General features: G+C 31.7%; 4 protein-coding genes across 12 annotated transcripts in view; 3 read left to right on the plus strand and 1 right to left on the minus strand.

Annotated features, from left to right (window-relative positions):
* Positions 1-5902: 5902 nt before the first annotated feature.
* LOC128164341 (uncharacterized) lies at positions 5903-11396 on the plus strand. 4 transcript variants are annotated; one of them, XM_052828132.1, is made up of 7 exons: positions 5903-6408; positions 7871-8034; positions 8304-8453; positions 8816-8929; positions 9543-9746; positions 10029-10208; positions 10749-11396. In XM_052828132.1, exons 1-6 carry the CDS (start codon positions 6218-6220, stop codon positions 10199-10201), a joined length of 996 nt encoding a protein of 331 aa, XP_052684092.1. In that variant the 5' UTR covers positions 5903-6217; the 3' UTR covers positions 10202-10208; positions 10749-11396. The 4 variants fall into 4 exon arrangements, with proteins under 4 accessions (XP_052684092.1, XP_052684093.1, XP_052684094.1 ...); XM_052828133.1 differs by having other exon boundaries at positions 5904-6399; XM_052828134.1 differs by having other exon boundaries at positions 5905-6408; positions 7886-8034.
* Positions 11397-12841: 1445 nt separating this feature from the next.
* On the plus strand, positions 12842-13974 carry LOC128164337 (uncharacterized). Its single transcript, XM_052828129.1, is given in 3 exon segments — positions 12842-13266; positions 13268-13294; positions 13296-13974. Coding segments are annotated over 3 exon segments (942 nt in total). The 5' UTR covers positions 12842-12861; the 3' UTR covers positions 13806-13974.
* Positions 13975-14647: 673 nt separating this feature from the next.
* Positions 14648-30782, plus strand: LOC128163523 (uncharacterized). 6 transcript variants are annotated; one of them, XM_052827143.1, is made up of 4 exons: positions 20535-20693; positions 21006-21276; positions 29200-29632; positions 30448-30782. In XM_052827143.1, the coding sequence occupies exons 2-3, from the start codon at positions 21021-21023 to the stop codon at positions 29628-29630; spliced, it is 687 nt and encodes a 228-aa protein (XP_052683103.1). In that variant the 5' UTR covers positions 20535-20693; positions 21006-21020; the 3' UTR covers positions 29631-29632; positions 30448-30782. The 6 variants fall into 6 exon arrangements, 4 of the variants coding, with proteins under 4 accessions (XP_052683102.1, XP_052683103.1, XP_052683100.1 ...); XR_008240818.1 differs by lacking the exons at positions 20535-20693; positions 29200-29632; positions 30448-30782 and adding exons at positions 22537-23216; positions 23350-23416; positions 23506-24329 and having other exon boundaries at positions 21141-21276; XR_008240817.1 differs by lacking the exons at positions 20535-20693; positions 29200-29632; positions 30448-30782 and adding exons at positions 22481-23216; positions 23350-23416; positions 23506-24329 and having other exon boundaries at positions 21191-21276.
* A 33816-nt stretch (positions 30783-64598) lies between these two features.
* The window catches only part of LOC128163047 (uncharacterized), a 24015-nt gene continuing 16524 nt past the window's right edge, over positions 64599-72089 (minus strand). Inside the window, exons 6-14 of the mRNA XM_052826505.1 lie at positions 71523-71665; positions 71079-71249; positions 70791-70918; positions 69761-69915; positions 69520-69590; positions 69124-69268; positions 66558-66842; positions 65733-65933; positions 64599-64895 (exon numbers count right to left, since the gene is read on the minus strand). Of these exons, the coding sequence (XP_052682465.1) occupies positions 64687-64895; positions 65733-65933; positions 66558-66842; positions 69124-69268; positions 69520-69590; positions 69761-69915; positions 70791-70918; positions 71079-71249; positions 71523-71665 (1508 nt within the window). The 3' untranslated portion in view covers positions 64599-64686. The remainder of the gene's footprint in view (positions 64896-65732; positions 65934-66557; positions 66843-69123; positions 69269-69519; positions 69591-69760; positions 69916-70790; positions 70919-71078; positions 71250-71522; positions 71666-72089) is intronic.

Here is a 72089-nt window from a genome sequence, read left to right on the forward strand (position 1 = left end):
AATATGGGTATTTTTATGCTTCGTCAAAATCTGAATGTCAAATATTGAGATACAAGCAAGCTACATACATGTAGTTTGAAGTTCTTTGTTTTGTTAATTTTTGCTCGAGTTTTGTAAATGTTTACAAATGTGTTTTATTGGCATAAGATTCAATGAAATGTTCATTCTTCCACTAATTATATTATTTATGAACATATTTAATCAGTTTTTCTTGCTCGTCACGAGTCATTTTGCCAAAGTAATGGTGAAACATTTGTAAACAAATTTGAATAAAAGTTATATAACAATGAATTCTTACCTCTGTGTCTCTCTTATAACTTGACATCTAACATTCAAATATTGGTAAATCGTTTAAAATGCAGAAGAAGACCATTTAATGCATTAAAAAAAAATAAATTAATATTTGAATCTCAATTCATGTCTAAGTCCCTTTAAGGGGGCTAGATAGTCATGGTAGCTAATTTTAGACTGTATTAATCTCCTTTAGATGAAGAGCTCCATAAAAAGATAGGTACATTTTTGTATAAAGAAAAACTATTATAATTTCAAATCTAAAATACTGTATACAATGTGGGAGGGGGGGGGGGAGTATTCGCTTCTATTTTAGTTTTGCCCCTCTCGCCCTCGTTGTCACGGGCTTGTATAAAACTTGTCGAATTACAATGCCTCAAACTATCTCTTTTATAGAAAACCGTGTCTGGGCGAATTTAAGACGGTGCAAAACTGTTTGCAAAAGTAGAACGGCTATAATTACAAAATCGAAGCGAAAATAACCTTGTATACAGTATTTGCATGGATTTTTGTGTCCTAATAAATAGTTTTTAGCCAAATTACAAATTTTTAGGTAGACCTAATGTTAATTTTTTGACCAACCAACTCCCGCAATATCGGATGATATAATCTTTTAAGAACTTTCACTCACCATCTTATAGAATAAATCTAGTTCAGTTTTTAATACAACATCGATATTCTGTGTGAAAAAGCACGTCTATTTCACGTGATAATAAAACAATGTCAACTTTTGATCATATGATAAGTAAGTTGCCCTGTCATTACTCATTAACAAATGATCAAATTTCAAATGCTCCTACGCATGCTTCGTGTTTCAGACAGAAAAAAATGTTTTTGATAACATTATTCTTTTTCTATAAAATGCATCGCTGTTTTATCGGAAAATAATTATGCAAATTGTTCAAGCAGACTAAATAGATTTGGTTTTATAACACGGCAATAGAAATATTGAGAAAGAGTGTAATTTTGCAAAGTCTGATAAGGTTGTAGACAGTCGAAAGGTAAAACCTTACCACCCACGTCCCCCGAGCTTTCCTTCGCTAATGATTCTTTATCACAAATGATTTGTATCTACCGTTGACAATTCGCCATGGGTGACGGGCGCCGACCTTTCAAGATGTCCGCAAATGACCCCCTCTCTTCCTCCACCTTAGTACGTAAATCAACAAGTAAGCAAAATAGTGTTGCTGAATTTTCACCTATTCACGTTATCACCTAATAATTAAGGATCTGACAAATCTTACAATCTATACAAACAAAAATTTAAAGTATACTATTTATTTTGTTTTTTGAAAGTTTTGTTATTTGGTCTTTCTTAGGGAAAAAAAAAACGAGGCAAATATGCTCACTTTAGATAAAAGTTTTCATGTATATTTGTATTTCTTACTTAATCTTTTTTATAATAACATTGGAAATTCAAATCTTCATTTAACAAAAAGACATTACTGTGTATATTAAGAAGTTTTTAAGCCAATGAAAAATTACCAAAAAAAGTTTTGCAGTTTTTTTTCAATACACTTATACAGAAATAGCATATTTCAATAGGTGGAACAACATTCAGATGTTGTTTTCCGATGGGCCGACGCTTTGCCCACTATTTCGACATTTCATATTATTTAACACAACATGCCGTGTTAGTTTTTAAAATATTTGGAGTAGTTGCTCTTTAAATATTGACGTCACATTTATGTGTCTAAAGCAGAACGAAATTGCACCGTCGAGATTTGCTCAAATCTCTGCAAAGGAAAGAAAGAAAACGTTTAAAATTAAATAGCAACAAAACATTGTTAGTAAATATGGTGAAGCAAAGATTTTAAAAGAGTATTTAAAAGGTGAGGTTGAGAATGTTGAAGATTTTAAATGAGTTTATTTGGGCAATATGTAAGGTAACCTGTAGTCTTGTATAGAACATGAGTTTGCGAGGATCATCGCTTTTTGTGAATAAATGTGTCACTTAATAGTCCTTGGAAAAACAAGATATATGTTTGGTTTACAACTGACTTTTCTATTTTTCGATTTATTTCAATGTTAAATCCCCCCTCCCCCATTGTGGCCCAATGCTTCCCCGGGTTCTAATTTGAACATCTAGCCATATGGTTTTTCTGAAGAAGATTTTAAAAAAGTAAACCTTTCTCCATTTATTTTTATGAAAAAAATTAGAAATCTCATTATTACTCCATATGACTTCGGGTATTTTGGTTTAAACAAACTTGAATGTACGCTATAACTGCCCGATGAAGCTTCCACACAAGTTAATTTTTTTTTTAAAATGCCAACAACTTTTCACTTAAATATCAAATGACCTCTCCTTGAAAAAGGGTTTGTCCCTTTATTTTGACACATTTGAATCCCTTTCACCTTAGAATTATTAAGAAATTGGCCCAGCGGTTCTGGAAAAGAAATCGAAAATATAAAGGGTTTAAAGAGAGACAGACAAACAGACGGACGTTGGACAAAAGGTGATTAGAAAAACTCACCTTAGCTCAAAGCTCAAATTGTTTGCCATATTATGCAAGCAATTTTACTAATGTGAGCTTCGAATAAAACTTATATATAGTTATCAAAATGGACTAAAAAAAAAAGAACATTTTAATTCAATATAACTAACTCGAACTTTGAAAACATTTTTGATGCAAAATATTTACAGGTGAACTGTACTATACAACAGATGAACTGACAAAAGGTAAGTGGTCAGAAAAAAGCCCACTGAATGGATGAACAATGTCAGTATGCTTATATGATTTCACATTTTTTTTTGCAGCTTTGTACAAAGTAGAGTTTTAAAATGGATTCCACATACATTTTTAACAATGTGAGAACCCTCAAATGACCTCTATGCAGCGGTAATTTGAGTCATAACCCTTATGAATTCTTAGAGCATTATTCCATTTAAAGTTTTAAGTAATAAAACTGCAACTGTCAAATTATGAAATATACTACGTAACACTTGACAATCATGTGAATTATTTTGACCTTAAGATTAGAATTAAATAAAGTATTTAAAAATTACAATTCCCCACTTAAAAAAATCAATGCGATTTATATTTAACACACCTTTTTGTGTTTAAATTTTTTTGTAGATTAAGATGGCGCATATGCTTTGTTGGAGTTATTCCAGATAAACTCAAAATATACCTCGTAATGTAAAATTATTTTCCCAACGAATAATTTTTTTCTATTAGATTGTAAGAAAGGCTAACAAAATGACAGACAACAAGTAATCAGAAAAACTCACTAGACAGTTAGTAATCAAAAAGCTCACTAGACAATAAGTAATAAAGAAACTCACTAGACATTAAGTGATGCATAAAAGCTCCCTTGAGGTAACATGTCGAGTGAGCTAACAAAGTATACATATTTTAACATTATATAAACAATTATTCATTAAGTAAAATTGATAAATGATTTAAAACGAAATCATCTAACTTAACCACTGAATTAAAAAAAAAAGAAATGTTGAGTTACATTTGACAGGAATCATGACATACAGGCAGCAAAAATGAAAACAGTGTTATTAATCGCGCGTTCGGTTCCGACATTTCGACCGTCCGATCAATGCATTCTGGGCGACCTTCGTGACTTCTTAACCCCTGCTATGGCCAGCGGTCAATCAGATCGATAAAGGTATCAAATCACGTGATCTACAACTCTCTTACTATCGTTGTGCAGACTTAATGAAATATCTGGATGCCAGCCAGCGATTGCAACCCAAAGCTACTGACAAAAAAAAAAGACTCCAAACATATCGTAGTGAATACTTCTTGTAAGGAATCAATCAGTTCTTGCAGTTAACCTATACAGGGGACGGTTTTCGAAAGCATTTTCATAAAACTTTTCTATCATATTTTTATTATCCATAGGTTCTTTTCTGTGGTTTCCAGCAAACCTCTATTTTCGAGAGCCTTTTCATTAAAAAATCCACAACATTGGTTTGGTTAGTTATGATACCTCGTAAAAAGTGCTTTTAAATGTTTTTATGATAATTTCGGTAGCTATAATCTGTCATTTTTATTTTTAAAAAATGTGATGACGTTAGTGAAAAAGTCATGTGATGATTTTATTGTTGCTGCTCAATATGTGTTACATCAAAGAAACAATTATGAGGTACGAACTCATAAAACAAATTTCTTCTATAAAATTTCCTTGCAAAATTTATCTCTTTTAGACAACGAATAGAAATACGTAAAAACAAAACAAATAAAGATGAGACACACTCTGAAAATAAAACTTGATAAATATTCTTCGTGAGAATGTTAGTCATTTTGTATACACCCCTTTTTTCTTCGGCATATAATCGTTAAAAATGAACCAAATCACACGCGTGCGCAAATAGCCTGTCTGCGACCGTTAAAGTCTAGATCTCCTAGATTGTGATATAAAAGGTTGATTGCTTTTACGCCATAGACACAACAAATATGAAGTAAAAAACAGAGGAAAGGGGATAAATTCATTGCAGAATTGGGAGCATTGTGACGGCTTACTAACCCCTTTGCGTCAGACCTATCAATATTTGTCTGTTTGGTTTTTAACAATTAAATCCAGACTTTTGAAAAAAACCCAGTCAACAACAGATCTGGCAGGAATGGGATTTCCCTGTAAAAATATCAATGTAAATAATAATAATATTTAAAAAATCGTCGGTATTTCAGATAAATTTTAAGGATTGTTATAGAAAATTGGTGTTTACTTGTTGAGGAGCAATGATAGGAACTGCTATGTTTTTGTACCAATAGAGATGCCATTCAAATATGATTGATGCGTCATTCTTTTTTTTGAACACATAAAAATTTGCCGAAATAACTATAACGTAAGAAGAAAAACGAAGATATGACGTTTTCAATGTATGATTTTCCAAATTTTTGTCGCTTCAAATAGCATTTAATAACGTCTAATATAATTAGAATTAAAACAAAACCAGTGTAACTTTCATCTGGTCCTCAGCAAAACACCTTTGATTTTGATTTTCAAGATATCAGAAAATGAAGTAGTTAACAATTCAAAAGTGCAAGAAGTCTTATCTTGAAAAGAGTGTCTGCACTTTAACATGTTAGCAGATGTGTCTGCATAGAAAACAAAACAAGTGCTCTAAACAACTGTAATTATAATTATACGATTAATTCTAATCTATATTTGATATTGATTGAAACAATGATGATTACAAATAACGAGACGTATGTTTTTTTTTTTAGAATATTTTTGAGATACGTATTTATTTGACCGTCTATACTGCAATATAAATGCATTATAACGAATAAAGATATTATTTTAATAATAATTATAACATTTATCTTTTACTATACTAGTAGTTAATGACACTATAATTTTTGACGATTTAACCTTTTACTAAATTTGAGTTTATATTTCCAAGGTGAGCTATATCATATGATTTAAATATTGATTTCACAAGGCGAAGTAAACTAATCCCGATATATGCTCAAATATCTAATCACTTATTATTGCCGTGTAATTGATGTGTTGTTTTTAACACCTACGTTGCTTTCCAATGTCAAGTTCAGTAGCACCAGACGCCCCCCATCATCGCCTGCCAAGGTCATATCTCCCCCAAAACAAACCAGACGATGCAATACGTCTTCATTGACTAGTACTCTTAAGGCGTGCAAAAAAGGCGGGAACAATTCATTAACATATAACCTTTCACCCTTAACACCTCTAGGTATGATATAGAGGCGGGTAAGAACAATGTTCCATTTGAGATTTGAGCGGCAGTGTTGAATGTACATTGTGAGACAATTCAGCAAACTCGACAATTACTGACATTTCATTAACAGCTACTGGGCTAATAGTGGACGACCTTCAAAGTTGCTGACACCTAGTCTAAATGTGAAACTGCTTGACATAGAACAAGAGTACCAGCAGGGACCATTCCCTTCTTTTCAAATCTGTTTTCCGTATCGTTTTCATCACCATGCTGTGCTTTTCCAGACAGATTAACTTTTTACTCGCGATGGCAGTGTGTTTCGCGACACTCCATGAGTTTGTGATAGGAACTACAACACCTGCTTCAACAGAATTAAGTGAGGACAGTTCAGATACAGCCACAATGACTCCGTTTATGACGAGAGATAGAATCTCGATTATGCACTACAGGTATAAAATGTGCGTGTCGTTTTATTTCCTTTTTTAGTTAGACTTGTAGTTAGTGATGGTTAAAGTAAAGATCAACTGATTTATCAGTTGACTGAATGTTGTGTTTTAGTCTCTCTTGAGAATAAATCACTCAAATTGAGACAAAAATGTTAAGGGAAATCCATACGTTATCTGACTCAAAAAGTAAAAAAAGGAAATTTTCTATGAATTTACGAAAAGTATAAATGTGTTTATACTGGTACTTTTATATAGCAGTATTGTTACTTCAAACTAACGTATGGGATTCTTGAATAAGATATTCATTGTCTTTTAAAACATTAAAACTAAGTGTAATCCCCCAAAAAAGTTATAAAAAACAAATAAATCAGTGTTTCAAAATTTTAAAACCAAAATATTTATATTTTATTAAATTTAATTTTTTTGTCAAAGTGATAAATTGAATAACTTAATAAAGCACAATGAATATTATATTGTAATTAATTTTGACTTCGTGATGCATGTCTTTGATATATTCTAATCTGTAATTTAAAACATTCTTTTTCTATATATTCTTTGATAAAGGTTTTGTCACATTAAACTTCGACTTTAACTTTGCCTATTTTATGTCATGACTGTATGCAATTGCTTTTAGTTTTTTTTTTAATATTGTTGCTATATACTTTATTGTGTTACTTACACATGAAATGTGTGCTGTGTTCTTAAACCTAAACTATCCCCTAACTATCATTTATACTGAATTTCTTCCACTCTCACATAAATATGCATATGATAATATGAATTAATTGAGCAATATAGTAAACTTTTCTAATAAAAGAAATGTATGGCTTTAAATAAGTAAAACATGTACATCATTACAGATTCTACATATTTGTGGTATATACATGTAAGCACCAAATGCCTCAGTATTCTTATGGACAAAAATAGATTTACAACAAAATTCAGCACCTGCGTAAGTTCACCAGTGCGCAATCGTTTACACCGTAGGAAACTGATCCATAGATAATTTTGACATTGTTTTGACCTAATTTTCACAGTGTGTTTTGACCTAATTTTCACAGTGAAAACAATCGGATTTGTGTTCCAATCCTGACCTGCCATAATTTTTGTGAATGTAACTTTCAAAAAACAGATCAAAATAGGTAAACATTTAGGACAGATATCTGTTAATGGTTTTTATCAGTGGAGTTAATTTATTAATTTCAAACTAAAATGTAAATCTTAAAAAAAAATCTATTTCATAAAATTAACAGAAAAAAACCTCAATTGAATTAATACATATTCTAATAGCTCTTCCAGTTTTTTCCCCTCTAAACCATTTAAATATAACACTTTTGTTCCTCTGTAATAAACGACTTGTACCTTAAAATACCTGAAACGTAATCTTAATCAAATCATAATAACAATTCGTTCTAAAACCCAAATTAAACGTCCCAAAAACTTACGGAGGCACAGCATCGTTTTCATGTTACAGAGAACGTGCTTACAGGAGACAGGAAATCCGGAACAAGGTCCTGGCGCACTTTGGATGGACTTCCGTTCCTCAGATCAGACCACGTGACCGGGAGATCATCAACATCACACTGGCCAACATCTCCTCAATACGAGTCACTGAGCAGCAGTGCTTTACAGCATCTTGTAAGTCAAAAGATACGATTAAAAGAAATAATCGCTACTCAGATTCAAAACAACGTACTTGGCATAACGTTTGGCATAACGAATGCATGCAGACAAGAGATCTCTTTTTAAAATTTGTGACGGAAACTGGTGGTGTTCTTTGTATCTACTCATAAAACTATAAAAAAAATCGTTTTTTAAACCGCAATTTTTTTTATTATTTTATCATATACAGTATATCCAAATATCGTTATTAAACAACCTTTTATATAAATTTGGAATATTTGTAGGTGAACTGCCTAACAGAATTGACGAGAACATGTGGAATGATTCCACGTCGGGGAGTTTGCGCGTTATATTTGATGTTCTTCCCTCAGACCAATCAACTAACCCTGAAATTGTCAACGCCACTTTGATGTTGCATCTTAAGGAGAGAGTTTGTAAGTAGTAAAATATTTTAGATCTATTGTTTAACAGTTATAATAATCCCCAACGTTCAAATCAAGCGGCTTTTCTTGCACATTTTCGTTATCCTGTCGTAATATGTCTCAGAGATCAGAGATTGATTAACATTACTCTTAAAACTTTTCACTTGTTTTAAGATAACAAATTCATCAATGAAAATAAACCTTAGGCGACTGTCTCTTTGAATAATGTTGAAATCATGTCCACAAAATATAAAAAAAAGTAAATTAAAAACGATATTTAGCATAACTTGACAAGGACGTATAATCAAAGTTTATCAAGTTAACATCCTTTAATTACCTTGGTATGTAATACATGCATTGAATTTTTTTTGAAGTGTGTAACTGTCCAGATGATGCAGATTTAGATAGGATTTCTATCAAGGTTCTCCAGTACCTGAAACCTCTTAGACGCCGAAGCAGAGCTAGAGGAAGATCTAATAGATTAAACGGTAAGTCACCCTCGTTTATAGCATTCAGTTTTGCTTCTTTTAAAGATAAAGAATTCAACAATATTTGCTGAACATTAAACTGTTTCTTAATGCATTAAAGGCTGATCCCCTCTTGTCTGCTGTAATTTATTTTCGAGCAACCGGGTCCAGGATCATAGAATATTTTAGTATTAAGTCAAATTTTCACTACATGTACTTGAATAATTAGATAATTAAAAAACAAAGATATTGACATTTTTAATGTTTGGATTGCAACAAGAAATATATTTCAAAATTTAATTCCATCCGATAATAAAACTTTTAAACAGTGTACAAATTCTGACGTTAATCCAAGACAGCTTCATAATCCTAGGACCTGAAGCGTTGCTCATCATTAAACATTGTATTAAATGTGACTATATGACTTGCCTGAGAATAGTCAATACAATGTTAGGATATAAGTTTTATTTAATACAAAGATAAACAGATCTGACGATAGTAGTGCTAGATTGGCAGTCAACGTTTTAAAAACGACCATGTAATACAAGGTAAATTTTTTGTACCAACCGTCTATCAAAAATTGTACCAACCGTCTATCAAAAATTATCAGATATAATTTGTTATTCATTCGCAGTTGTCCGCCAACGAGTTCTTTGGACGTCGATGGTTCCCTGGGTATCAAATACATGGGTATCAGTGCCTGTTCATCAGGCTGCAAACGACTGGATCGTCCTTAACCGAAGGAATCATGGGTTTGAAGTTCTTGTTTATGACCAGTACGACCAGCCTATTGATTCAAGTGTCGTATTTTCTGGAATAGAATGCCGACAGCAAGCAGGTTAGTTGCTTGAATGCCAAGATGAAACACCTAGATTTAAAGCTTCTTTTCACTTGTTTACTTAATTGTTCACACGTTGAAGGTAATAGATACTAGTAATCGATATCATTGAAAATTGTGATCAATAAAATAAAAGTTGTCAGAAATAATGGCACTTTTAGAACTTTTTAAAGGAGGACACATTCTAGTCAGAATGGATGAGATTTTAAATAACAATATATTCATGCAAAATATCATAATTTTTTCATATTAAAAAACATTCATGTTTCCCATTGTTTCTAGAATTAGATTGTATGGAAGCCTTCCTAGATCTGAACCCTCTCCTGAGAAACACAAGTCCCATACTTAGAGTGTTTAAATCTGAATCACCGTTCGTCAATCAGAGGAAAAAGAGAGAGGTACTTAATGAGTATTCACAACCGTCACCAGTACGTCCAGAAGGAACACAAAAGTAAACAATGGGTAAGTATTTTTGATGTAAAAAGGACTTTATGGTCGTGGAAATTGTAAGACTACATGTATATTGATATCTTCGAAAAGAGATCGTTATAAAGATAGCAAGAAATACTAAAAACTTAAAGAAAACATTATGTAATTATTTTTTACTTAATGAAACAAATCACATCTTAAAATTTAAGGTTGATCTGCAGGGTGATTCGATGATCACCTACCTCTTTAGTTGTTAATGCATGGTAATCTAAAATGTTTAGGGTACGTGCGTTACAACTGTAATCATCGTACTTTACCATTGTAAATACGTGTTGGACGTGCGCGTTTTTTCATACAGTTGTAAGGGTGAATTAATGTCAACAACTGATAAAACATGCTTTGCACCTTACGAATATTAAACCTTTTGAATTTTATTGCAATTTAAATTTAAATTGAACAAATATGATAAGAAAATTAATATTTTATATAATGAAATTATTAAAGAAAATTGAGCATGAAACGAGATATTTTACTAAAATTTAGTAAGAAATTAACATTTTCCGTTTGCTTCAGGTTTCCATAAAGCATAAACACCCAGAGACGAGATTGGAATTGTGACATGATTTGACAAAAAGATTTCAAACATTTTGGGGTCCTTAAGGTGCAATAAAATTCCTGGACATGTGAACTTTTGTGTAATGTCGTCAAATTTGCAGATCGCTATCTGACATTGCTTTCCAGCTTCTATCAATTTTGAGTTTGTTGGCATACAGTGAACAAGTTTTGGAATACTCTTTGGCTGTAAACTAAGTCTTTTATTATGATAAACCATTGCAAGGCAGCTAATGACATTTTAAGCAATAGCATTTAGATGAACATAAATTTTTAACTCTTACGTCAAAGTCGATTGCTTACTTACTACATAACAAGAATTACTTTCTTTTTATAATGCACGTCAAACGGTTAATCATATTAATGTACAGAGTTTTGTAAATAACGTTTATGGTGAATTCCGCTTATCATCAATACTGTCTGTTGAACAGAAAGTTTTCTGTATCAAAGTATCGTGTACTTAAATTATTCTACCTCATCCCATTACGTACATGAATTTGATGTATTTATTTTTAATGTTTGTTGATTCATTAAAACTATCGCTGATTGATTGCATTATGTATTTTGTTACTGCTTCATTAAAGTTCTTGTAATATCAACAATCAGAAACTTATGTGTTGTTTTTTTTCCGTTGAGAGATTAAACAAAATGAACAAGAGCTTCTATAGTCCATAACTCAAGAGCAATAACTCTTGATTTAAGCGGTATAATCAAGCATAGGTAGAACTCGGGCAATTTGATATTAGCTTGTTTTTTTTTCTGCAGAATGTTTTAATTTATCTTCATTAACAAGTAAAGTTAGTCAGTCTTTGTTTGAAAAATTGTCTACATTTCAAATTATTGAGAAATAAGATGTATTTGCACGAATGCTTGAGGAATATACATATTATCTTTTTGCAATTTTAATGGTCTAATAGAATATAATCGACAAAATTCTAGATTATATTGCACTTACATATAAAAACCTTTTTTTCTTAATTAATTAAAAAAGTAAAATTAAATTATTTTTCAAAAATTTATATTTTTGTTCATAAGTAAGATGTAGAAATCTAATACTTCAGCTAGAAAATGTTGTTGTTTAGTTCTCAGAAATGAAAAACAGAACTGCAATACAAATTGTACTGTTAACAATCACAAGTTTAAACGGTGTTGTTTAAGTTAATTTATTACTAAATCCTTAATTACTTATACACATATATTATACATATATATATATGTATTCATATATCTCCATTTAGTTTTTCGAACATTACTGAAAGAATCCACAATTTATATATGTACACTTACATAAACATGTAACATTATGACTGACGATAAAATTTGGATTGATCATTTAAAATATAACTTAAACATTGTAAACATAAATATATAAAGATAAAATTTGACGGAAATCATGAACATATCCTTTTAAGGAGGCTAAGAGGACAACAATGTAACCATCAGATCTGCATTAAACTTTAAACATTAAACATATTTGGCCGTATACCAACATTTAGTAAAGAAAAAATATATAAAAAAAATTTTCTTTAAAATTCATTATCTTCCTATATACATGTATTTACACAGAACTCCTCTTCTTTAAGAATAAGATTCAAGTAGTGGCCACGATCATTGAGTCCTCTTAATGTTCACTGGTTCTAAGCTATAGTGTAGGAATGCTTTCAATAGGTTTTCATTTCGGTTTTACTACCATTTCATAAATTATACAAATTTATAAATGATTAAACGATTTTATTTTGGTTGGAAATTACGTTGTTTATATGTCAAAGACCAGACCCTCTGACCTTAGGGACATACATTTTAAATTTTGGTAAGGCTTAAACTATAATGCACTCATATTACCTTATATATTCTCATAGTAAAGAGTATGATAATAAATTCATGATATATAAGTATATTATAAATAAGCTAAAAAAAAGCAATCGTTTAAGCACAAAAAACCGCACTACTAATGGACGAACTCGCAAAAGAAGTCCAGGGTCGAGATGGCATTCAAGAGCGTCTAGAGCTAGTTCAAGAACAAGCTAATGATACTGTTTATTCTGTAACTGAAATAAATAATTCACAAGAAATTATGTCCAGAGAGATTAGCCGCCTCAAAGACTATGTCATTAAACTAGAATTTAGGGTTAATGTACAAGAGAAACAAATTCTTGAATTAAAATCTCGTTCAATGGAAAATAATGTGATAATAAGTGGGCTCGATGAAAAACCAAACGAAAATCTGGCAAGCGCCGTAAGGGATGCTTTTATGCAGGAACTGGATCTAGGCGTGGAAGAAATTTATTCGTTCCATATTCTCAACCTTTTTAGACTGGGAGAAAAAGACCCTACGCACAAGAGAAAATATCCAAGACCCATCTGTATCCAGTTTGGATATAAAACTCACAAAGACAAAGTAATGAGTAGAGTGAGGGTCTTAAAAGAAAAGAAATCCCATATCCGATTGGCTGTCCAACAACCCGAAGAAATACGGGAAAAAAAGGAAACGTCTGTACGATATCCAAAAAAAAGTACTCAGCCAAAAATGTAGAAACAAAAATAAAAGGAGACAAACTGATTTTCACCAAAAGTGGAAACGTTTATCGGGACAAAACAGGAACTAGACCAACAGCCGAGGAAGTCATCTCAGGTGACCAGGTGAAGATAACGGTAAACAAGGGCAAACACATTGAAGACAACCAAAACCGGTTCGAGTCGCACGCCACGGCAGTGAATTCGTACAAACAGGTCAAAGAGTCGCTGATCGAAATACTCAGGCTGCCAACAATATCCAGCGCAAGTCACAATGTGTACGCCTACCGGTTCGCAGGCAGTGATGGTATGGTACATGAGGGTTCTGAAGATGACGGCGAGCATGGGGCGGGGAGAACTCTGCTTAGCGCCATGAACGACAACGGAATCCAGAACGCGCTGATTGTGGTCTCCAGATGGTTCGGAAACAAAATCGGTATGCGTCGCTTCACCCATATCGTTGATGCGGGTTTGAGCGCCGGGAAAAACACAAATCCGACCTAGCCAACATGTGTTGACGTTGAATGCAAGTGCGTAAGCACTGCTACATACATGTACTTACATGCGAGTTTTTCTCTTCGACATTCCGTTCACTGATGTAATCATATTTTACGTGCTTTGGATTTATTAATTAATTCTTCAACTGATTGAAATTGTATTTATCTATTCATATATATACTTTTTTTGTATTTATCTACATGTATTAATTTTCTGAAACATGTTTTTGATTTTTCAAAACATTCCGGAATTTAATGAGCTACTTTTTATGTACCCGTGAATTGATTAATTTACTCATAATAGAGATACTCATTTTTTGTATTTCCGAATTTACTAACCATGCTTCTGAAATTTTTTCTTCTTCTTTTTTTATAAACAAAATTACAGTCCGGAAATTTTTTGGTCTCTGGGCTTTAAAAAATCCTACAGCAAGGTGCCCTGTATAGAGACCCTACAATAATGTATGGAACCTGTATGATAGGGTCAACTGAGCACCCTGGCGCCGGAAATCGGTGTCAATATGGCCCCTTTTGAGACCGGATTCCGTCAGGGGACACCCGTACCCCCGAGAATCCAGTCTCGGCTAGATGGCACACCTCCTAGTTTGGGCGCTATGCGCCCTGTATAGAGACCCTACAATAATGTATGGAAGGGTCAACTCAGCGCCCTGGCGCCGGAAATCGGTGCTTATATCGCCTCTTTTGACACCGGATTCCGTCAGGGGACACCTGTACCCCCAAAGAACCGGTCTCAGCTAGATGGCACACCTCCTAGTTTGGGCGCTAGGCGCCCTTTTATGTTATTATACAATGCAATCGGGATCGGACGTCTCTAAAAATAGTCGATAAAAATACGCTAAGAATTGTTATTGGCAGGTAGCTTATTGGCAGGTAGCTTGACTGAAGCTGCTCTAACGAGGTATGATTTCTACTTTTTTTTATCCATTTCTATTTGTTTATTAAACCTTACATATTCAGCCACTAGTCCTTAGGTGGTAGGAAATGCATTCTCCTTTTCCGAGTTAATTATTGACTGTGCTTTTTTATTTTTTTTTACACTAATACTAGATTGATAGGTTGCAGGATTGTAAATTTGCACTAGCGTTTGCATAGGATATTATTTTATACAATGCAGCCTGTCTCCCTTAAATATATTCTTATTAAAATAGGAGGGAATGTATTTGATACTTCCTGTCCGTTTCCATAAAATGTATTATTTTTCAAACTTTTTTTTAACTCTACCTGAACATAACTTTAACATATACAGGTTTATCGGCAGCTGTATAGCATGCCAATGTTTACAAATGATAAACAAAACCAATTCATGCGCCGAATCAACACCTTTGCTATGTCATAGCACTTTTTTCTCTTCTATACACTATATATCTCTTTTAACTGTCTTCTGCAGGGGTAAAATATTATCAAATAATCCTAATGGACAACAAAGCACTTAAAGAAAACAAGTTAAAAATACTATCAGTAAACTGCCAAGGGCTTAATGACTTCCATAAGAGGAAAGATGTTTTCAGAAATCTTAAAATAAAAAACCACAATATTTATTTCTTGCAAGATACACATTTTAGTGAAAAAGATGAAATGTTGATACAATCTCAATGGGGAACTAAATCTTTCTTTAACTCATTCAGAACAAACTCTAGAGGGGTGGCAATTCTTTTAAATAACAATTTTGAATGTAAAGTACATAACATAGATAAAGATGATAGTGGTAATTATCTTATATTAGACACTACTGTTGAAAATATGCACCTTTTACTGGTAAATATATATGGCCCAAATTCAGATACACCAAATTTTTACTCAGAATTAAGGAATAAAATTGACTCTTATCTTAATACACAACATATTATAATTGGAGGTGATTTCAATTTGGTAATAAATAAAGACTTAGACTCTATGAATTATAAACATCTGAATAACCCAAAAGCAAGAATAGAAGTTTTGAAATTAATGGAGACATTTAATCTTGTGGACATATTTCGGGAAAATAATGCAAATTTAAAAAGATACACATGGAGAAGGAAAAGTCCTATAAAACAAGCCAGAATAGATTTTTTCCTTATATCTGAAACTCTAACAAATAGAGTACCGCATGTTAAATTTGAAAATAGCTATCGTTCAGATCATTCCCCAGTAATTCTTGAATTTAAAGTAAATGAATTTATGAATGGGAAAGGCTTTTGGAAATTCAACAATTCCCTATTAGTTGATACAATATATATTAACTCTATAAAAAAAATAATTAGGGAAGTAAAAAGACAATATGTTTGTCCTATATACAATATAGATAATTTAGATAATATAAGAAATGAAGATATCAATTTATAATTGAAGATCAACTTTTTATAGATATTCTTCTTACTGAAATAAGGGGTAAATCCATTTCATACTCTGCTTTTAAGAAAAAAAAATCAAATGAAAGAGAAAAGGAATTAGAAAATGAGATTACATGTCTTGAGCAGAACTTCACGGAAAACTCCTTAGATTTATTATCGAACAAACAAGATGAGCTTCTCAACATAAGAAAAAATAAATGAAAAGGTAAATGTATCAGGTCAAAGTCTAAATGGATTGACGAGGGAGAAAAGCTGTCCAAATATTTCATTAACCTAGAGACTAGGAACTACATATTAAAGTAAACAAATACCAAATATTGAAAAAGATGATGGGTCGGTTATTTTCGATCAAATGAAAATATTAAAAGAAACTAAATCTTTTTATGAACACTTGTATAAGAAAAGAGAAATTATAAATGAAGAAAGTTTCCATGAAAAGTTAAATAAAATTAAGTGTCCTAAACTTAATAGAGAAGAGTCAAATACCCTTGAAGGTCCTTTAACTGATCCTTAAGAAAATGAAAAATGAAAAAAGTCCTGGCCCTGATGGTTTTACAAGTGAGTTCTTTAAATTCTTCTGGAGAGACTTAGGAATATTTATCACAAGAGCAATAAACCACTCTTTTCAAATAGGAAACTTTTCAGAAATAAATAAACTAGGTGTTATTACATGCATTCCCAAATCTGGAAAACCTAAACAATTTCTGAAAAATTGGCGTCCCATTACTTTACTAAATGTTATTTACAAGCTAGCTTCAGGAAGCTTAGCTGAACGCATGAAAACTATTCTAGATAAATTGATAAATAATGATCAGACTGGATTTTTGAAGGGAAGATTTATTGGGGAAAATATAAGACTTATATATGACCTTATGTATTATACAGAGCATTACAACATTATCGGCCTTTTAATGTTAATTGATTTCAAAAAGGCTTTTGACACCATCTCATGTAGTTTTATCTCAAAAACACTAGACTTTTTTAATTTTGGACCCTCCTTCAAAAATTGGATAAAAACATTCTATAACGAAATTAAGGCATGTGTGATTCAAAATGGTATAATTTCAGAATACTTTTATCCAGAAAGGGGCTGTAGACAAGGTGACCCAATATCTCCATATCTCTTTCTTCTCTGCGCTGAGATTTTAGGAATATTAATAAGAAGAAAAAGACATCAAAGGTATAAATATTGATGGGGAAGAATACAAAATATCTCAATATGCAGACGACACATCAATTATAATGGATGGTACACCACAATCATATGTTGGCATTCTTAGGGTTTTAGACTTTTTCGCACAAGTATCAGGCTTAAAAATAAATTTTACAAAAACAAAAATGGTTTGGATTGGTAGCAAAAAATTTTCAAAGGATGTATTTCATCATTCACGATGGAAACTTAGTTGGAACAATTTAAATTTTGAGCTTCTAGGTATCAAATTTTCAGTTAAATTAGATGAAATGGAAGAATTAAATTATTTACCAAAATTGTCTGAAATTCGAAGATTGATAAATCAGTGGAAGTTAAGAAAGTTAACACCAATTGGTCGAATTACGATAATCAAGACACTAATAATACCAAAGCTAAATCATTTGATACTAGCATTACCCAACCCAAAAACTGAATACCTAAAAACTTTTGAACATGATATTTTTCATTTCCTATGGGGATGTAAAGTTCATAAAGTAAAGAAAAGTACAATTATACAAGATTATAATCATGGGGGTCTAAAATGGTTGATTATGGAAATTTTATCACAGCACTCAAAGCTACTTGGATGAGAAGACTAATTAAAACTGATACAAAATGGGTAAAGCTTTTAGAATCAATTTTGAAAATTAGTATCTGTGAAATATGGAGAAATGGTCCTGATTATTCGTACCTTCTATGTAAAAAATTAGAAAATTCTTTTTGGAAAGAAGTGCTCCTAAGCTGGTTAAAAATAATTGAACAAACGCCACTTAGTAGACCCCAAATTATAAATGATAATATATGGCACAATCCCAAAATCACCATAGACAATAAATCAATATTTATCAAAAGTTATGTTAATAAAGGATTTATTTTTGTTAGTGATCTGCTTAATATAGATGGAACGTTTAGAAACTTTGATGAATTGAATCACATTAATCTAAAGACAAATTTCATAGAGTATGCAAGTTTAAGAACTGCAGTTACAACCAGACTACATACACAAGATATACACTTACCAAACCTACAGAACACATTACAATATGGACCAATTGTCCCTAATCATATTCTATTTTTTATTAATACTTGTAAAGGTTGTAAACCCATGTACAACATACTATTAGACAAAAAAAGAGAAATATGTACATCGATATCAAAATGGAGAGAAAAGGGTTATAACTATTCACAAACTTCTTGGAGTAGAATTTTTGAACTCCCTTTTAAGTGTACACAGGAATCAAAACTACATTGGCTGCAATATCAAATACTTCATAGGATTGTCCCTACAAATAAATATCTTTTTAATATAAAAAAAGCAGAATCTGCTGTTTGCACCTTTTGTAAAAAAGATGAAGAAAGTATTGGTCATTTATTTTATGAATGTAATATAGTAAAAGAATTGTGGTGTGATGTTGAAGAGTAGATTTTTACACAGTTTGAAATCTCGATTACATCTGATATTCAATCAGTTCTTTTTGGAAAATACAGAAATAAAGAAAGTTATAAATTTTTTAACCTGATAGCTCTTATTGTGAAGCAATATATTTTTTCATGTAAATATAAAAGTAATCTGATACCAAATATACATGCCTTGAAAAAGGTCATAACAGAAAGAATCTTAACTGAAAAATATTTGCTGTTGAAAAGATGTAATTATAAGGAATACGAAAGCCACTGGCAGAATATCTGTGAAAAATTGTAGTTATAGAGATAAGTTTAATTTTTCTATTTTTTGTTTTTTTGATCGATGTGAACCCTCATACCATTCATTTGTTTTCAGTATAGCATAGTCTATACTTGTATTGTAATCCACCTGCATAATCTCTCTCTCTCTCTCTCTCTCTCTCTCTCTCTCTCTCTCTCTCTCTCTCTCAAAATCAGCTTCACTTCATATGAAATATACAAAACTGTACTATTAAGTAGAAATAGTATAAAGACTATGTAATATGTTTATAAAAATGTTACAATCATTATTATGATACATATGTACATATGTTGTGAAATGAAAAACCAAATAAAAAAAAAAACAAGAAAAAACAAAATAAAAACCGCACTACAGACGTTGCATGGCGACAGATGGCAACGGATACAAGAAGGTCAATCCGGTTTTAAAAAAATCATATTAAAAAGTTTCAATTGTTAATCACCATAAACTAATTACTAATGTTTATTTGCAAAATTGTATAATAAGTGGAGGGTAGTATAATAAAAAGAAGAAGAATGGCATCCACTCGCTTATCCTAATTGCAACTAAACATGTTACAGTCAGTTCAAGCATATCTTTTACAACATACACCATAGCATAGCATTGCATTAAAATCTCATAGAATAGCATTGGAATCTCATACCATAGCATTGAAATATCATACCATAGCATACAATATCATAAATTCTCATTCGTCATATTATACCATAGCAATCCATAGCATAGCATACAAAAGGATTTTAACTCGGTTAAAAATATTTTTATTATAAAGAATGAGTTTTCACATTGCAGATAAGTGGTAAACTTTGTCTTCTAATCATTTTACTTTGAAGTGTGTGGAACTCTCGTGTGTATGGAGGCGTTTTGGTTCAAATCTCATAGCATACCATACCACAGCATAGCATACCATATCATTAAACCATTCATTTAAAATTTCTCATAGCAAAGCATACAAATCTCATAGCATTGCATTAAAATCTCATAGCATATCATTTCAATCGCATACCATAGCATAGCATAAAATTGTAAAAGATATGCATGAAATGACTGTAGCACAAACATCAACTGTCTTGTTTGTTGAGGGAATCGATTTAATATTCCACGGCTAAATAACATAGGTAAACCAAACGCTCAGCTTTAACAGTTTTCTTGTCAATATTTGACAGGGAAGGGCCCGCCCGTCTTGTTTTCTAAAAGGTTGCAATGAGATTGATTTCAAGCATTTCAACCACAACGGGGAAATTGCAGTAAAAAAATTGAGAATGATATGACATTGATCAAAACAAACAATATCAAAAGACAAGAACCACTTAAGTAATAGTAGCCAATCCATTATTTTGGCATCTTAATGTTATTATTTTTTTTTTTACATATTTTTTTTTATTATTTGAGATACTGAGTACCCTAATGAATTTCTTTGAAACGACTTCTGAAACCGAAAGTACAACTGATGGTATTTTTAGTTATACCGTGACACAAAGTGCATTGTTTTATGCTGCGTGGGCGGTGTCAGAAACGACAGCATAACTCAAAAAATAAAACAAGGAAATTAAGGTTTCAAAATCCTAGTGAGGATAATTTTATTGTTCGATTTGAGTATTAAATACTATTGCGTAAGTAAATGTACATATAATATAACAAGAGGTAAGTAATTCAAACGATGTTATGGATATGATAAACGAGCATGACTTCCATGTTTGTGTTGATTTCAACATTCTTGATAAACAATATATATAATAAGTAGTAAATCTAATAAAGGATCCTTTAGGGATGAAAATGTATCAAAATGATTAGATGTTTAATATAATTTAATGCATATGATTCTAACAAAGACTATTTAAAGTCTAAGGCACAATACTCCAAAACTTATACAATGCAAACTTTCTCTGTAAACTATCTTCAAGTTGGAGTTGTTTGTTGTTAAAGGTGATCATGATCATAATGTTACATTTACAGAATTATGCTAGCGATATGCAGACAAAAAGAACTACAAAACGACCTATAAACCTAGGCTTCCCAGTCAGCAATGTAACTTTTATAGTAGAGGATCAACGTATCCACGTTAATAAGGCGACCCTTTCTGGAAACTCACCTGTATTCAATGCCATGTTTAACGGCCACTTCAAGGAAAGAACGGCAAAGGAGATTGTTTTACAAGGAAAAAAGGCAGCAGATGTTGTGGAGTTTCTGAAATTTTTTCATCCTATGAAGAAACAATCTATAACAGGTAAACAATAAATTAAATAAACCAAAAAAAAAAAACCCAGATATGCATTTTATAACGAAAGAGCAGGCATCTAACAATGTCAAATTATTTTGAAACAACTTTTTCAATTGGTTTACGCTTTTGGCATAGAAAGATGAAACTTTGAAACGGATGTTTAGGAGGAAAGTAAATTTTATTCAGTTCCTTGGTATCTATTTCAATGATATACTTTCATCTAACTTAACATTTTTTTTTTATTTAAGATGCTTCATTGTCTGTGTAAAGTGATTGCATAATGTAGTAAACGAAGATATTTCTCTTTAATGCTATATCATGTTTTTGATCAGTTCTAAGTCTGGAATCAATAACCCATATCTTATTGAGCAGGCACAGCAAATATATATATGTAGCTTAAATGTTCTTCAACGAAATTCCTTTTAAAGATTTTACTTTAAATAAAATGAAATTGCAGAACGGGACGAAAAATGCTCACTAGCTAGAGACCTGAAAATACTGCAAATGTTTAAAAAAATTAAATGCAATAAATAGCTCTGTACCTGTTTAGGATTAAATCATTTTTCCTTTTTAATTTGTCCTAAACAAGGGCTAGAAAAAAGTGTTGGTCTATATTGAAATACAATTTATAGTCTAGAAGTATCATTCTGACATTAAAAGTTACAAACGCATTTTTACTCAGCATTTAGTCATCAATATAAATATAATGACGTACTTCCGATATTTGTAAATATTTTGGGAATTCCCTCTGAACAATTCCGCTACACGTCATTGGTTTAAAAGTATAGCACGTCGCATGAAACCGGTTGATAACCAATATAACACATACTAATTTCCTTACCACAAAGGCTTTATAAACACCACTTATGTATAGTTCAAATGTATAGATGAGTTTATAATTTAAAATCAAAGGGTATGTTTAACAACTTACCGACTTTATAGGCTCAATATTTCAATTAACGATTTGATAAACTTTTTTGTTTTCCCTCGGACTGAAATGTCACATTTTCATTGGTTTAAACATGGCACGTGATTGCCTCATATATCTCTATGTAGGCTCCGTGAGGATTAATAGTAGGCAATATGGCCGTCATTGGCCGCCGCTTCGCCTACTCATCTCGACATTTCATATTTTTTAAGACAGAAACCGAGTTCCGTAAGTTCTTAATATATTTTGAGTTGTTGCCCTTTGGAATTATTTTTAAATTAGAGTAGTTGCCCTTTGAATTGACGTCACATATTGTTGTGTCTGCTGCGTTCGTGTAGAATGGCATCCAGATTTGTGCTAAGCACTGCAGAGGAAAAACAGGAAAAGCGATTAAAATTGAACAGTAGCAAAACTGTACAGGTAAACAAAGGAGCGGCTTAAGTTTTTAAGGAATACTTGAAAGTAAAAGGCGAAAATGAGAACTTTCAAGACTTTGACAACGTGAAATTAGACGAGATGCTAGGCCATTTCTACATGGATCTACGTAGAGAAGATGGGTCACATTACGAAGTAAATTCCCTGGAGACAATTCGCCATGGCATAAACAGATATTTGAAGTCACCCCCCTTCAACAGAAAAGTGGATATAGTGAAGGATTCCTCGTTTACCGATAGCAACACTTGTTTTAAGGCTGTTTTAGCCGAAGCCAAAAGAATAGGGAAGGGAGACGTGGTTCACCATTCTATTATCTCAGACACCGACTTGAAATCATTGTATACAAGTATGCATCTGTCTATCAATACACCACAGGGTCTCTTCAGTAAAGTGCAGTTTGACATCCGAATGTTTTTCTGCAGGCGGGGGAATAAAAACATGCATAACATGACCAAAATTATGTTCCGAGTTGAAACTGACGAGGACACTGGTCGAAAAGTCGTGAAAAAAGTCGTTGATGAATTAACTAAAAACCATCGTTTGGACAAAGAAACTTCTTCTGGAATTATGCCAGAAATTAAAGGTTTGTTTTGCTTTTAACTGTGTCTACTCTATTTTTTAAAAGAATTGAGTCATAGAGAAAATCTTATCATACTTATAAATTCTTATTTAAAAATCTATAAATATTTATATGTATTTGTTATCTTTATTGGTAGGATCAATCTACTGTCCAGTTTTGTCCTTCGGGATGTACTAATCAAAGCTCCATCCAGAATGTGACAGGTAATTTTGATTGACACAAAATATATTAAATTTTATGACTGAAAATTTATGTGTATCTTGTTTTGAGTTAGAAATGTTCCCTTTTACAGGCTATGGCAGCGACCAAAAGAGAGTTTTCTCGAATCTGATGCAGTGTGGTTTTGTAATGTCCCTGTTGGTGAAAAGAAATTGAGGAGTTTTCTCAGCTCCTTGAGCAAGGCTATTAACTTGTCAAAAGTATATACAAACCATTCCATAAGAGCAACTGGAGCATCCATTCTGTCCAAGTGTATGTATGGACCCTCACAAGTAATGTCTGTCACTGGACACAAGTCCGTACAATGCCTGGGTGTCTATCAGCAAGTTAGTGATGCAGAAAAAATTCTGTCTATCAGCGAAAATCTTGCACCAACATCCAGCTTGCCAATGTTACCAAGTACCAAGAGGCTTGCTATTATGGCTAATTCATCATCTTCATCAACGGTTTGTGAAAATCAAATAGTGGAATGCGATCTTAGCGGGTGGCAAATTGATCAACTTTTCGCAGATTTTGAAACGCAGAGTCCAGTTGAAGAGAAACGACCATTCAGACCAATATGCTTCAGTAACTGCACCGTGAATATCGGTAACATCAACGTTAACACAAAATAGTTCAGATAAAAAAATGCAGAGATTGGAGTGGTTTTAATTGTTTATTATTAAATGTTTAAAATATTTTATTGTTGAAAAACTGTTTGTTACTGATATAAAGATTGTTGAACTTTATTTACTGTTGAAAAAATAAAAATGTGTGGAATTTAATTATGTGATCAACACTTCTTGCGAGTAAATGTATCACTAGATAGTCCTTGGGAAAACAAAACACTTATTAGGTTAGTTACTGACACACTACGGAAATATATTGGGTTGATCAATATCATAGATGGTTCGGCTTCGCCTCACCATCTATGAGATTGATCAACCCAATATATTTCCGTAGTGTGTCAGTAACTAACCTAATAAGTAATAATGTTACCCCCCCCCCCCCCAAAAAAAAACAGAAAAAAAAAACCCCAAAACATGAATAATTACTTTTAATTTTAATGTTTTATTCACTCCAAACCTGCGAGAAAAAAAATGAGAGAAATCAATTCATGTTTAGTATCCCATCCCAACGCGGTAGTCAAACAAATTTCTCCCCAGATATGCATAAATGCAGTCAAATATTTTTGTGACCACACGTGAAAGATTTTGTGATGTTAAGGCATTCTTCACATGTATAAGTACCCATAGAATAATTTTAAAAAAAAGTATCATTATGATGTTAGATTTCCATCAATTGCTGAAAAAGCATCGTTCCCGCGTTAGAATATACATGTCATAAAAATAAACAAACTTATTATATTTGTCCTCATATTCTGAGTGAATCTTTAAACAGAGTCAATGGAAGATGAAAACATTTTTTTTTTAAATAATTCGAAAAACCGGTGTTGTGTAGTAGGATTTAGACGCCTCCTCCCTAAAAGAACAATAATTATGAAAAAATATATAAATGTTGTTATTTTCAAATATGTCCTTAAAAATTCAACTTTATACTTATTTCAATAACGCACAATTTGAGGAGTGTGAAATTAGATTATAATTGTAAAATAATTATAATTGCTGCCTTAAAATAACGGTACAAATTATTTTTAAAATGTAATGAATCTATATATATATATATATATAAATATATATATATATATATATATATATATATATATATATATATATATATATATATTAACTCAAAATAACTTTACAACATGCTTTTTTTCCTTAAGCAATAAAATGACTTTTTCTCAATTGATTTGGAAAATATTGACAAAATTTAGGCTTTAAAATGCTAGTTATTCAACTATATGTGTATTCAAATTGTTATCTAACAAATGTGAAGAAAGAAACTACCGAGCCAAAAAAAAAAATGCGTAGGTGCGAATGTTTTGTAGCCAACTTGGCTGACTATTAATTGTATATATTTAAAAATAATCGAAAATGTCGACTTCTACTGATGTGAAAAAAAGATTCATTTTTATAAACGAGTCACAATTTTAGAGAAAAAAGGAAATCTTTTTTTTAATGGATTTGTTAAGAAATATATTAGTGTAATTTGGATATATTCAATAAGAATTTCGTATGATCGCTTGATTATATCTTTGATAAGGGCCATGAATATTTAATATACATTCTTTCTACTCAATATTGATTAAATTTCTTTTGGTAATATACAATTAAACCATTACAAAATATGTACATGTACTAAACAGTGACATAAGAATTCTTATAATCAATTATATATATTCTTGAAGACATTCAAATGTGAAGATTAATAAAAATTAACCCTTTTCACAAAGCAGTTACCAGAACAGTCACCAAAAATATAAAATTAACACAGCTCTGGAATTCCCGAGTGCTGGTTTCTTGTCCTGTGAAACATTTGATCGATGTTTAAAGTTAAAAGAAATATTTTTTTCCATAAAGTAAACTGTTAAGGAGACTCGGTGGTCAACAACTTACCTGTATAATCTACCTTAAAATTTGCAACAAATTACCTGTCAGATATATCTTAAATTTTAAGATACGATTTTTTTTAGCTATAACTTATTACATGTATATAGTAAAGAAAAAATGTATTAAATCTTTTAAATTTAAGAATTTTCCTATATCTTTATGCAGAGCTCTTCTTCTAAAGAAGATCAATACAGTCTAAAAATGGCCACGACCACCCAACCCACTTAAAAGGAAAACAATCAGACAAAGCTAATACGCTCAAAGAATTGAACCAAAAACTAATCACCTTTTTAACATCTTATTTTTCATCTTTTAAAAAAATTATTTCTTAAATCATTTGCTCAGTTGTAATTTTATTTTATTTAAATTGTTTTAAGGTGCATTTTTAGCTCACCGAGACGAAGTCGGGGGGAGCTTATGCTATACCCTCGGCGTCGGCGTCGGCGTCGGCGTCCGGACCTGGTTAAAGTTTTTGTTGCAGGTCCTGTATCTAACTTATTACTTGTCCTATCTTCACCAAACTTGCATGAATGATGCATCTGGACCTACTAATGGACTTGAGAGACTTGGATGCTGAATCTGGGCCATGAATTTCAGATGCTGGAGGAGGTTAAGGTGTTTGGAGCAGGTTAAAGTTTTTGTTGCAGGTGCCCTTTGATAGCCATTTCTAAGTTACTACTGGTCCAAACTTCACCAAACTTGCATAGATGGTGTGTCTTATGATACTGATGCACCTGACAGGCTTGAATGCTGAATCTGAGCCATAGGTTTCGGATGCTGGATGAGGTTAAGGTTTTTAGAGCTGGTTAAAGTTTTTGGAGCAGGTGCCCTCTGATGATTATATCTTACTTACTACTGGTCCTTACTTCACCAAACTTGCATGGATGGTGTGTCTTATGATACTTTTGCACCTGACAGGCTTGAATGCTGAATCTGAGCCGAAGGTTTCGGATGCTAGATGAAGTTAGGTTTTTCGAGCAGGTTAAAGTTTTTGTTGCAGGTGCCCTTTGATAGCCATTTCTAAGTTACTACTGGTCCAAACTTCACCAAACTTGCATAGATGGTGCGTCTTATGATACTGATGCACCTGACAGGCTTGAATGCTGAATCTGAGCCATAGGTTTCGGATGCTGGATGAGGTTAAGGTTTTAAGAGCTGGTTAAAGTTTTTAGAGCAGGTGCCCTCTGATGATCATATCTTAGTTATTACTGGTCCTAACTTTACCAAACTTACATGGATGGTGTGTCTTATGATACTGATGCACCTGACAGGCTTGAATGCTGAATCTGAGCCATAGGTTTCGGATGCTGGATGAGGTTTAGTTTTTTTGGACAGGTCACATGTTTAATATATGTAGGTAATAGCACTATTTCAAACTTGCATATATGATCTAACTATAATATAAATGAATGGCAGAGGTAGCTTCAGATGCAGAGCCTGATCTCCATTATCAAGGATGCTAAAAAATATATCTTAGTTATTTCTGGTCCTAACTTCACCAAACTTGCAAGGATGGTGCGTCTTACGATACTGATGCACCTGACAGGCATGAATGCTGAATCTGAGCCATAGGTTTCGGATGCTGGATGAGGTTAAGGTTTTAAGAGCTGGTTAAAGTTTTTAGAGCAGGTGCCCTCTGATGATTATATCTTAGTTATTACTGGTCCTTACATCACCAAACTTGCAGGGATGATGCATCTCATGATACTGATGCATCTGACAGGCTTGAATGCTGAATCTGAGCCATAGGTTTCGGATGCTGGATGAGGTTTAGTTTTTTGGAACAGGTTACATGTTTTATAGATAATAGCTTGCATAATTGATTTAACTATAATATAAATGAATTGCAGAGGTAGCTTCAGATGCAGAGCCTGATCTCCATTATCAAGGATGCTAAAAATTCTCCTACCTCACTCAAACCTGCTTGATAGATGTGTTTGTTGTTAAATGATTTAACATGATTCCTATGATATAGTATTCTATGATATGATACACTATTGTTTTATATGATACAATGTAATATCATACATTATATTGTAAAAAGTTATATGATATGATATGATATTGTATCAATTTTTTTGTACATTATTATATGATATTGTATTATGATATTGTTATGTATAGTATTGTATATTATTATACAATATTGTAGAATATGATATTGTATAATATATTATTTTATCGAATGATATTGTTTCATATTATATTGCAATATATGATATTGTATCATATGATACGATATTGTATATTATAATTATAGCATATCGTATGATACAATATTGTATAATATGATATTGGTTTATATAATATATTGTTATATAATACATGAAATTGTATTATATGATATTATAAGATATCATATAATATGATATTGTATAATATGATATTGTATCATATGATATGATATTGTATAAAATGATATTGTATTATATAATATCGTACTGTATCAGATGATATTGTATCATATGATATGAAACAATGTTTTATCAAATTATATTGTATCATATGATACAATATTGTGTATCAAATATGATACAATATCATACAATACAAAATTATACTATATTATACAATATAATATCATATGTTACAATATTGTGATGTATTTTGTGATATGATATAGTATCAAATAATGCTATATTGTATTTATATTAGATATTATGATATTGTATTATGTGATTAAATACAATAATGTATAACACGATACAATGTCATATTATATGTTACAAAATCATATTGCATCAATATTTATTACAGTATTATATTGTATTAAATGATATATATTGTAAGTATCATTGGATGCAATATCATATTTTATATTATTGTATTGATAAACATTGTATCTTATAATAATGTATGAAATGAACATAGGATTATCATACAATTTTTTACATATGATATACGATATTGTGTCAAAACAGTATCCATGAATATCCAAGATCATTAACTATGATTTTCATATCATATGATAAAGGTGGTTTTAAAGGTGATGCCTCATAAAGTTGATGCCTCGTCTCGGTGAGCTTTGTAATCTGTGATTACCTATGTTTTTTAAAATATTAAATGGCAAGATTTACAAATCTCTAAACTACAAAGGCTGCATGTACTATCAGAAATCTATAGGTTTCCCCAAAAGATGGTAGTCAAGAGACATAACTTATGCAAAGTTAGGATTGACAGTACACTACCAGGGAATAAGTAAAAATGATAAAAATCATACAATTGTTCTATCATCTGAATAAACTTATTCGTTTTGAAATGTGTTATTCTTTCAGAGGATAATGTATTGCAGATTCTTCCATTAGCACACGAATACCAGTGCGACCTATTGACGGATTGTGAAAATTTCATGACTAATATGTGTAAACCAAACACACAACTGACAGTTAGCACGCTTCTAGACTTCATCTTGACAGGAGAAATGTACGGTTTAACGAGATTTCTTAAGGTTGCTGTTGAATTCTGTGCCCATGTTGATTTCGAACTTCTTAATGGGAAAAGGATTCAAATGGGCTTTATCGATGAATATGGTAATTGTTTGAGTTACCACAAAGCGGAAGATTATACCATTGCTGAGAAGTTTTTGGAAATTGAATCAGAAACTCGCTACGCAATAGCAGAGAAGAGACTTCAGTATCTGGAGTGGAAAACAAAGCTTTGCAAATCAGACGCATTGAAAGACGATTACACAATTCGATTATCATAAAAGTACATTAATATCATCTACCATCCAAGCATTTTCAATCATAAAACTTAAACAAGCAACGTTGTATATATTCTAGCAAAATTACTCATGCTTTCTAGATTTGTTTATACTAATTAGGCCACTTAATTTTTGATATAATATGCAATAATTATAGGTCAAAGATATGGTTGTTCGAATTCTTTCAAATCCAATATAAACATATTGATGACATGCCAGAAACCACGAAAAAGTTGGACTTTATTTTGTGCTTTAGAAGTTTAAGTACGCAAGTTTTCCGTGTGTCATTTGAATTGATAGTCAAGAAATTTTCTGATGTTGATTTTTCTACGTTGACTCCCTTTTTTGTACCAAGTCGCTTTCATGCTAACCCATATTTAGAGATAAATGACATTGAATGTAAAAAAATTGTATTTACTAATCACAGATAGGGTTTACGAACTTTATACCGGCAATGGACACAGAGCAAAACGAAGTAAAAGGCAATTTACTTTCTCTCTACAAGTAGCTGGTCGGTTGTATGCAAAATTTACTAAAACAAATCCACAAAGTTTACTCTAGATGGAATGCATTCATGATAGGATATTCAATGCATTATGAAGGATACACGATAGAAATCAAACATATCCTATCCATCCTCTTACTGTGTACTAGTAATTCATTAACAAATGATTGGTTTTGTTCATTCATTTTAAATGATTGTTTTACCAAAACGAATTCTTTTCGCTTGACACTTCATGAAAAAAAACCGACTTTTATAATAAATACTTTTGAATAAACGAAAAAAAAAACCCAAAAAACTAACCCTTTTTTCTTTCAGAGGATGGATCGGATTTGATTTGAGAACAATGTAAGAAGCTGGATACAGGTTAAGTTGTAAACTTTATGAAAAGAGGCTCTGTACATGTATTTAGAAAATTGGTAAATATGTGATTTATCTTTTGTTTTAAATTTATGAATTCTTGATTCTCAAGTGTAATAACCTGCGATAATTTGCCCATCTTCCTTTGTATACGTACATTTAGTTTTATGTCAGCAATAACTTTTACCAAAACGAATTCTTTTAGCTTGACACTTCATGAAAAAAAACGACTTTTGTAATAAATACTTTTGAATAGACAAAAAAAAAAACCCCAAAAAACTAACCCTTTTTTTCTTTCAGAGGATGGATCGGATTTGATTTGAGAACAATGTAGGAAGCTGGATACAGGTTAAGTTGTAAACTTTATGAAAAGAGGCCCTGTACATGTATTTAGAAAATTGGTAAATATGTGATTTATCTTTTGTTTTAAATTTATGAATTCTTGATTCTCAAGTGTAATAACCCGGTGCGTCTTTTTACCCCAATGAACCCCAATGATACCCCAATGAACCCCAATGATACCCCAATGAACCCCAATGTTACCCCAATGATACCCAAATACACCTAATGATACCCCTATGATACCAAATGATATCCCAATGAAAATTTGCAGAACTTGCGCCGGGTCACTGGTCCAAGGCACGTTGAACAGCTAACTAGGGATGATCTAATCATGCCGTAGACTGAAAACTTTTCACATCAATAAACTCTATCCTTTTTTAGATTTTTGTGAAATTTCAAGGGTTAATCTTTGTTCCTAAACGAATAAGAGAAAATGTATCAATAATTACTGAAAAACTCTCGTATATGGGTCCGCACGTATACAAAGCACTAAAAATGGCTAGCGACACGAAAAATTGAAATTGTGAAAATTCGCGTTGTTAGCCACTATCAGTGCTCTATATATTCAATTTACTGGCTTAGTATCTATAGATATCATTAGACCCGACACGTTAAAGGTGCCTTGTGATATCAATATTGGGGATATGTTTTGTATAATTTAATAAATGTATACAATGTACTTTGATAATAATAGTCATTTGATAATAACTAGAGGTACTGCGAGCAAGCTCACAAAGGAAAATATTAAAACTGAAGTCTTTCTCTAATGGAAAAGAATCGATATGTCTCTTGTTCTTAAAGTTATGTTGAATCTAGCACAAATGACCAAAGCTCCCATCAGGACATAATTACAGGTCACAAACAATCGTTGAGTCAAATTTTAGCTTAAAAAATTCGTATCATTTCCCGTTACAAGATATGGCCCAATCGGTGAAAAAACAGCACGTAGTTGAAATTTCATTTGTGTAACATGTTGTTACATAAAATTCATTAAGTGTATCAATTATGAACATACTTAGTATCATTTGGGTATTTCAAAGTTCGTTGGGGTATCATTGGGGTTCATTGGGGTATCATTGGGGTATCATTGGGGTTCATTGGGGTATCATTGGGGTTCATTGGGGTTCATTGGGGTATCATTGGGGTTCATTGGGGTATCATTGGGGTTCATTGGGGTAAAAAGACGCACCCAATTATATGCCAATTAAGATTATTCATCCACACTGATATATATTTTGGTAGCTTTTTAGTATAATCTAGGGAATACCCTACCATCCCCCCCCCCAAAAAAAAAATTAGAAAAAAAAAGCAAAAACAAAAACCAATCAAACTAAAAAACAAAAAAACACAAACAAAAACAAAAACTAAACATCCCCCTCTTAAAATTCAGTATGATGTTAATGACACTGATGAAAAATACATCTCGGAATTGTGAACGACAAAATTAGAACCCAGATATGGCGCAATGGCATAGCCAACTTGTTCAATCAAGTTCAATTTAAATGCTCGTCAATTCAGAACAATCTGTGTGGAAAGTCTGGATTGATTTTTATTTGAATAAAGTATGATTATATATTTTAAGCCTTAATGGTCGCTTTCAGAAAATCTGCATCAAAGTCCCCATCACTGCTTTGGTTAAAAGCTACTTACTGCAACTATAAGCCAAAGATCCATCTTGTATGTTTTCATTATTAATGGACCTATCAACTCATAGCTGAATGAGACATTAGTAATTTATACCAACAACAAAGTACAAAGCTTACATGATCTTAAGTTAGTCACAATAAGATCGTTTGATGCAAGTGCATATTAAACGCATTTAATTGATTTTCGAAAAGCACGAGAGGCGTAGGTTTTGACACGTTTCCAAATTTTTGCGCGCACGCGGCAAATTCCTCCTCCTTCTCAAACAATAATTCCTCGCGTTTGCTCAACTTATTGTTTAAAACTTCGTACAAAACACAAAACACAAAAAATCAGTATAGCGTTATTGACGTATGGAAATAACATCAGAAAAACTTCTTTGGTGGATTAAAATACCCTACTTGATTTTAGAAAATTTATTTGTTTACCAAGATTGACAAAGTAATACAAGTTCTATAAAAAAAAATGCTCTTTTGTTGCGAAGACAAACGTGTGAAAAGTCAGGGTTGATTTGTATTTAAACATTGTTTTATCTGTATTTTTCTAGCCGCTATGGTACCTTTTTAAAAAATTCAAAGGTTAAAGTTTGTGTCAATATTTTAATCACTGTTTTGGTAAAAAAAAATTTGGAGAACAAAATTATTTGTGGTGTACAAAATCCACTCACTACAACTATCAACATAAAATTCATCTTGTCTGACTGAAAAAATAGATATATTCTCTATGAATGAGACACACACATTTGAATAGACAAAGCTTTAAGCTAACTGTCACTATAGTCAGTCACAATAAATGAATCATAAATTCTAATACCGAAAATGAATGCCCCAATAATATACTTTTTGAGAATGTGTTTAATTATTTTCACTCAATAATTTGCAGGGCAATTTTCGCAACAAAATATATTATTCTGTTCAGTTTTAAATTAAGTAAAGGTATAACAGTTGAATTAAAACATATCAGTTGATAAAGTAAAATGAGCTAAGTAATCATATTGTAGCCAGATGGACTATACTAAGTTGAAAGCGAATTGCTATTAAACACCATAAACTTGCAAGCTAACAACAGTTCATAAGCAGTAATTGACCTCTACCGACACTCTGATCTTTAAAATGTTCCCTTATGACAGCCAAAAAAGAAACAGAGTATTGTGAAATTACATTCAAGGGAATACTGTATATTTGATTTTCGCTTCTCAGGAATCGTGTTTTTTTTAATTTCTCTCAGTCATTTATCGCAATTAAAAAAGGTTTATTGTAAATTTTGCAATGTGAAACTAAACCTTTGCAAAAAAGGATGTAAAGTTGGTTCATACTAGAAATACAGACATTTTTCCAATATCAAAACACACGAAAAATAAGGCACAAACTCACAAATGCCTGGACCAGAAGCATTGTGAAGGTTATAGAGAAACACAGCTTGTTAATTATTCTAGAAATTTCTTTCCACGTTGGAGTCTCTTCGTCCACTCGTTTATCTTTTCTTTGACAATCCTCGGTGTCATATTTTCGTGAAACCTCGTCTTTTAGATTTTCAATTTCTTCCACTGGGTGTACTTTAGATTTAGATGGATGTTTGCGGCTATATAGGATAGACATTAAGCGAACAAATTTTGTCCACGCTTTTGAGACGGGTTTTTCTGTTTGATGATTGTCATAAATACGGAGTGTAATTATGGACATCAAAACAATGAGACAACTTGTAGAAAACTGGATAAAAATGACAATGTTAACCACACTGATCGGTCCTGTTGATGGTAGTCTGTCCGTGATCATGTTGAGGTACAGGATTAATGATAACAACATTGTAAGAGAAAATGAAATCCTCTCTCCTGATGATTCTGGTAGAAAGAACGCAAACAGATTCAGTAGACATAGAATAAGCAAAGGAGCAAAAAAGTTTAGTCTATGATGCAAAGACCGTCTTGAAATCTTAAATGACACTATAATAAAATTGAAGTAAGGTCCATATGTTGTCTCAATGCTGACGCTGTTCACTTCCCATTTCACATTCTGGTTTGAAAAAGCAAGATCGTACGGTAAAAGGTTTGAACGATTCAACAATATCTTATCTTTTGGTTCCACGACTGTTAAATTTAGTTTACATTTATGTTCGTCCATTGGAAAATAAAACGAATTTGCGTCACAATTAGTTACGGCAAGTCCTATTTCGGTGAATTTCAAAATGCCGTTTTCGTTAAGTATCGCACTTTTAAAGTTGGACTCACCAGTCTGCAATACCATATTTTCTGTTTTGGTGTTGAGGAGGACGATTTTCGGATGCCACAAAAAATGCAAAGGAATTAGAATGGCATCGCTTTCTTTGAAAGAAAAATTTCCATTGGCTATAAATTCATTTTTCCATTCCAAATGTATCACGACGAGAGAATTTAAAGTCCCTGTGGTATCATCATATGATAATAGAGAAAAAAGGCCTATGTCAATATTCACAACTATTGGGCGTTCTTGGTCCTCTATCGGTTTTATGTAAGGACACATGTCTTCTTCAAGAAATTTGTAAAGCTTGCGCTGATTTTCAACAGTCATCGCTAAAGCATAGGATGAAAATAGCAAGGCAATACACTTAAAAAGAATTCGCATCATGATGTTCTGTCGGAAACCTATGTCTGAATTTTCAAACGGCTTTCAGAAAATATCCAAGAGTATTGTCAAACTGTCTCTTATATATATGTATTGCACCATTTTGTGAAAATAAATCAATGCAGACGATTGTAATGAAATAATTCTCTGAATTTTAGGAAAATCACAATCTATACTTCTATGTAAAATATGTCTTTCATAATGTACCATTACGTGTAAATCAGTCAAAATTATCACTGGGGATTGATAAAAAAGAATTTTCTGAAATTTCAGTACACTAAACAGATGTTTTTTGCATAAAATATTTATTTCATTATTTACCAGCCCGTGGAAAACAAACAAAACCAATGCGGGGGTTTGCGATGAAAGAATTCTTTGAATTTTCAGTTAACCAAAAATATGTTTTTTGGATAAAATATTTATATTGAAATTTACCAATCCGTACGAATCAGTCAGAACTGGTGCTGGGGATTACGATGAAAGATTTCACTGAAGTTCCAGCAACCCAAATACATGTATATCTTTCTGATTGAAATATTTATTTCATAGTGTACCATTCCTTGTTAATAAATCAAGATCGGTGCTAGGGGATTACTACGGAAGATTTCGTAGAATTTTCAGTTTTTCTATATACTGGAAGACTGCGATTAGATTTAAAAGATTTTCAGAAAAATACATTTTACATGTGTCGTTTAATTTTTTGTAGATTCCCTACATAACAATAAAAGCTTTAAAATTAATCAATTTAAAAGCAGTGTTTACTGCTGCATAATAATACAACTAGACAGATAGACATTACATACAAAATACCACTGACAACTAATAAATAAGTTTCAGCCATAGAAAGTAAATATATGATAAAATTGAAATGGTCCAAGATGTACGGATAGCGATTCATTTTCATATAATTGAAATAATTCAATTACAGATATTGTTACATCAGAGATTTTGAAAACCTCTTCACCAAAATGAATTCGTACATTTCATAATGAAGCATAACAGAATCAAAGAAGATCTTTAAACTTCGAGGTCATTGGTAGACCTAGTTAATATTAAGACAATATGTTCTCAGTAAATATGGCCAAAAGAATCAGAGGTACCATAGCAGGGATTAAGCTAAGCAATAAAAAGCCAACGTGAATAAGACCACACAATTGTTAAAACCAATGCTTCAAATCTAATTTTCCGTGTTTAAGAGATTAATAATAGTATATAAATAGTGCCTGTTTGGGAGGGCAACAGTTGAAATTGACACCCCGAGAAAACCATTGTCAACCGACGCGAAGCAGGCACTATTTATTTTGTTATACTGAATGTCTTTTTTAAAATTTTTAAGAAAATTTTACAGCATTTATATAGGAATAACGTGAATTCTACAGCGAACCGTACGCGCATAATTTTCGCGCATGTAACATTTTTTAATGTTACCCGTTGCCAAGTGCGTTGCTAACGCTGAGGGTAATAGTAAATATTATTAACTGCGTCTTAACCAATCAGATTTCAGTATTTTACATGAAAGTATAACAATACTGCGTATTTCCGTATAATGATTAATTCTAGTCAGTATATTCTGGTGTGGTTCAAAACCTCAGGAACTTATAATTTTTGGGTTTTCATGCTACTGAACCTTTCAAACTTACATGTGTAAACATTCAAACAAATGAACGGAGGAACTGTTGATCCCTATGATCACTGGACCATCGGAATATCAATTCTTTAGACTCCTGTAGCTTGTCTGCCTCGATTACCATACGTAAGCAATATTTTTGAAGCTTAGCTTTACTACACTTGAAATAGACATTGCGAAGAAAGCGGTTGCAATTGCAATGCTTAATTATTATAGTATTTATATCCATTAAGTGGCGTTGTATCATTGATAGTTATTAAGTAACAGTAACAAAAGCCTATAATTAAATCTAAAATCAATTAGGATGACACTTTTTCTCAAATGCATCAATTTAAAAAAAAAAAATTAAAACTCAATTCGAAAAACGAATGTTGTTGATCATTGATTAAGCAGGATGTCAAAGTTAAGAAGGTGGTCAACCATCTGATCAATAATTAGATAAAATATCCGAATAGTTTATCTTACAATTTAAATCGTCTTTATAACATTAAATCGAGCTATTTTCCTCTATGTGATTGATAGACATATAGTATAAACGATTCACGTAAGGGGATATCTGCGTATGACCACGGAAAAAATAGAAACAACATTGGGGAAGAGGAATGGCAAAAGGTTTGTTCACAAAATTTGATAGTGAAAACCCTCTTTTGACGTAAGCCAAAAATATTCCTTTAAAACTTTATCTAATATTAAATATCTATTATCAATAAATCCATAAACCACCATTTTACTTCATAACTGTTCATAGAATAAGTTAGATGTCCATATTTCCATTTTGGGCCCCTCGACGTTGTTTCCTTACTGAATACTAGGCTTTCGACATCACGTGGTCAGGTAATTATGAATAATTCAAACTGGGTCGGTCAATAAAAAAATAATTTAAAACTATTCACTGGTTTTTAATGTGTATGTTAAATATGTAAAATTTTCCGAAAGTGTTTCACTTAAATAGATTATCACCCGACATCGGGTTTCCAACATAACAAAACAGCGTAAAAATGACAAACTTAAGGGTTGTTCGGTAATTATTAAGCAATACGAATTTTCCCTATTAAACGTATGACATTAACAGAATATTTAATATTTTGCTTACAACGGTAGATAAATAAGTCGGTGGTGGGGGTACCCTGCGCAAGCATGAACTCCAAGATTTAAAAACTTTAACATCTATATTCTAAGTGTCCTTAGACTTACAATTACTGATAAAACAAATTAAATTAAATATGTTCATTTTGCTATTTTTTACGACTTACCTTTTATTAAGTTTCAGTATTGTTCAAGCTGAAAAACAGATATGGTACTTTATTTACCTAGCATTAGAAATCTGACAACGACTTTATATTGAATTTTGTTCTCAGGACGGCACAGCGAATATACATCAGACTGGTGGAAATCTCAAAAGAAGACCTTTCCATGCCACGCAATTGCTGAACAAAACTTACACGATGACAAGTCATAAAGAGCTTCAGTTCATCATATTTTTTCTCAGGGTTTTAACTAGAATTAAGACAAAGGGACTAAATATCAAGTAATTTTTACAAACTAACCGTTATCAACAGTTCTGAAATATTTACAAAATGACTGCAGGAGAAATAAACAGTAATTTGATTTTCAGGTGAGAATAACTCGAATTTAGTTCCACAAAAAAAAAAAAAAAAAAATCACGGATAAGAGAAAAATTAAAAGATGACGTCTTGAAATGAAAACAAAAGATGAGAAATAAAAAATAATTCCTATTTCCGTTCGTTTGTAAGGTGTATAAAACAGAGGAGCAATAAGAAGCTTTAACTGACGTTGCAAAAAATTTGCAGTTGCGCCGGGTCACTGGACGAAGGCACGGTGATTCGCTTACCAGAAATGATTTAATCATGCCATGTAGAAGAAGCTTTTTACATTGATAAACTCTATCCTCATGTACGTTTTAGTGAAATTTCGAAAGTTATTTTTTTTCAAAAATAGATGAGAGAAAATGTCTCAATAATTTCCGAACAAAATCAAAAGAAATAGAAAAAAGACAACTATAACAATATACAGCGGTGTAATAAAGCGATAAATATTTGAGCAGTCACAAATTGTTTAGCAATGTTCCTTTTTGACTGTCTACGTAGTCCATATATCCCAATCCAACTCGGCGAATCTACTGGGTCAATTTTCTTCGTGATTTCTGTATGAGTATTAATTAGCTAATATTAATTAGCTAAACCCAATTCTGCATAACAATGACCTCACATAATGTTTCATGTGTTCGCAAGTGAGATAACCTTTTCTAGCTGAAATCAAAGCTGTGGCTGTTATTCCTCATTGTTGTAACATTTGAAAACTCTGAAATCGAACATGCTATCAACAGCATTACATCCCCAAGAACCAGGAAAATGTTGGCTTTGCACGAACATTAACCCCCACAAATAAATTGATATCAGCTAAGACTTGGATACAAAATGAGAACGTTTAGCAAAAAAGCACCAGAATAACGAACATAAGGACAGTTATTTTGGTAAAAGATTCTTTTTAATATTTTTTAGATTTATCAACCCTTTATTTACATTACTTCACACATCAGAGAATCTGTAGCAACAAAACATGAACAAGGTTCTTAGTGATGAAGAAACACGGGAGATATAATGCTAAGTACTTGCAATCACATGCCAATAATCTAATTAAAATGTAAGACAAGATGATTCATACATATTGATATATTTTTGTTAGCTATTGCAATACACTAAGCAAAAAAGAAAAACGAAAACCCCTTATGAATCACTAGAACGCTATTGACGAAATGAATCGAAAACCTGAAGGGCATAAAAGATTCCAGCGATGGCGTAATGTCATTGTCTACATGATTTTACAGAATTTCTTTTGTTAATCAAAATTGAAAAAAAAAATAAATTCTGTCTGATACGATTACTCCAGAAAGCTTTTGATAAATCGGGATTGATTTGTATTTTAAAAATGTTTAGCTATATCTCTCTAGCCGAATATCTAGCTTTAAAAAAACCAAAGCTTAACATTTGTGTCAATATTCTAATCAATGATTTTGATAAAAACTATTTTGGGAAGAACAAGAGCCTTTGTGATGTACAACTGAAGTCACTACAGCCACGAACATTACATTATTTTTCAACTAATGAACCTATTCTCTATGAATGAGATACAAGTATTTGAACAAGCAGCAAAGCTTAAAACAAACAGAAACTATAGTAGTCACAATAAATGAATCATAAATACTAATACCAAAAAAGAATGCCCCTTAATATATTTTTTGCTAATGTATTAAACCTTTTCACTCAAGTAAATTTGATGGACAAGTTTTACATTAATCGTAAATTAATCGTATTTTGTAAAGATTTAAAATCAGCGAAGGTACAACAATTCAATTAAAAAAATACATCAAAATTATCTTTTCAATCAAATGAATTAAACTAGCTGACATCGTTATTAAACATCATAGGAGCATTATATAAGCACAGGCATTAAATACGAAATGTTTCTCTACAGACATCCGAACCTTAAAAAGAACTGTCTTTCTTCATTTTCTTAAAAAAAGAACACAATACGTTCTATTTTTATAAAATTTCAAATGTTTACAGGCAAAAATTTTATGACAAAGAGAAAACCCAATAGCATCGCGAAATAATATTCAGGAAAATACTGTATATGCGTGTTTTTGCTTGTCACAAAGCTTGCGTAAAAATGTAAAAGGAGTGTTTTTTTCCTTAATTTTCTTGATATTGTAAATTTTGCATTGTAAAATTTAATCATTGCTAAACAATTGATTATACCGCTAGCTAACAAAAAGAAATTATAAATGCTTTCAAGATTAAAAAACACGAAAAACAAGGCACAAGATCACAAATGTCTGAACCAATAGCATTGTGAAGGTTATGAAGAAATTCAGCTTGTTAATAATTCCAGAAATTTCTTTCCAAGTTGGATTTGTTTGGTCTGTCCATTTATTACTTGTTTCACTATTTTCGATTATATCTTTTTGTGTAACCTCGTACTGTTCAATTTCTTCAACTGGGTTTGCGTTTATCTTTGATTTTGATGGACATTTTCGGCAATCCAAGACATATATCAAGCGAACAAACGTTATCCACGATTTTGAGACAGGTTTTTTTGTTTGATGATTGTCATGAATACAAAGTGTAAGTATAGACATCAAAACAATGAGACAACTTGTAGTAAACTGAATGAAAATACCAATGTTAATCAGACTAATCGGTCCTGTTGATGGTAGTCTGTCCGTGATCATGTTGAGGTACAGAATTAATGATAATAACATTGTAAGAGAAAATGAAATCCTCTCTCCAGAAGATTCTGGTAAAATAAAGACAAACAGGTTCAGAAGACATAGAATAGCTAAAGGACCAATAAAGTTTATGAAAAGATGCAAAGGCCGTCTTGAAATTTTAAATGACACGGCAATAAAAGTGTAGTTTAATCCATATATCGTCTCAGAGCTAACACTATTCACTTCCCAATTCACATTATTGTTTGAAAGTTCAATATCGTACTGTAAAAGATTTGAACGATTCAACATAATTTTGTCCTTTGTTTCCTCGGCTGTGAAATTGAGTTCACATTTATGTTCGTCCATGGGAAAGTAAAACGAATCTGCTTCGCAATTAGTAACAGAAAGACCAATTTCGATAAATCTCAAAATGCCGTTCCGGTATAGAAAGGCAGTCTTAAAATTGGACTCCCCGGTTTGCAGTACGGTATGCTCTGTTTTAGTATTGACGAGAAAAATTTTCGGATGCCACAAAAATTGCAATGGTATTGAAATGGAATCGCTCTCTCCAAAAGAAAAATTTCCATTTGCTATGAATTCATCTTTCCATTCCAAATGTACCATGACAAGAGCATTTAAAGTTCCTGTTGTATCATCATATGATAATAGAGAAAAGAGAATAACGTCAATATTCACAACCATTGGACTTCCTTGGTCCTCTATTGGTTTTATATAAGGACACATGTCCTGTTCAAGAAATTTGAAAAACTTGCGCTGATTTTCAACAGTCATCGCTAAAGCACAAGATGAAAATAGTAAGGCAATATACAAAAGAAGAATTTGTTTCACGATGCTCTGTCTGAAACACATGTCTGCAGTTTTTGAGCGGCTTTAATATATAAGTTTTGATGTGTGCTTTTAATATAAAGGTACAATCTCGAATACTGTTAGTAAAGTACCTAACCTTTCAATGCATCAACTTTGCAAATTCATTTTAAGTGTCGTACTTAACTACGCTTAATGGATTATGAACACACATCAGACAAATCCATTTGGAAAATCAATTCTTCATTGAATTAATACTGTTATGACGTTTTTTGATTGTCACAGCGATGTGTAAAATACTTCATAAATACGACTTCATAATGAACTTAACTCTGTATATTTACCTTTTCTACTCTACTTTCTTTGTTTGTGATAACATAACGGATTAATTGTAAGGCCGAAAACCCAATAATGAAATAAAAGATGAGTGACACAAAATGGGCGTGTCTTATACATGTAGCATAACCGAAAAACGGTATTGGCTATGCCGCGTAGTAATTCATAGCATGTGCTACATGAAAAAAGTGGCTTTAATTTATTTAATTAATTAGATTAAAGAGTAGACATTGGTAAAAACATAAATATAATTTATAAGGAAACATTCGGGCTTTATTCGATTTTATTACGCCCCGAACAAAATTATCACCCCATACTACTCACAGAATGATTCCTTATTCCTTAATTAAGTGTGATGTAGGAAATTTTCTCTAAATGTAATGTGGGAATTTTATATAACCCAATTTGAATCAGTCTAAAGGTATTTTAATTTAAGTGTTTAAAACAAATCTTAAAAAAACAAAATATCTATTTGAAGCCAAAGAAAGAACAGCAATTATATGAAATACCTGGTGATTTTTACTTAGCATTTTGTAATCTGTCTTTATTTTTACCTGTACCTGTGCGATAGAACTAGATCAATTGGAGTGTTAGCATACATATATCACACGTTTTAGATAGATTTATTTCAAGTGTCTCTACAATATCATTCAATTTTGAAACAAATCATTTCATTCGTCGGGACTTTGACTCTTGATTGACCTTTTTTATTTAGTGTTCAATATAATGAATATTATGTTTGGCAATTGGTTTTTTGATATCATAATTACTTATTTTCAGACATTCTACATCCTTGAATTTTATACAATTTATATCATGTTGTATAAGGATGAAAGGACCAATTATGTTACAGAACACGGCGTGGGACTTGAGATGTAACACCAATTGTCGTCTTCAAAAGTGATGTCTGGTAATGAAATTTAAAAATTGTATTATAACGTCTTTCCCTTAGTACTTACCTTTTTATCTTAGCACATTCATATATCCACAGATAGATACCGTATATCAAGTTTTTTGCGTGTTATGTTTTCCCACACGAATCGGAACCTAGAACTGTATATAAAACTTACGGGAATCAAATTTTCACCACTAGTATTACAAAGTCATACTGAAAATAAAATTCACGATTGTTTAAACTGGTGAAGTAAGAGGGAAAAAGTATCTAATTTGTCACTCTAAATAATGAAAGAGATGCAAACACTTATAGATCAATAGATCATGTACTGTTACATACACGAGTAGCTCAGGTATAATTAGACATCGGTTTACGCAAGAAAAGTGAACACTACAGGTAGGTTGTGGATTATTAAAAAAAACAACGTACTCACAAAGCTGTTATTTGGTGCTTGTCCTCCGATCCCGCTATATCTACCTCTACTAAACTATCTGAACACAGTTCATGGGTAATGTAACTTACCCGTTCACTTTATAAGGAAAGAGAAAACTCTATTACAAAAACAAAACTTTGACTAGTTACAAAATCATGATTTTATATAGGCCTTAATTTAGAATAGCATGTGAAATACAAATTTTGGCTAACATTCGAAATAAATCACCGTCTTTCTTTAATAAATCTAACTAATTTATAATTTTTCAAATAATTAATCATGATCTCGATTTTAAGTATTTACATTATCTAATATACATGCGCCTGGCAGCTAAAAACTAGTAATACTGCCATCTGACTTTGTCCATCGGTGGTTCTTATTTCTTTGTATCTATTTCAAATTGATTTATTTGCAGGTCAACCAATATGTCCTGCATATATGTGTACTTCGATGCATCTTAGCCTCAGTGTGTCACTACATTTGAAAGTTGTAGCCAGTGTTAAGGCTAGATCGTATCGAAAGGTATTATAGTATTGGTATACCATAATGCATTCACAATAGGTTTACAATATTGTGTTGGATTGAATAATTTTTATAAACTTGATTAGTGGGGCTGGGCACAAGTTCAAAAAAACGTATAACGGTCGCACCTGATATTTACTAATCAATATAACATTCCAAATACAAGTTACCAATTATGAATATATATTTTTTTTTCTTTATTTGGAATTCACATATGTAATGATAATGGACAGACAAAATAATAAAATTATGCTAAGTAAATCTTTATTATCTTGAACCGTCTTTTTAGAACGGGGACCAACATTTAGTAAACAAAAGACGGAGCTCTGCCATTTAATTAACTTCTTTTACTTTGAAAATTATTTTTTAAATAAATATACGTTAGCCTCCCTTCCCCCACGAAGACTGACTATATAGTGGAGTAGTATTTTTGAATCGTCTCTTTAGAGTAAGTGTCATTTTAAATCCATTGCGCAGAAAGAAACATAAGCATTTGCTATACCATATTATACTGTAATATCATCTTCACTTTGATTATTAAAAATGGTGTCTCAACATATCATGATCATTTGTCACAAACTAACTGAATAAGACCCCTCTCAAGAAATGATATATAGCATGGGGGCTATGATTCATATCACTTATCTGATCAACATATCGTGATCATTTGTCACAAACTAACTGGATAAGAACCCTCTCAAGAAATGATATATATCATGGGGCCTATGATTCTTATCACTTATCTGATCAACAGTGTTGAATTTATCCATTCCCAATGTCATTTCATCAAAACGAGTCCTCATCTACTGCAGAAAAGGGAATGAGCTTCAAACGTATTAATTGGACATCATTGTGTTCCCTTTTCTATTCATGGTTATGTTGTCAGCCTTAATTTTAAATTTAGATGAAATGCCATGAATGTGTAAGTAAATTAACCGCTGTAACTTACAAATTTCCTTTATTTCCATAATTAATTTTTTGAAACGTAAATAAAGCATATTTTCACCGTTAACGTGAATTCAAAAACTATTTCGACACTTACATGTAACCGGGTCACTTGCTACATTCAACGATTTTAGATTCTAGGATATTACCCTTTGGTGAAGAATTTTTGTCTGCGTTAAACATACACATCATACCACAGAACAAAAATGGGATTGCATAAACAAAAATGCATAAGCGATATCAGAGCTGGGTTTGAGATGAAAATTGGATTACTTTGCAACACTATTTTCTAAAATTTTAAAATGCAGAAAATCGGATAGTGACGACATTGCAACTAAAAGAAAGAATTATGATAAAAGGCATAGCGAGGTGACGAAATCCAATTTAAAGTTTCAAAAAACAAGTTTTAACCAATACGATAAGTAAAAAAGCATCTAGTATTACCAAAAATTAAGTGTTGTGTTAATCTTAAGTTAACTGCCTCTCGTTATCAATTGTGATCACTTACAATTCAGAATACTCGTACATCTTAGGCGGGCTGAATGGCTGTGACCAGCTTTAAGCCATGTTTCCCTCCTTCGAAAGAAGAGCCCTGTTTAAAGATATGAGGACAATTCAAAGTTTAAAGGTCACATATTAAGATTTTTCTTTTACTAAATATTATATTATGGACCAAAATTCATATTTAAAAACTGGAGGCAGATCCGATTTGTTGACCAATAAACCCCTTTAAAAGATAGTTCGAATTAAGGTCAACCTAACAAAAATTAGAAAGGAATTATAAACACTTTTGATTGGCGTACATAATGTTGAGATATTGATATAGTAGAAAGTACTTCAGGAAAGCAAGTCTATTAAGACAGGGAAATGAGACAAAGAAATGAGACAACGATTTTATAACATAAAGCTTTCTGTTTTGCAATTCAGAACAATCATAAATGGAGAGTTCCCACAGCAGGGAAAAAATCGAAACGTGTTAACGACTCATAACGATTTTATTATTTACATAGAGTCAGATTAGGCTACCACTTAAATTTTCCAATTTTCATATAGCTCCTAGATACATTTCCTGTGTACTCCATATAACACTAAAACAGATGAATAACGGTTTTTAATCCATTGTTTTATTACTATTTACATGCATGAAGGATCAATAGATTCTTATATAATCGTTTGATACATATATCCGATTTTTATTTGCAGATATTGTGATCTCGGTTTTTACAATATTTACTCGTGTTTGGTGATTTTATAGAAGCATTCAAATATCTGTATAAACTACCAACCATGGGTCCGACTATTGAGCTATAGCTATTGACTACAAAACTATTAAAAACTTAAATTTCGTTGATAAAGGCTTGCATATTTAGCGTAGATTAGACATGTGTTCTTAGTACTTATGTTAAAACAGTTTTCAGTTAATGTATTTATTGTATTGCATACAATGAAACCGTGGAATCAATTTTTTAGATACAGAACGCACAATAAGATTGAACTATTCTAACATTCTCCAAAATTAATATGCTTATTACATTGTTAGTGGTTTTTACTACCTTCCAAAAACTACAGAATGAAGAATAAGTGATGATTTACGGTTTCTCAGGCGTAATTAAGGACATAAAAAATCATGTAATAACCCATGATAGAAAATCTTCACTTTTATGTATCTACATTTGACATGCATGATACTTTTATAACAAATAACAATAAAACTTTAATGTGACATTGGTACGAAAAAACAGACACGATTGTTCCTTTGTTTTATCTAAACATTTGAATCACTCTACATTATAAAACAAGGTATTATCATAATAAACGGCTATTCTCAATCAAACATATCAATTATATTAATTAAAAAAACATAGAAATAAGGAAATCATAAATCTTTTCAGTAACACCAAAATAAAATTATTATATTTGATTGAAAATAGCCATGCGATATATATATATATATATATATATATATATATATATATATATATATATATATATATATATATATATATATATATATATATATATATATACACACACACATTTGTGTCCATATGGGGAATCCAGCAAACTTTTCTATTTGCACACGAATTGTGCTTTGTGCTACTGTATTGATTATGAGCGACAACCTCATTTAAATCTTTAATGATTACGAAAAACGTTACTCATCCCATTGCCTTCAAATTAAACATTTACACGATTACTTACATGTACATACATATTCTAATCATGTTTTTATGCACATATATGTAAGAATATTTATCGGAAGTATAATTCGCCTACTTAAAGAAAAGCTTATTCATGTTTTGCTTTTTCTGAAATAAACAAAACGGTTCTATATATAGTTCATTGCATGTACCGTCATGCTTTTGCAATACATTCACAGAACTGACTAATGTGTTATTTATACATGCCGATCATTCTTTTAAAAGGAATTCTTGTTTCTCATTTCAACAACATATTAGAGAACTAAAATGAGATACACAATCACCTGAACCAAAAACATTATGAGGGTTATGAAGAAAAACAGTCGGTTTGTCTTTTGAGAAATTTCTCTCCATGTTGCGTTGCCTTCATCTGTCCAATTGGTATTTGTTTCGCAGTCTTTCGTAGTTTCCTCTAATGAATCCTCTTGGTCTTCATTTTTTTGAACAGAGCTTGCATGTACCTTTGATTTGCAGTTATCTTTTGTACTTTTCAGTAAAGACGTGAGTCGAGCAAAAACCTGCCACGCCATTGGTACTGGTTTTTGTAGTTGGTTGTTCTCTTGAATACAAAGTGTAAGAATAGACATCAATACAATAAGACAACTTGTAGTAAACTGAATAACAATGCAAATGTTAATCAAACTGATTGGTCCTGTTGATGGTAGTCTGTCCGTGATTATGTTGAGATACAGGATTAATGATAACAGCATTGTAAGAGAAAATGAAATCCTTTCTCCAGATGATTCTGGGAGATAGAACACAAATAGGTTCAAAAGACAAAGAATGAATAACGGGGAAACCAGGTTTATCATGATATACAAAGACCGTCTGGAAATCTTGAATGACATTGTTATAGCGGAGTGCCGTTGGTCAACGGTCTCTTTGATACTTACTTCGCTCACTCCCCAGTTCACATTTTTGTTCGTGAGTTCAATTTCAAAAGGTAGTGTTACTGTACGATTCAACGCAATTTCATCGCTTGATTCATCGCTAGCGAACCTTAGTTCACATTGGTGTTCGTCGTTTGGATAATAAAACGAATTTGCATCACAGTTAGTAATTGCAAGTCCTATTTGCCTATAGTTCATGATATCATTTGGACTACTTAACACAGTCTGATAATTTGATTCTCCTGTCTGCAAAACTGTATTTTCTGTTTTTGTATTTACGATTAAGATATTCGGATGCCACACAAGTTGTAACGGTATTGGAATAGCATCGCTCTCTTCAAAAGAGAAATTTCCATTTTCTATGAATTCATCTTTCCATTCCAAGTACATCAGAATTAAAGAGGATAAGGTTCCTGTTGTATCATCATATGATAACAAAGAAAAGAGGGTCAAATCGATGTCCACAACCATTGGTGATCTTTGATCTGGTTTCGGTTTAATATAAGGACACATATCTTCTTCAAGAAATTTGTAAAATTTGCGTTGGTTTTCCACTGTCATATTTGACGAATAAGACAAACACAGTAAGAATATTTGCAGAGAAAGAAAATAATGCGACATGGTTGGCATATTACACATTTTTGTTCATACAGCCTTTCAAGCTAAAGCAGCTCATATAGAGTGCCGATGTGCTTTAAATAATAATCACGTGAAAGGCGTCCATTCGATCAAATGCAGTTATGATATTAAAGTACATAGCTTTTATCCTTAAAAACTTTATCAACATTATATTTTTTCCTTTTTCAAGATACACGTAGTGAATCATATTGATCACGACTTGCATTTATCAATACATTATGCAATACCGATTTTTAGTTAAGCATTTGCTATCTACAGCACAGATTATATTGACATCGTAAAATGTTTTATAAATAGAATTTGATATAGAGAGTATTTCAAATATCAATATTCGTTGTCAATTTAATCACGTTTAAAAAGCCATATAGTCTCTTTAAAACATTGTCCTATAAATGATAATTTTTCTTTTTTTAATCTAATGTAGATTATCAAAAACAGTTTTTAAAAGGAGTTAACATAAACAAATGAATGATGAATAAAACGTCTGTATACATGCTTTTGTTTTATTTTTGTCATTTTCGCCCTCGTTTTCAGCAGGCAAATTAGAAACTGGGGGATTTCCAATGTCATATTATCTTTCTATTAACAAAATTGTATCTGAGCGAATTCAAGACAGTGCAAAACTGATTGCAAGTGTAGAATGGCGAAAATTGTACTGAGCGAAATAATAACTTAGAGACATATTAAGACTAGAACCTTCCAGAATTGATGATAAGGTCCACAGTCATTAGAACATATACTTACACAATATTCTCTATCAGTAATTATACTACTCTTTGGCAGCTGGACAGTCGAAAGTACATATTCATGGTATGTAATTCATATCTATAAATCCCTTTTTTTAAAACTGGCAATCATTTCATTTCGATGAAATCAAAAACCATTTGAATTCTATGCAACCTTTTTAGTTATTATAACTTGGCCTAGATACAAACTGAGTGTAAACTAAATTGATAATGTGCCTTCATTTCCTGAAATAGCATAGAACATATGAGTGACGGAGTTAGGTTCATTAGATATGATTTGCACGTATGGTAAACGTCGTATTCAATGTACTTATCTGAATAATAATGAAAATAGTTTTGAAAATTCTAAATTATGTTTCAGGTTATATTTAGTGACTGCAAATGATAAAAAACACAACAAAATTTACAGAGAAACGCGGGGTGTTTTCTGTTTATGGTGACGGATTTTTTTTTACTCGAGGATAGTATTATAATCATCTTGACCTATCAATATAATGTTTTTTAAATCAAAATAAACATTTTCAATTAGTATTTAGATGGGTAGAAATGTCTGAAAAATAACTTTTTAAAAATTTGCCAATTAATGTTTTCTAGATAATATAAAATATTTATAATTGCAAAAAAATATATAATAATAAAAAAAACTGTTTAGTGATTACAAAACACCGAACAAAAAACCGAAAAAAAAAAAAGGTATCGCTAAATTTAAAGTTTAACATTCCGTATAAAGTTATAAGCATGACTGTTCTCTCGTCGTCATCCTCATCATCGTCATCTCTCTCTCCCACTCTTCATCCTTCTTTCTCTCTTTCTCCCTCTCTCTTTTTCTCTCTTCCTCTCTGATATATTATAAATGTTTCAAAATACTATCTAAATAATAATAAAACATTCTTGATTTGTGTATGAAACTTTTAAATGAGACACTTCTGATAAAAAGTAACTATAAACAAACCTGTGGAGGACAGGTAGGAGTGTTGAAAACATGTCCATTGATTGTTGCTTTCATCACTGGGTTCTGAGTTCTACAACCATAATTCAATGAACAATGCTATTGTAAAACAGCATTTAAACAAGCAATTTTAATCATTGCATCAATTTTTATTGCTGGCCAATGAAATCAGAATATAAGAAAATTATTATAGAGACAAAAAATTGTTTAGTAGTTTTCAAATCTTGCTAGGCTAAGAATACCAGGATTTGCTGCTGTGAAATGAATGTTTAGAAAGTCCTCTCGTATTTTTTCTCCATTTTGAGACACAAAGACTGGACAGGAATTGATGGTTTTCTGCGTGGATCGTAAATTCACAACGGAAAAATAATCCACGTGATCTGCCTTCGGGTATAGTCTTTAATAGATAAAACAACAGTTTTAAAACTTTCCACACTTATTCTCTGATGCAGAACTTTTTTCCAAACATGGTCTGAGTGATATTTTTGATTTTAGGAGGGATTCAGACCTAGCTGCAGATCTGTAGCTCTCTGGTTGAAAAAATTCGGATAGACAAACCAGAGAGCTACAGTTCCAAGCGTTGTAAAAACCTCCGATTTACGCCGCCGTTTTTGTGTCGCTCGCTTCGGGAATTATATCCGACTTTATAAGCATTCAACCGCCTAAAAAATAGGATTTATTAATTAAACTTATAGTTAACCCTAACTCTGCTAACTTTGTTTTCCTTTCAATGGTTCACAACGGCCATCCTTCGACTTGGAATGTCATCGCTTTAAAAAACTCGCCTTATGAAAACCATGTTTGATCTCGGGTGCGTCGATTTACCCAAATGGACCCAAATGAAACCAAATGGACCCAAATGGCGATTAAAGTGGAAAACAATTATAATAAAATCTTTATTACTAATATTATCACTTGTTTTAGTCATTTCATGGGGTTGTTAGCCGTTATTAAGAAAAATAAAGACCCAAATAGCGACCCAAATGGCGATTCAAGCGGAAAACAATTATAATAAAGTCCTCATAATTTAGGGAAATTTGAAAAAATAAAAGCCGAAGGTCCAAAACAATAATTAAAATTATTTCAGTATATCTTTAAAAATTGTTTTTGAAAAATAAAGATGAGCATTTTATCTCGATTTGTAAAAGTATTACATAAAAATAAAACAACTTTTTAAAATAATTTTAATTATTGTTATGGACCTTCGGCTTTTATTTTTCAAAATTTCCCTAAATTATGAGGATTTTACTATAATTGTTTTCCGCTTGAATTTGGGTTCATTTGGGTCCATTTGGGTAAATCGACGCACCCGAGATCTCGCTACTTGGTAAACATGGTTGTCATAAGGCGAGTTTTTTAAAACGATGACATTCCAAGGCGAAGGATGGCCGTTGTGAACCATTGAAAGGAAAACAAAGTTAGCAGAGTTAGGGTAAACTATATGTTTAATTAATAAATCCAATTTTTAGGCGGTTGAATGCTTATAAAGTCGGATATAATTCCCGAAGCGAGCGACACAAAAACGGCGGCGTAAATCGGAGGTTTTTACAACGCTTGGAACTGTAGCTCTCTGGTTTGTCTATCCGAATTTTTCAACCAGAGAGCTACCGCTGTGCTTACACATTACAACAAAGGCAGGCAACAAAGAGCACCATTCCATAAACAATTCTGCGGATTAAGCTTTATACTTTAGTTAAGATTATTAATTGCTTCTGTGTCTAAGGTTGACATGTGTGAATAAGAATTAATTGTTTTTCTGTGATGTATTTTCAAACAAAGTTGATATAAAATTTTTAAAGTTTCTTGTTTTACACAGTATGAACGAGATAGCATCTGTTATCGGTGAAAATTTTCAGAATCATACAAAGTAAAATAGGCAAAATCAAATTAGATCGCAAATATAAAGTTCCATTATGATAATTGCAATAAATCTGCCTGTAATGCTGTATCATCCCCCAAGGAATAAATGGGGCTACCAGGGTTTTATTTTTATTTACTTTAAAACCGGTAATATTAATAAGGATTATATGTAAATTCATACACTTTGGTCATGCCTTTGAAATATGATACCACAAATCCCATTATGACGAACTTTTTGATTAAGATGCACAGATCAACACATAAATTCTCGAAAATGGGTCATATGACTATTGATGAAATTAAAGTTGCAAATGTATGTTAGATTTATGTTTGATACCATTTACATACTTATTTGGACAGTTGATAACTTTACAAGTGTTTTCTCGGGTACATTTCTGGCGAGTTTTGTCAGGCAAACTTTCTGGAGCATCTTTATATCTCAAGATAGCCTTCACCACTCCAGGGTATATAGGGTTCTACAATTACACAAACCAATTCATATTTAACCTGTTGTTTCATTCAATTATAATTCTTCAATTACATTTACTCTTACTTTATTCTTTACATCATAGAAAACATTTTTTGATAAATTCATTATATTTGTTGCTAATAGTATAAAACACAAAAAAATTCATACCAGATATTTGCTTTTCAGTTCCATGCTTTCGGCATGGATAAAGAAGTTTTTCCTCGAATTCATTTTAGTTTTAACCAAAACTTCATATCTCTCTCCACTTGCGATAACGACCGATTGGGCAGCTTTCGGTTCAACGTCATGTCCGTCCGTTGCAATTACACGCAACAAGTGCTGACAATTTTATTTAAGAAAACGATTTTAAATGATACTATATATATTAAGAATGATGTATCATTCGACACAGACTGAAGTTTTAGCTTTCAGTGGGTGTATTAGCAAAATAATTTTAAAAAATATCATAAGCTGTAAGTAAAAGCAGTTTGATTTTGAAACAAACATAGCTATATAATGATGACAATAGTGATAAAAAGTCACACTCAATTCAATAACCAACTTCCATATTTCAGTGTATCTTTAAATGGAATAAAAAAACCACACACACCTCGTCTATTGACAATCTGAAGGAGACAAACGTGGCAGCATTTATGATTCGAAACCGATAGTTCTTGTTTGGTTTTACTTTAAATATTTCAAGGGGAGGTACCGGAACTAAAGGTGTTTCCGTTTTATCCGGATAATAATGACCTATTAAAAGAATATCATGAACACAGCATAGCGTATAAATATAATTTTCAACATGCAAGCCAGCCGTATGTCCATATGAAAAAAGAGAAAATTTATCAATTTACCTGTAATTCTTTGAATCAGTCAAACAAAACTGTGTCGGAGCGAGAGTGAAATAATTTACCGTCGTTTTTTTGTGTGTGTATCCGGACGAGTGTATGCCTATGGCGTACGTCTAATACAGTTAAAGTCTTGCATTTTGCTTATTTTTTTTTTACTCAGGTTGAACGTACATTTAACATTTAAGGGACATGGTGACGCACAAAATCATGATTAAACAAATATCGAATTTTAATATATCATATGAATACACGAACATTTAAAAAATTATGGTGTTCAAAAGTAAATAAATCAAATTAAAAAGAGAAAAATAGAATTACGCTTTGGGCCAACACAAAACATGAGTTTTCCTTCCGCTTCATAACCACGAAAGCGCAGAGGCATGTAAATACTGCAGCGTGGATTATATCTTGAGCCAGAAGCCTCACATTGAAACCTGATGTCTTCAAGAACTATATATTTATTAAGATGCATTCTTTAGTAATGCATATTTTTTTACTGCAGACATCGAATAGCCTCAAATTCAGAATATTTTCTCAGGGTCTCATACCAACTGGAACTATTTGTTGACAGAAATTGCAATCAAGTGTCACTAAACCAATGTCCAAAACAACCCGCTTTGTTTACATGTGCTATTCCGGATGATATTTAATGACTTGTAAGTTGAGAGGTGATGCCTTATGATGCGTAAAACCTTCCGTATGATAAGATTTCGTGTAGCTCTTCTTCATTTGTTGTCATAATCAAAAAGTAAAACGTCTATTTTGAGTAACCGTGCCACTTTAAATCATCCCGCTATAAACAACAATTGCGAGTTTTATGATGTAAATGATACTTACAACATGTTTCCAGTCCTTAACCCAGAAACCATGGAGTATCAATGGCAAATAAGATTTTATATCTAAGATAAAAGTATTACGTGTATACAGGTTTTTTTTTTAGTAAATATATGAATTACTTATCAGATCTGGACATTTTTTTTGCACCAAGCTTAAAGACATTCTGGACTTTGTGTGTATTTTGTGTTATCTGGTATTAAGTGTGACCAGAGGTTACGTGTGAGTTTTGGCTGGTTCTTATAACTGCTGAGGAAAGCCGCGTGTGAGTCCGCGTGTGATAAACGATAGTCGTTTAAGCCAAGTGTGTCCATTTGTCGGATATATCATCTTGTAATACTCTGTGTTTTCATCATTATTTTCATAATTATTTTCATTTTATATATTTTAAAACACATCTGGAGTATTTCTTGGATTGCAAGTCTTACAACTTACCTTTTCCGTTAATTAGTCCGGAATGGAAAGGTTTCATGCCCAGGCTGGTATGTGTAACGATATAACAGCTCTCAGTACAATTAAAGTCATCGGCTTACCTGTTAGGAAATTGAAGGTGTATTTCGATAAGTCAACATTGTACATTGTATTAGTATATGGAATTCAAATAGTAAGCTTCACAGTAAGGTTTTATATACTTTTTTTTTGTTTAAATTACGTCAACTTCTTTCTTCATAATAAAAGAAAAAAACCGACTCATTCATTTTGAAAATGAGCTTTGTTTTGCAAATATAATTTCTAAGCAAAAAAAGTAGTAAAAAATAATAAGCCCCGTAAAAGGTTTGAATAACGGATGAATTTTATTGTTAAGAATTTATTGCGATTAATTTACTTTCCACTTTTTTTCTATAGAAAACCGTAATGAAAACCTACAAATGCATGTTCCATGCATGGGTTTCGTGATTTTGGAGTGATGATTTGTTTCTGTTTCACTCCTGTATGACAATGATAAAGTCGTCCTCTACCCTGGGTTGATCCATCCGTTTTTGGCGTGGGAGGACTATCAGGGGTCCCGCCAGCTCGTCTCCCCTCATTGATCCCTGATGGGCGTGGTACAGTGGGTAACTGCTTGGTCAGCCTTAAATCTTCAAAAATATTCACAACTTAACGATGGGTGATTTGAAATGTTTCCATATTTAAAGTGAGTCATGTTGGCATGCTGATATTGTACAAGTAACCTTTCTCTGCGAAGTTTTACATATTTACACATATGATGAAAAAATTAATTAAAAACTCAATACTAAGTTTTTTTCCCTTTTTTTTTATTCTAAAAACAATTAAAACTCTTTTGTTAAATCAGGGTTTGTTGCTTTGATGGAACGTTTGAGCTAAAGGTTTGATTACTAACCTTTACATAAAGCTCTCGCCTGGTCCAATAGGACATTGAGATACCATGGAAGCCCCGTCCATTCAAGGCGTGTGTTTCTGGTGCATGCCGTGCCAGTGGATAGTGAAGACCTTGTTAGAGAGGTGGTTCCTCACCAGGACCTCTATCTATAACCATTTTTTAGTTTTTTTTAGCAATCATGCCTAAGTTTTTTGTTTGTAAGATACAGGCAGTCTGATATATGTTTAAATAATTAAACATTTCTAATGTGGTTTCCATTAATATTCAAAGGTAACCATTTTCGTGGATAAAATGAAAATCACAATTTCAAGGATAAGCAAATTCATGGCCAATGACCCTATTAATAAACGTTGTTATAGACATTGCACTTCAATGAACATTTAATTTCATGGGAAACCTTAACATCGAAATCCACGAAAATCGGTATTCAACAAATATTGAGAAACCACCGTATATGGCTGCGGGAACCATTAAGAAAAAGAAAATGAATAGCATCGTTTTCAAAATCCAAGAAATGAGACCAGTGAAATAATGAATTAAGATACACCTAGGCTTGACACCATATCCGACAGAAGTTTGTAGCACAGACAAATTAAAATACTTAACTAGCTGGACAAGAAACAGTTGGACTCAAACATCATATAAAAGACGGAAAACGATATGTCACTCTGATTGAAATAAGCGTTGAATAGATTGATTAAAAAAATAAAATGGAAAGTAAAATTGTGACTTCTAATCAACAACTCGAAATAAAGCTTAACATTAAAAATAAATTCCTTTCTAATCTAAAAAAGCCTATTTTTAAAAATAAGGGACTAACCTTTCAAATTAAGGGCATACAAGAGGTTTATTTGTGTAATCTATACCTTTTAACGATGAATATACATGTACTATTTAACAATCAAAAAAATAATATTTTGTGTGTACCTTTGAATATCAATAATAATATCATTTGGATGTCACGTTAAAAGGGATTGAAATCGTATCGATCCGATTTCTGGTGCTGGTGTTTTCATTTACCTTTTTCACTATGTGTAATAAAATCTTCACCAAAGAATGTTTCTTAAGTTTCCTAATTTTTTGAATTTTTTTCCGATAAGACAGCGGAACTCATTACCCAAAAAGTCAAAAACTTTATGAAATGTATTTTAATGTTTTTGGACATATTGGAATGATATAAAGTATATAAACATTGTATATGTTATTCGGGTGCAAAGGAACTTATTCAGATAAAAAAAGTATTATTTCTAAATTAAATTAAATGTAGAGAAGAAATTGGAAGAAATTGGAAATTACACATGCAGTTACTTATGCAGTTTTTGCTCTCCCAGGTATTGTTACATTTGTATTTGCAAAATCTTCAAGTGAGAGTTTTTTTTTTTATAGTTTTATAATTCATATAAAAACACCAAATGGGTTTGGGCAAAATGCATATTTACAAAGCAATACTGTACATGAAAGAGCTTCTAAAATATAGATTGCAGTTTAATATCCTCTTAGTGCATTTAATAAGAATTGCACTATACAAAAACTGTGTCAAGCTGTTTCATGGCTTAATATGCTAAAAAAATATTCAAGGTCGTCGATTAACTTCTGAAGATTTGTAAAGAACACTTTCATCCCAATAATTTATGATGTCTAGCAACATAATGTATGTAAGGAACCGTATCAGTTGAATGGAATAAATTATGCCCTAATGTAAGAGTTACATAAACTGCATTTATAAAGTTCAATGTTCTGAAAAAAAGTTATGAAACATAAGCCATGTGGGTCATTAGCATAAAAATCGATTCAGATGACTAAAACTTGAGGGCAGAGTCTAGATTTGCATTCATAGAGAAAATACTATGTAGTAAGTAGTTCTGTCACGGAGTGCAATTCAATCATTCGGACTATTTTTGTGTGTGAATTAACTTTTTCAGACTTTGTGATAATTGCTTATAATATTTTCTTCTATTTTGACAACTGTTTAAAAACGTTTTTAATTCTTCGCATGATAACAAAGCATGTTTTCTTGTGGGACTGGAATATCTAGAGGGATATTAAACATTAAAACACAATTTCTATCTATAAATTTGCTAATAATTTATGATAATTTATTGCTCTGTGCTGTAAATAAATTTGAAAACAAGCTGTTCGCGATAAAAGCATTAAAACAAATTTTAAAACTGAAAATTACGTTAAAATTAACCTTTCAAAATCTCAAAGATCTATTTTTGCACAATTCAGATGTGGTATACTCTTGATTATAATTTAAACGGGACGACATAAGTGGGAACCTCTCGATGAATTGATATGTAATTTTTGTGTATGAAATGAAATAGAATATAGGAGTCATTTTTCTGTTGAATTGTACAAAGTATTCTTATTTTAAAAGGAAATTTTTTAATAATGTCGGATACAATCCAACACAAGTACTGTAATGACAAATTTAGACTAAATTATTCTTCTACTGTCAAATTTTCCGCGCAAACTTCTAAATATTTTCTTGAAGCTTACATTTACAGTCAGTCATTATAAAAGGAAACCCACAATGCGTAATAAGTGTATTATATATGTCATAATTGTATTTGCAGTAATATATAGACCCTATGGGCCGCGGTTGTGTAATTATTTATTATAACATATATGTAATGTGTTATAACATTACCTTCCGAGACAACTGACGATGATGTAATATAAGGGGGTATTCGGAAATATTAAAAGGTGTCAAGGGAGGGGGTATCCTGTCACGGTATCAGTACAAAACGTACCCAGGTACGCGGGAGACATTGGCTTCGTCGTGTAACCCTTTGATTAGATGTGTGTACACCATGTACTAATATACACTGTGTTTATTGTATGTATACAATAATTGTATTCGGTATTTTGTAGAAACTATCAGTAATGAACAAAACGCACAAAAAGGAAACGTGATATTTATAAAGGGAGCAATAAAAAGACATCTTTACAAATATTGGCATATATTTTTTTAAATTTAATTACCTTTATGCAACAAAATCTAATGGCAAAATAATGATCCAAGTTTGTTCTTATGATTCTAATTTCGAAATAAGTATCCAGTCAAAACTAAAAAGGTATACATAAATGTATGTTCTTTAAATTGTCCTTATTTGTAAACACCAGGAAACATTTATGTAAAGATTGTAAAACAAAACAAAACAGTAAAAGCTTATGACTCAAAAAACTACATTTTTGATATTATAATAGACAGCGAAAGTATAATCAAAGTACTGAAGGACTGTCGGGAGTTGATTTTATTGTTTATTATCAATTTTAAAATCAACAATATGTTTTACAAATTTTTATAATATGAATTCTCGATTTTTTCCGACAAGAATTTCGAGAACAATTCATATGAATCATGTTGTGTAATATTTAAAGATAGAATTAATTCCATCAAACTGTGTATCATGACTCAAAATGTTTCTTAAAATTGTAAACGTCTTGATCCAAACAATATTGAACTCTAGTCTCATTCAACCAGACGCTCGGCTGTCTCCGTTAATCTCCGACTACCAGAGAGACTCTCTGCTTGTTGGAGATTTACGGAGACAGCCGAGCGTTTGGTTGAACGAGACTATATTGAACTCTAGCATAGGAATACATGCAACTACAAAAAACAATTGAAATGTTCTTACTATATAAAATTTGACTATTTTTAAGGTATTTATAGATACTGTTCTTTTGAAAAACGACGGTACAGCATACAGTCCACCGAATTTATCTATTATTTTCAAGATCAACGTCTTGTCAGCGGTGATGATTTGTGCTTAAGTGCAAACACTGTTTCACTTTCGGTTTGCCAGAGTAACTGCATAGGAGAGTTGATTAAAATCAACTCACAAAAAAGAAAAAAACAAAAACAAGCAATTTGTGTAGCACTTGAAAACAAATGCATTTTATATTCATAATATTTTATAACGAAACTTATTTTGCGGCGCTTGTAAAACACAAAAAATCCATCATTTACCCTTTGGAGCATTGGATAAATTTGCTCATAACATTCAAATTAATACTGTAAGCGAAAGTGACGTTGTGGCGCTCATACGTAAAAAAAAAATTTATCATGAAAAAAACATTTGCGGTGCTCGTGAGATACACTTGGGGCGCTCGTGGAACGTACTTAGGGCACACCAAGAAAAATTTAAGGTGTTCGTGCATGAGGCGCTTTGGCTTTGGGGCGAAGTGATCAGCACCCGGGTAAAATGCATATTTGCAAAGCAATACTATACATAAAAGAGCTTCTAAAATACAGATTGCAGTTTAATATCCTTTGGTGCATTTAATAAGAATTACACTATACAAAAACTGGGTCAGGTTGTTTCATATCTTAACAAGCACAAAAAAATATTCAAGGTCGGTGATAAACTTCTGAAGATTGATAAAGAATACTTTCATATCAATAATTTATGATTTCTATCAACATAATGTATGTAAGAAACCGTATCAGCTGAATACAGCAAATTATGTCCTTATGTAAGAGTTACTTAAACTACATTCATAAAGATCAGTGATGTGAAAAAAAGTTATGAAACCTTGGTCACGTGGGTCATTAGCATAAAAATCGATTCACATGACTGAAACTTTAGGGCGGAGTCTAGATTTGCATTGTCAGGAAAAAAAAAGACTAAATAGTAGTTCTGTTACGGAGTGGAATTTAATCATTCGGACTATTTTTGTGTAAATTAACTTTTTCAGACTTTGTGCTAATTGCTAAAAATATTTTCTTCTATTTTTACAACTGTTTAAAAACGTGTTAAATTCTTTGCAGAACATTTACATTACATAAATACATGGTAATCTATCTGACATCTTAAGTCCTTAGATGCCAGATGCAACCACGTGAATTCATTATACGTGATAGATGTGTCATTAAATGAGGGCAGGTAAAAGCAGACCCAGACAGGAAATAATCTAGTACTTGATTATGAAACATTTCTCAATCATTCAGCCATTTGCGTTTCGCTCAAAACCAACAGAGTCACATGATTTAAAATTAACATTGTCAGATAGCAAATCAGAAGGAAGAGGATTACCATCGGGAATGTATGCTTTTATTCTAAATTTTCTTTTAAAAGATGAGCAACCTCTTTTTTCACCGTTAACGTGAATTCAAATATTCTTTCGATACTTAACCGATTCTGAGATAATATCCTTTGGTAAAGAATTGTTGTCTGCATAAAACAGGACATCATAGCAAGGAAAAACATGGGATTGCAAAAATAAAGAAAAAAACAAAACAAAAAAACTTGTATTATTGATATAAGAGCTGGGTTTGAGAGGAAAATTGGATTACATAGCAAAGCTATTTTTCTAAATTTCTTAAATGCAGAAAATCGGATAATGACAACATTGCAACTTAAAATGGAAATGGAAAAGAAAAGGTATAGCGAGGTGAAATGCAATTCAAAAGTTTTAAAAACATTTAAATCAATAGGTTAATAAAAATGACAGCTAGTCTTACAAAAAATTAAGTGTTTAATGTGCTGTTTAAACCTTAAGTTAACTGTCTCTCGTTATTTGTTGTAATCACTAACAATTCAGAATACACGTATATCTGAGGAGGACTGAATGGCTGTGACCACTTTTAAGCTATGTTTACCTCCTTCGAAAGAAGAACCCATTTTACAGATATTAAACAATTTAAATTTTAAAGGTCACATATTTAGATTTTTCCTTTACTAAATATTATATTATGGACCAAAATTCATATTTAAAAGCTTAAGGTACTTCACTACACCGAGACTTATACTTTTTATGACACTACGTCACAAGATGGCGATTTAAATGTTTTGTTAAACTGTTTGTATCAATCGATTCAGATGTATGTCGTCATAGCTCAGTGGTTAAAGTATCAGGCTTGTGAACCGCAGGTCATGAGTTCGAATCCACCTGGGGATTTTGTTGATGTTTACTGAATGAATTATCTAAAATTGCACATTTTTTCGCCAATTTGATGTATATACTTCTTATCCATCATGCTTTCTATCATAATCAAGTAATTTTCTGCTGATTTGAGAAACTATTTCAAGGTGTAGTGAGGCACCTTAAGGCAGATCCGATTTGTTGACCACCAAACCCCCTTAAATGTTAATACGAATTAGATCAGATATTGGGGAGTATTAAAAAACACGGCTATTAAGACAGGGAAATGATACAAAGAAGTGAGACACCGATTTTATAACATAAAGCTTTCTGTTTTGCAATTCAGAACAAATATAATTGGAAACGTTCCCACAGCAGGGAGAAAATCGAAACCTGTTAAAGACTCTTGATAACGATTTTTTTAAAATTTAAATAGAGTCAGATTATGCTACAACTAAAATTTTCCAATGCTTAATATAGCTCCTAGACACATTTCCTGTGTACTCCATATAAAACTAAAACAGATGAATAACGGTTTATAATCCATTGTTTTATTACTATTTACATGCATGAAGGATCAATAGATTCTTATTTCATCGATTGTTATATTCATGCTTATATCCGACTTTTATTTGCAGATATTGTGATCTCGGTTTTTAAATATTTACTCGGGTTTCCTTGATATTAGATGCATACAAATATCTGTATAAACTACCAACCGTAGGTCCAACTAGTGAACTATAACTACAAAAAATGTTAGAAAAATTTAACTTCGTTGATAAAGGCTTACATGTATTTCGTAGGTTAGACATGTGTTTTGTACTGATGTTGAAAAAAAATCAGTTAATATATCTATTTTATGGCATAAAATGAAACTGTGGAATCGATTTTTAAAATATAAAACGCATATCAAGATTGAACCATTCTAACATTCTCCAAAAATAATAAGCTCAGTACGGTGTTTAGTGGTTTCCACTACCTTTCACAAACTACAGAATGAAGAATAAGCAAGGAAATAAAAATCATGCAGGCTGATAACCCAGGACAGAAAATCTTCACTTATCCACATGTGACATCCATGCTACTTTTTTAACAGATAACAATACAACTTTAGTATGAACATTTATAGGGATCTAAGATGCGTTGACTTTGTACTCCCTTATTATGTATGAGTGTTATATTTCGTTAAAGGCGTAATATATAAATAACGTTGTAGAATTGCAATGTATTTATTGCTATACACAGTTATAAGATTTATAATAAATATGTATTTGTGAACATAAAAATAATGGGTGATATAAAAGCGAAGAAGTAGGTTCAGATTCCTATAACAGCTTTTGCTTTCTCTTTGCTTTTAAGAAAATATGTATACAGAAAGATAAAAAAGGTTATTATTTCATTTCACTACCTTATTTTGAAGTGTTATTTAATGATAACGTATACTTTGGGGGTTGGTGGAATCCACTAATAGGAACGAAAACCTATTTAACAAACATTAGCCTTTCTAATGTGGTTTCTAATGGTGTGCTATTTTTCATTTTCAAATGATTAGGTCAATGACCTCGATATGTTTCCTGAAAAAAATTGTCGAAATTGCCTACTCTTACCAAAGTCTATTTAATTGTTAAATAATCTAAAAATAATCAAATATTTTTGTGATTGGAAAATGATAAAATAAGAATACCTTCACCGATTTGATTTTTCAATTAATCGTTTTAGACCAGAAATTAATTTGAATTTAACTTTAAAGTTCGTCCATATATATAATCTTCTATTGATTAGAAAAATTCTACCTGTTTTTAATCAAATATTACAATAACGGACTGATAGGAGCTGAAAACCATTGATTGCCTAAAACTATTTTAAAGTCTGTATTCATACATCAATATTGTGTATCAATACACAATTAACAATACATAAGGTCAATGATTGAATTTTCGAGAAATTTTATCCTTAATTTTGTTATTTTTATTTTTTTGCCATATCGGGCTAGCTAGTGATTAAGAATTATACTCGAAATAATTCAACCTTACACCAAAAATTTAACTTTTTTGTTTGTAATATCATTGTTACAGAAAGTTTTAAGGGATAAAAGGAAATAATTTTTTTTCCGAATTTCTTCTGTTTTACATATAATATTAATCTAGTTTTGTCGTAGTATATTTTATCGAGATAAACAAGACATTGATATATCAATATCGAGATTTGTTTTTTACATCGTTATTCTGTGATTTTAAAACAGTTTCAGGTATTGGACCTTGTAAACAAAATTGAAATCTCAAAACCTTAGTAAAACTTAATTCTTTTTATTTAATTTTTCGCGTTAAGCTAGCAATGATAAACATTTTATTTAACTCATGTTATTTGTCACCGTTACAAATGAACACCGATTATCATTAGGGACCAAAATAAAGTTGCATGTCAACAAACCTCCGATTATTCAACTTTTTCGACGCAATAGCGTCTATCAACACTTTAGATGTATACTTTGTACAATAAACCGTACAAGATATTCGCGTGATGTAATTTAAGTTTTTGATAATAGACTTCCGTTTTTATTACAAAACTTATTATCGTTAGAACCATGCTTAACGCGCATACATGTAAGATGTCTTTTTTCTAACAATAATGATCTTTATAGAGTTGCTTTCTAAGTCATATTTGGTATATTTTGATAACATTTCAAATAATGTTTCTTTTGCAAGGAATTCCTTGTTATTACACAAAGGTTTTTGTTTCATATTTTATCAACCCTAAGCAATAATACCGATGTGTTCCGTCAAAAAAGTCTCGAGTTGGCATTGAATATCTAAGCTGTGTCAATCTCATTTATTTTTTGCATTTTATACGAATTGTCCGGAAACTAGACTAAAAGTAAATATTTTATTTCGAAGCTCTTTTCCCTTTCGATGTAATTTCGACACTTTCGAATGTTTTGTTTGGTAAAACGTCGTTAATTAGTTTATAATTTTAATATATACAGTAGCTGTAAGAACTAGTTTGACTTACGACACTTGTGCCTCAAAAACATTATTAACAGAAGGCGCAGCAGCTCTATTAAGTTTATTATTAATGAAATGAAATACATGAAAAAACAATGATGATATTATTTTCTAATAATGCTGTCTTTATACAGAACTCTATGTCAAGATGAGCCATATGATTGGGGTTTGGCTCCATTGTTCTGTGTTAGCAGGCTGTACGGGCTCTCCTGATCACGCGTTTCTATAAGACAATTACAAAAGTAGCATTTGACTAAACATAACAGAAAAAGGACAGCTCCAAATGAACACGTTATTAAAACAGCTGCAGTTAATTCCCACAGTAAATCCGTATCGCTCAATTTCTGGGTATCTGAAATTCAAAAAAAATGATTAATATTTTTAAATGACAAATATAAATGCACTGATGATTAACACTTATGAAAATAAATGTACTTTGAAGGTATGGTGATTGGAAAAAAATATTAAATAACCTTGAAAATTGGATTAAAAAAATACTGATTCTGAAAGTTAAAAAAAGATATTTGATTTAAAGATTTAAGAGGCAATTTTTTTTTCATGCTTGACATGTCATTTTTAAAAATTTTTTTACACATAGGACAAGCTCATTAAAAAACAACTTTCTAACAGCGATATCTATTACCTGCAACTTATTATTTCTTGTAAAACACAATATCTATATCATTTTCCAAACGAGAAATATTAAGATTAATTAAGCCATAATCTTTCAGCAAAGAGAATATATTATGTAAAAAGATTAAGGTGGTATAGGACACCTCCATATTGTGACGTACTATTTATCAAATTAAACAAAATAATTAAATGTAATTTTGTCGATAGTTTCTTTCTAAAATTTATCACGTTCATGCGCAGCGTAGTGGGTCAGAGGATTCTTTACGAGCCTGTAAGTAACAAGTTCGAATCCCGCTGGGATTTTAGAAATTTTACCTTTCCAATACTGTTTAAAACGTATTTTTGGTTACACTTTCTAAAATTATAAATTCTGAAAGGTGAAAGAGTTTTATTTTAAATGTACTTTACTCCACATTAATATCGACAGATGTCTCCCATCACCTTAACTGTACATACAGACTTTATTTTTGTTGATAATCTTAAAATTACAACTACCAACAATATCTTTAAAAAATACATTTTGATATTTAATTGTTTTCATGACAATTATTTTTACCATTACTATCCGTTGAGTTGTTTTCGTTGCCTAATATAGCTATTCTCACATCCTTGTAGTCATTAAGACTCCACGTGAAGTCCCCACAAGATGGAAACCCTTTGGGAGGTTTCGGGTGGAATATTCGTTGTCCCTCTTTAATTATTAGTGTCATACCTTCCATTTGGTGGGCATCCATATGGCAATGAAGGAACCAATATCCTTAATTTAAAAGGAAAAATGTGTTTTAGTGTTTTAACTATTGAAATCAGCTATTTTCTTACAATGTATTATTGATATCATAACATGCTATTTTTTTTATTTATAAAACGACCAGCTGTGTTCTTTGACATTTTTCGATAATTTAAAATACCCCAAACATGATGGGGCTTTCTTTGTGTGGCCTATGTTTTGCTGCAAAGGCTTACTAATTAATCAAAGTTAATTATAAAGTGCATAAGAAAGGTAATATTCTACAAAAGACTTATTTGCTCTCAGTCGACTAGCAAGACGATGATTTCAAACTCGTCAAAAAATGTAAAAATTGATACACTATAAGAAATTATGCAATAGTTTTGCATTTCAAAGCCGGAAAGATAAGTATAACATGTATAATGTGAAAATAAATTAAAAGCTGGCAATCAAACTTTTAAAGTAGTAAGCTCTAATGAAACGAATACACATTTGAGATGCCTCTACAATTTTGAAGGGCAAGAGTATTTCATAAACGATTGATCACTTAGGTTTGTATGTTTTCAAAGATAGAATAAGCATTTTTTTTTTAAATTACACATTGAGCTATATCTATCAATATCATATTATCAAAAGAAAATCTGCTTATCATACCTGGATTATCCAGGTAAAATCTAAGTACCACATAGCCTCCTCTTGGCACCACCACCGTGTCTTTGAGTGGAGGATTCCGCAAATTCAGGTCAGGAAGGTTTCCACCAGCCCACTCTTTACTACTCCATCTTGGTTTTAAACAGGTCTCGCTTTCACATTCGATGTCTCTGCTAAAGTTCGTCACCAACCCTGTTGTGGGATCAAGTTCAGGGTATACAGTTTTCAAAACATGAAAACTGTGTCCGTGTATGTGGATTGGGTGATCTGTCGCTCCTTGTAATCCATCTGAAATATCAAACAAGAAAATCCCTCAGTTCATTCATCGCATAACCCCCCAACTCCGTCACTACCTTAACTCCGTCACTTTCGTGAAACTCCTCGCCGTTTGTAATCAAGTGAAATTACGACGTCATAATTTACATGTAAAAATCTCCAATTAAATGTCAACGATTTGCAACGGTTAAATTTAAGAATGTGTTAAAACATAACAAAATTACCCCTTAATTTTTTGCACTAATAATTGCATGTAATATTATTCAGCTGGCACTTTCTTTTACGGATGAACTGAAATATCGATATATCTGACATTGAAGTCCAAACACTTACGATGGTCTTCATTGTTAGATAGGTTAAGATAAATAATTTTACATGTAATGCAATTTTAATTAAGGTAGTTAATACATTTTTTCAGTCCGCACTAGCGTTTATGCATAACCCTTGATAATAACGTCAAATCGCTCAAGCCGTAATTTTTGCCTTATACAGGATATAAATATATACAACATGTCGCTATTTAGAATATGCCACATTTATTAAAAAAATGTAATATTGAAATAATAGAATCATTAATACATTCGTTAATGGTATGAAATATTTGAAAGAAGTAAGGACAGAAATCAAACGGCATCCATGCATTTTGAAAAGTCCGTTGTACTTATTCTGGCGATTATTTCATTTCGATGAAATTAAAAACTATTTTTAAAATTGTATGCAACATTTCTACTTATTATAACTTGGCCTAGACACAAACTGAGTGTAAACTAACTTGTTATTGTGCCTTCATTCCCTGAAATATCATAGAACATGTGGGTAACGGAGTTAGGTTCATTAGATATGATTTGCACGTATGGTAAACATCGTATTCAGTGTACTTATTTGAATTATAATGAAAATATTTTTGATCATTCTTAATTGAGTTTCAAGTTATATTTAGTGACTGCAAATGATAAAAATCACAAAAATAATTTACAGAGAAAAGTAAAATGTTTTCTGCTTATGGTGACAGAGTTTTGGTATTGGAGGATTATATTATAATCATCTTGACCTATTAACGTAATTTTTTGCAATATCAAAATAAACATTTTCAATAAGTATTTAGCTGTGTAGAAATGTCTGAAAAATAACTTTTCAAAAATTTGCCATTTTATGTTTTCTAAATAATTTAAATTTTGTATAATTGCAAAATAATGTATAATAAAAACTGTTTAATAATTACAAAACACCAAAAAAACAGGGTTGGCCGGGAAATACGAGTGCTGGGAATTACCGGTGGTAAATACCGGTATTTCCCGTCCCGGTAAATACTACTGTTTTTAACTAAACTGGGAAATACAAATTTATAATCTTTATTTATTTACTTTGTTCAATGTAAAACTTATGTTTTGGATATAAGATATTAACAATCAGAATCAAAAACCAATATATCATACTTTCCCATTTTTCTGTTAGTTTATGAATCTTAAATTCACTAGATCACCTATTCCTAAGGACTTCTATAGCTGCTAATGAACACATTTTAGTCCAGCATTTTGTACTTCAAGTTTTGAGCTTTACAATTCAAAGCACAAAATAAACTGTTATAATTACTGTATGTGTTACAAGTAACAATTAAATAATCATACATGTTGTTTTAATAAATAATTGACACTTGACAGTTTTGTGCTCCTGTTTTGGGGAGATATATACTATGAGTGGGGCTAATTGGCTTCTTCTTAGGTGTGTTGCATACTGAGGTAGTGACACAGTCATTTTATTTTTTCACAAATTTTCTTGCCCCATTTTCACAATTTCACCAAATAACCAGAAAATGGAACTTTTGATTTCATGTTTATGATAACAGTATGGATGCACCTATACCTGACTTAAGTCTTAAAACAAAATAACAATATGGTCAATGAATGAACCGTGTTTGGAGTAATCATAAGAAAATAACCAATGCATTACTGACCAGTCAAAACTTGTTAAAATCAAAGAACATTGTAAAATGTCATATAGCTGACAAGGTGTACTATTGTCTACATCCATACAGATTTGATTAAGACTAATATCTAAGTATGGAGTACTATAATATGTAGTTGAAGAACTTAATTTCCCAGTATTTCCCGGGAAATACCAGTAAATCCCGGGAATTACCAGTATTTCCAACCATCCTGGGAAATAGAAGTATTTCCCGCTTTTTTGCCAACCCCCCAAAAAAAAACACCATAAAAAAGATATCGCTAAATTTTAAGTTTAACATTCCGTATGAAGTTATAAGCATGACTGTGTTGACTGTCGTACAACCTACCTCTGCTGAGAAGAACAAGCTGTACAGCGGAGCCCAAAGAAGTGTTTTCATAGTTGAGAAAATGTGTACAGCTACATTGATGTTTCAAGCACTCTTGTTTGTTACAGTCATTGATACATGAGCTTTCTTTGGTACCATATGTAGACTGTGAAATAAGAACAATGAAAGTCAAATGCAAGTAGAACATAAATCCCATTTTCTCTTGTCTTCTCCTCGTGATCCCCATTCTCATTATCGTCATCTCTCTCTCTCTCCCTCTCTCTCCTCCCTCTCTCTCTCACTCTCTCATACATTATAAATGTTTCAAAATAATATCTAAATAATCATAAAACAAATTTGATTGGGTATGAAACTTTTAAATTAGACACTTTTGATAAAAAGTAACTATAAACAAACCTGTGGAGGACAGGTAGGGGTGGTGAAAACATGGCCACTGATTGTTGCTTTCATAACTGGGTTCGGAGATTCTACAACGATAATTCAATGAACAATGCTATTGTAAAAACAGAATTTAAACAAGAAATTTTAGACATTGCATCAAATTTTATTGCTGGCAGATGAATTAAGAAATAAAGAAAATTATTATAGAGAAAAAAAATTGTGAAGTAGTTTTCAAATCTTGCTCGGCTAAGAATACCAGGATTTGCTGCTGTGAAATGAAAATTTAGAAAGTCTTCTCGTATTCTTTCTCCATTTTGAGACACAGGGACTGGACAGGAATTGATGGTTTCCTGCGTGGATCGTAAATTCGCAACGGAAAAACAATCCACGTGATCAGCCTCCGGGTATAGTCTTAAATAGATAAAACAACAGTTTCGAAGCCTTCCACACTTATTCTCGGATGCAGAACTATTTTCCAAAAATCGTTTAACGAGTATTTTTGATTTAAGGAGGGATTCAGACCCTAAAGTTTGTAGTTTTTATTTATGATTTTACAAATATGAATTTAACAAAATGTCAAAAGGCCCTCATCCACCCATTCCCCTGACTATCCTTTCTTTCAGTTTCACACACACACTTTAAGCATAGTCTATGGAAGCGACAGCTTTGCTTACACATAACAACAAAGGCAGGCAACAAAGAGCACCATTCCATAAAGAATTCTGCGGAATAAGCTTCATTCTTTAGTTATGATTTTTAATTGCTTTTGTGTTTAAAGTTGACATATGTGAATTAGAAATCATTGTTTTTCTGTGATGTGTTTTCAAACTAAATCGTCATATAATTTTTGAAATATGAAAGAGAAAGCTTTTGTTATCGGTGAAAACTCTCAGAATCATGCAAATTAAAATTATCTAAGTGTCGAAGAAACAGGCAGAATTAAATTGGATCGCAAATATAATGTTCTATTGTGATGATTGCAATAAATCTGCGAGTAATGCTGTATCATATCCCCAGGAATAAATGGGGCTACCAGAGTTTTAATTGTTTTACTTTAATACCGTAATATTAACTAGGATGATATGTAAATTCGTACACTTTGGTCATGCCTTTGAAATATGATGCAACAAATCCCATTATGACGAACTTTTTGATTAAGTTGCCCGGATCAACACAAATACACGAACATGGGTCATATAACTATTAATAAAATTAAACTTGTAAATGTATCAAATCTCGCAGAAGATTTTCTACTCTCAGAATTATGTTTGATACCATTCACATACTTATTTGGACAGTTGATAACTTTACAAGCGTTTTCTCGGGTACATTCCTGGCGAGTTGTGTCAGGCAAACTTTCTGGAGCGTCTTTATATCTCAAGATAGCCTTCACCACTCCAGGGTAAATAGGGTCCTACAATTACACAAACCAATTCGTATTTAACCTGTTGTTTCATTCAATTATAATTGTTCAATTACATTTACTATTATTTTATTCTTTACATCATAGAAAACCTTTGTTGATAAACTCATTACATTTGTTGCTAATAGTATAAAACAAAACAAAATTATACCTGATATCTGCTGTTGAGTTCCATGCTTTCGGCGCGGATAAAGAAATTTTTCCTCGAATTCATTTTAGTCTGAACCAAAACATCATATCTCTCCCCACTTGCGATAACGACCGATTGGACAGCTTCCGGTTCAACGTCATGTCCGTCCATTGCAATTACACGCAACAAGTGCTGACAATTTTATTTAAGAAAACGATTTTAAATGATACTATATATATTAAGAATGATGTATCATTCGACAAAGACTGAAGTTTTAGCTTTCAGTGGGTGTATTACCAAAATAATTTTAAAAAAAAATCATAAGTTGTATTCAAAAGCAGTTTGATTTTGAAACAAACATAGCTATATAATGATGACAATAGTAATTAAAATTCACAATCAATTCAAAAACCAACTTCCATATTTCAAGGTATCATTGAATTTAATAAATAAAACCACACACACCTCGTCTATTGACAATCTGAAGGAAACAAACGTGGCAGCATTTATGATTCGAAACCGATAGTTCTTGTTTGGTTTTACTTTAAATATTTCAAGGGGAAGTACCGGAACTAAAGGTGTTTCCGTTTTATCCGGATAATGATGACCTATTAAAAGAATATCATAATCACAGCATAACGTATATATATTTTCGGCATGCAAGCCAGCCTTATATCCAAATCTTTCAATTTACTAGTAATTTTTTGAATCAGTCAAACAAAACTGTGTCGGGGTGATAGTGAAATAACTTACCGTCGTTTTTGTGTGTGTGTATCTGGACGAGTGTATGCCTCTGGTACATCTCTTATACAGTTAAAATCATGCATTTTGCTTATTCATTTTATTAAGGTTTAACGTCTATTTAACATTAAAGGGACATGGTGACGCACAAAATCATGATTGAGCAAATATCGAATTTTTACACGATTTCCATGTTTTAATATATCATTTGAAAACACGAGCCTTGAAAAAATTACGATATTCAAAAGTAAATAAATCAAATAAAAAAGAAAAATATAGAATTAAGCGTTG

This window comes from Crassostrea angulata, chromosome 9 (assembly GCF_025612915.1).
Source record: "Crassostrea angulata isolate pt1a10 chromosome 9, ASM2561291v2, whole genome shotgun sequence".
NCBI lineage: Eukaryota > Metazoa > Mollusca > Bivalvia > Ostreida > Ostreidae > Magallana > Magallana angulata.

Bases quoted from the DNA above. Each gene is read 5' to 3' on its own strand.
- LOC128164341 (XM_052828132.1), top strand. From the start codon at position 6,218: ATGCTGTGCTTTTCCAGACAGATTAACTTTTTACTCGCGATGGCAGTG. The intron at 6,409-7,870 runs GTGCGTGTCGTT...TTCATGTTACAG, and splicing joins ATGCACTACAGGTATAAAAT to AGAACGTGCTTACAGGAGAC. The intron at 8,454-8,815 runs GTAAGTAGTAAA...TTTTTTTTGAAG, and splicing joins GCATCTTAAGGAGAGAGTTT to TGTGTAACTGTCCAGATGAT.
- LOC128163523 (XM_052827142.1), top strand. From the start codon at position 21,021: ATGCAGACAAAAAGAACTACAAAACGACCTATAAACCTAGGCTTCCCA. The intron at 21,277-29,199 runs GTAAACAATAAA...TTATTCTTTCAG, and splicing joins GAAGAAACAATCTATAACAG to AGGATAATGTATTGCAGATT.